Source organism: Phyllobates terribilis, unplaced genomic scaffold (genome assembly GCF_046119375.1).
Source record: "Phyllobates terribilis strain yellow unplaced genomic scaffold, ASM4611937v1 Scaffold_1__5_contigs__length_1240528914, whole genome shotgun sequence".
In the NCBI taxonomy this organism is placed as follows: domain Eukaryota; kingdom Metazoa; phylum Chordata; class Amphibia; order Anura; family Dendrobatidae; genus Phyllobates; species Phyllobates terribilis.
In genome coordinates, this window is record NW_027362761.1 from 260,571,124 (window position 1) to 260,643,212 (window position 72,089).

A 72,089-nucleotide genomic window follows, 5' to 3' on the forward strand; every position below is an offset into this window, starting at 1 on the left:
TTGACCTCACGTCAACAGAGTAGCTCTTCCTCTTTTGAGCTGCTTTGTCAACTGGCGTGACAGTTAAGATCATGCTTATTAACAGCCGGCTCCCACAATTAGGCAGCAGGAAGCCGGCTGTCAATCAGCATGACATCATCAGTTAAGCTCCGTTAACATAGCATAGCGGAAGAGAAGACGCTGCTTGCTGATGTCACCGGTAACCACAGAATTCTTGGCAGGAACAGTCCCTGCCTCAGAGTATGTCTTGATTCTGCCCTGTCCTTCAAACCGCACATTCAAGCTCTCGCCACCACCTGTCGCCTCCAGCACAAAAATATCTCAAGAATCCGTCCTTTCCTCAGCCCTCAATCTACTAAAATGCTTGTGTATGCCCTCATCATCTCCCACCTGGACTGCTGCAACATCTTCCTCAGTGGCCTTCCTGCTAACACTCTCTCCAGTCTGTTCTTAACTTTGCTGCCTGACTAATGCATCTTTCGCCTCGCTACTCCTCTGCTTCTCACCTTTGCAAATCCCTTCATTGGCTCACATTTCCCAAGCATATCCAGTTCAAACTATTAACACCGACCTACAAAGCCATCCATAACCTGTCTCCTATCTTCGAACTAATCTCCTGATATCTTTCCTCACGTAATCTCCAGTCCTCCTTCTCTCCTCCACACTTATTCGTTCCTAACCCAAATGCCTCCAAGACTTCTCCCGAGTATCCCCCATCCTCTGGAATTCTGTGCCCCAACATGTCCTATTAGCCTCCACACTCAGATCCTTCAAACAGAACCTGAAAACCCATCTCTTCAAGAAAGTTTACAGCCTTCCATGACCACTCTGCCACCTCATCAACACCGGAGCTGCTGCAACCCCCCAACCTACTGTCTCCTTCCCCATTCCTGTAGAATGTAAGCCCGCAAGGGCAGGGTCCTCTTCCCTCTGTACCAGTCTATCACTGTCAGTTTGTCTACTGTAAGTGACATCTGTATTTGGTATGTGACCCCTTCTTATGTACTGCACCATGGAATTAATGGCGCTATATAAATAATTATAATAATAATAATGATTAAAAGGTCTGATGCTAAAATTCAAACTGTCCGTCCACCAATCCTACTGATATAGATGCGTTTGGCTGACTTTAGTCTACGGCCTCATTCAAAAATGAACAGCTTATGAATGGCGTCCGAGTGCATGACGATTTTTTATTCTTTATTGGAACTCATAGACTTGCATTGGCAATTTTGATTTGAGAATCGGATCAAGATAGAACATGTCTCCATGTTTTTGTGTTGATCACTCGGTCAAACAAAAATACACAGACGTGAACTACCCCATAGACTTTGATAGGTATACGTTTTGTCTGTGAAAATCATAGATAGAACTTGTCCTAATGTGTATAGGGACCTTCACTCAAAGAATACTACAGTCAGTCTATGTACAGTCTAAAATGACTGATAACAGGGACAAAAGAATAAATTTAACTTTAGAACAAATGAAGAACAGACCGACCTCAAGATTAGTGGTCCTGAGCATGTATCTTATGGCAGAAGGCCATGCTTTATATCCGCAGCGACGTATTCTAACCCTGGCACATCTGGAAGAGCCAGGGGCCTAGATATAAAGAATGCAGAGGTAGTGGGCACTCAGCGCCTGAGGGGGACGCCATAACAAGCCATCACTGTTACACATAACAAATGCTGGAGGGTGTGGGGCGGGTTTCGGATCAGGGGCTGCAAGTTAAGCATTTATGGCAGACAATAAGCACAGGGCAATCAGTAGATAGTTTAGGATCAGCTTTCAGGACCTACTTGCGCTCGTTGTCCTGGTAAATATACAATCTTTGGCCGTCAGGTTCCTCTGTGGTGATCAGCTCCAGGGAGGTCTCCACATAAGGCAGGCCTCATTGCTGCAGGAGGTTTTCTTTCCAGGGAGGAGCTGGTTTTAGATGGCTCTCTGATCTCAATTTTCCTGCACCCAAAATAAAGTTAATTTGTAATTAGGCCATTGCTCCCTCTAGTGGAGACGTGGAAAAGCACAACCTCCACTGATACATAAATCATTTACATAGATGGAAAAAAGACCAAGGTCCATCAAGTTCAACCTTTCTCCACCAATGATAAATTCTTTATCACTACACTAAATGATAGCATTTGATTACAATAATATCAATGTATTATGACTGCTGTAATATAAACTGAATACTGTTATCTACAATATTTAAGTTTCCATTTAATATAAATAGTTTTGTCAATTAAGCAGGTCTCATGGTAATTAGTTAATAAACTGGTTGCCGCATGTTCACCACAAAGAAAGCGATACTGGCAGCTGTACGGAGGAAGTGTAAGCGACTATGTGGGGTTTTTATGAGACCAACATGGGTCCATTGTAGTGAACAAACCCTTTAATGCTTATTTCTTATTACACAAAATTACTAAATAAAAAACTAGGATAATGCCATCAGCAATGGCAAACAATTATCATATACTGAAGGACTGCAATAAAACTGCATGAATATAACCATCCAATTCAGTCTACATTGTGTTTTATCAATGTAATTAAGTGTAAAATTTGGTATACAATTTAAAGGGAACCTGTCATGTGAGGAAACGCTATTATCCTGCAGATATAGGGTTAATCTGCGGGTTAATAGCGTTGTGAATTTGTACGGTGCTGGCACTAAGAACTCCACTGCCGGGAGGAAATTAACTTTATTGCTCCCGGCAGTGTTCGGCTTTCAGTCATAGAGGTGGTGCCGGCGTGGTCTAAGTCACCGCTCTGTGTATAGAGAGCGGCGGCTATAACTGTGATACTGGTACTGACTGACAGCTTCCTCATCATAAGGGCCGGCTGTCAGTCAATGCTGCGGGCACTTTACACACAGAGGGGTGACGGAAACTGTGCCTGCTCCACCCCTATGACTGAATGCCGAATGTTGCCGGGAGGAATAAAGTTAATTTCCTCCGGGCAGCAGTGGGGCTCTAAGTGGGGGCAATCGGGCAGGTTCAGAACGTTATTAACCTGCAGATTCCCCCCACATCTGCAGGTTAATAGCATTTTTTCACGATGTGACAGGTTCCCTTTAAGCACTTTACACAAATTATATTTTACAGAGCATATTACATCAGTACAGTAATATGGAAATGGGAACAACCCAAGAAAAGAAAAGGGGCTAAGGGAAGATGCACATGGTAAATGGGAAGGAAGGGACCAAGAGTTGATACTGATATGATGTGTTGTGTCATATAACTAACCAAGGGATAGCCTGGCACTTGACAAATGTGGATGGGCTATCCACAGGGTCCAGATTTTGAAGAATTTAGCCTTAGCGTCGCCTTGTAAATTGCTTATTTGTGAAAAAGGTAATCTACAGGTGATGCAAATTACGGGAATGGGATGTGCATGGACTATCATTTGCTTTTTATTTTGTTGCTAAAATGAGAAAAGTAAGAAGTTTGTGCTGAGACTAAGTGAGCGTGGATGATTTATGATGCACAAAAGCTTCCCAGGGGTCCTTAGTAAGGGAAGTATGGAAGATAGTATGGCCCAAATTGTACAATCGAGACCAGGAGTAAGAAAGGACCCGTGGACAGGACCACCACACGTGCAGCATATTATCTTTGGAGTCGCACCCCTGAAAACAATTGCCAGGATAACCAGGACCCATGTGTGCTATCTATTTTCTAGTGCATGAAGCCTTCATATGCAGATTCCATTGTGCACCAGTTGAGGAAGAAAGCAAAACCCTGGGAAGTCCTGCCACGTGGGCCCACCATGTCTGCCTCCCACCTACATAAATACCGGTGTATGGTGTGGTGAGGAACACTGTTCAATAGTGAACAGACAACAAAGCGTGGAGATGATCGGCAAATACATTCAAATTATGTAAAGATATATAGAGGATCAAAACCAGGAAGCAATGTTTTTATAAAATATCTAAATTGTTCTGAAGAAGGAATTGATTATTTTTCTCTTAGTACCTTGTAGGAGAGAAGGTCAGAAGAGGAGAACAATTGAACTTTCTCAAAACGATTTGCCTGTCACCACGAGAAGGATGTGTAGTCATCTACCCCAGGTGGGAAGGCTCTATTATACTAGGGATTGAGGAGGGTGATGAGAAGTCAGTTTGCCTGAGAATTGTTTTCTTTGGATGTAGTGTATGTCAAGTGTTTGTGTATTATGTTGACATGTGAAAAGTCATCTACATTGTTCATACTTTCCTGTATTGTTAGGCTGATTTCCTACATCTGTGTTTCACGGTCCTAGCATGAACTGCAATGTACGGACTGGTTAGGGGTCTCCTGACAGCCTCATATATGCCAATGAGGCTGTTGGGTTTGGGTTAGATGGCCCGGGACCAGCCCATGCATTGGCTGTGGGAGATCAACCTTAGTAATTGCTATACCTGACATTGCTGCTCAGTCTTATTCACTTATATGGGACAAAACTGTTGTGACTTGTGATACCAGCTGCTACCAGTAAGTACAGAGCTGTGCCTAGTAAACAATGATGGCTTGCCAAAATAGAGGTGGTGTGGTTTAGGGGCCTGTCAGACCCCCTCTGATCTAATCCAAAGGATGTCAGCTACTTTTAAACAACTGGGTACCCCTTTAGGGAAAAAGTCAGATGTAATATCTGCACAGTAGAAAAACGAGGTGGATTCTCTAAGCCATAGGTCAGGGTGAACAACACAGATAAGGCGGTGGCACAGCAGGCAAGACTTGTCAGACAGATCAGCGAGGACAAGAACAGCAGGATATGCAGAATGGCAGGCCGACAAGTGGAGAGGGATACACCAGATCCAAGAGTGTGGATATACAGAGGACCTGAAGAAGTACAGTCAGTCCAGGACTTGAAGCAAACAAATGGTTAAAGGGAATCTGTCAGCAGGTTTTTGCTTTATAATCTGAGAGCAGCATGATGTAGAGGCTGAGAGCCTGATTCCAGAGATGTACTACTTACTAGACTGTTGAAGTAGTTTGGATATAATCCCTGTTTTCTCCCCTGTAGATACAGCAGTGATCAGAATGCTGAGTTGCGAATAATCCTGCCCATATCACAGATTGCCCGCAAGCTCCCAATCAGGGGTGGGGGGCAGGGTTACACAGTTTAGCCTGAATGGTCTGCACATGAGACTTAGTCCTCTAGTGATAAGCTCCTGCTGATAAAACGATAATTGTACTGAAACTACAAAACACAGCGTAATAAGGCTGGAATCTCTGTCCCTACATTATACTGCTCTCATATTAAAAAGCAAAAACCTTCCCTTTAATTGCAGAGTTGCATACAATCAGGAGACAGATGGCAATGGCAAATACATAGGCAATCAACAAACAAATGGTTATCCACAGGTCTGAGCCAGAAAGTAAATATAAGTAGATGATGAACAAGCAGGAGTTCGCTGATGAGATGATTATTAGTGATGAGCGAGCACTAAAATGCTCTGGTGCTCGATGCTCGGGTCAAGCACATTGGAATACTCGGGTGCTCGACCTGAGCAACGAGCCCAATGTAAGTCTATGGGAAACTCGAGCATTTTTCAGGCGGCTCCCCCCGGCGGTCTGCAGAGGGCCTAAAAATTGCCCAAATCGATGGGAACAGTGCTCAAATGACATGGGAACAGCATAGGGAAGACCCCTGGAAGTATTTCTGACTCCCAGGTCACTGCTGTCAACAACGTTGTCAGAGGTATTATGCCACTTTTACGGACTCACAATAAAACATACCAAAACGAAACCAAAATGGATTTTCCTGGGAAATATGTTAAGGAACATCCTTTCCAGGGTAATGGCTTGTATATAAAGCAAAATAAATAACCAAAAACAAAAATGCTCCTCCACACTTTGGACTATGTTCACACGTAGTGTTTTTGATGCGTTTTTTCACTTTTGCATTGCTTTCAATCGTGACAAGTGCATTCACTGGGAAATGTCATTTTAACATTTTACAACCTTATCTGGCCATGTGGTGTGTGAGATATCATCAGACACATCGTGTTTCACTTATGAAGAAGGGACTCTGAGAGTCACAAAGCCTATTTTTATAGGGCCATCAGGCGGCCTTTACTATTCTTAAAGGGCCAGCAGTCGGCCCTCACTGTTCTTAGAGAGCCATCAGCCGGATATGTTTTATTGTTCCCGTTACTAAAGAGTGGGTCTCCTATACTGTTATTGCGTATGCAGTGAGTGCCAGGGCTGCCCAAAATTTTGACGCACCCCAATACCACTTTGAAAATTTGGATGCACCCCAATACCCCTTTGAAGAGACTTAGAGGATGGCCTCCTGAAAACAATGTTCCCATTATTAGGAAGTGGGTCTCCCATTTTATTTGCCTATGCAGTGAATGCAAGGGTTGCCAAACATTTGGAGGCACTCCAATGCAACTTGGAAGAGACGTGGAGGTCAGAGGACCTCCTGAAAACAATGTTCCCATTATTAGGAAGTGGGTCTCCCATTGTGTTTGCCTATGCAGTGAATGCAAGGGTTGCCAAAAAATTGGAGGCACTCCAATGCCCCTTGGAAGAGACGTGGAGGTCAGAGGCCTCCTGAAAACAATGTTTCCATTATTAGGAAGTGGGTTTCCCATTGTGTTTGCCTATGCAGTGAATGCAAGGGTTGCCAAAAATTTGGAGGCACTCCACTGCCCCTTGGAAGAGACGTAGAGGGCCTCATAAAAAAATATTACCATTATTAGGAAGTGGGTCTCCCATAGTGTTGGCCTATGCAGTGAATGCAAGGGCTGCCAAAAATTGGGAGGCTCTCCAATGCCTCTTGGAAGAGACGTGGAGGAGGGCCTGATAAAAAAAATTTTCCCATTAGAAAGGAGCGGGCCTCCTATACTTGTAATGCCCATGCACTAAGTGTATGGGCTGACAAACATTTACCCCTGGGGAGTATACAGGAACATACTGTATAATTTTTTTGTTTTTTACGGGCATCATAAATACCCTTTAAAAAAATTATAAATTATGTGTGTGTTGCATCTCGGACCACGGTCACCCTGGTGATATGGTGGTGGAGGATGAGGAGAAGGAGGAGGACAAGAGCAAATAGCCAAAATCAGGAAGCGTATACCCATGTCTGGGTGTGAAAAGGTGCATGGGAATACACCTCCCAAAAAAAGACACTGGATTTGAGTTTATGTTATGCTGCTATTATTCTGTGGTGTTGAGATGTCCGGCCCAATCCAGCCCTTGTTCATTTTTATAAGAGTCAGCCTGTCAGCATTTTCAGTTGACAGGCGGATGCGCTCATCAGTTATAATTCCTCCAGCGGCACTAAAAATCCGCTCTGATAAAACGCTGGCAGCGGGGCAGGCCAGGACCTCCAAGGCATAATTATAATTATAAGGCACAGAGGAATCACGGAGGACGTTGGTACGGTCGGTAAGGTACTCCCTCAGCATCTTCCCAAACTTTGCACTCCTTGTGATAGTACCCCACGCGTCAGGGCCTGTGCGATGGGAGGGGCTGAGAAAACTCTCCCAGAACTTTGACAGTGTTCCCCTGCCTCTGCTGGATTGAAGTTGTGTCTCTCTCGCCTGTACTCCTTGGATGTCCAACGAAGTGTGCCCTCTGCCGCCAGCGTTTTCAGATGGGAATTTTTTTAATAGTTCCGCAACAAGGGCCTTCTGGTACAGCCCCATTTTTGTAGACCTGTCCGCCTCAGGAATAAGAGATATAAAGTTCTCCTTGTAGCGTGGGTCTAGAAGTGTCACCAACCAGTAATGACTGTCACCCAAAATTTTGAGAACGCGAGGGTCATGGGAAAGGCAGCGTAACATAAACTCAGCCATGTGTGCCAGACTACTAACAGGCAAGACTTCCGTGTCCTCACCAAGAGGATGACTGACCATGCTTTCCTCCTCCTCTCTGTCCTCTGGCCATCAACGCTGAACAGACGGTATGACAGCTGTGCAGGTAGTACCGTCTATAGTGCATGAAACTAGCTCCTGTCCTTCCTCCTCCTCCTCATTGTCAACCAATCCACGTCGGGATGAGATGAGGCTGATCTGTGTGTAATCACCCTGTATGGTTCCTTGCTCCATCTCATTGTGCTCCGCCTACAATGCATCCTCTTTGATTGTGAGCAGAGAGCGTTTCAGAAGACGGAGAAGCGGGATGGTGACGCTAATTATGGTGTCATCGCCGCTCACCATCTTGGTGGAATCCTCAAAGTTTTGGAGGATGGTACATATGTCTCACATCCATGTCCACTCCTGAGGTCTTATTTGTGGAGTCTGAACTGAATACCGGCGGCCTTGTTGATGCTGGTACTCAACAACTGCCCTCTTTTGCTCACAAATCCGTCCCAACATCTGCAGTGTAGAGTTCCAACGCGTGGGGACATCACACACCAGTCTGTGAGCCGGAAGCTGCAAACGCTGCTGAAACACGGCAAGGGCGACGGAAGCTGTAGGTGACTTTCTAAAATGGGCACACAGGCGGCGTACTTTAACAAGCAGATCCGGCAGCTTCGGGTAGGATTTGAGAAACTGCTGAACCACGAGGTTAAGCACATGGGCCAGGCATGGTACGTGTGTGAGCTTGCCTCGCCTCAGAGCCGCCACCAGGTTCCGGTCATTGTCACACATGACCATGCCTGGCTGTAGGTTCAGCAGTGTGAGCCACAGATCTGCCTGCTCTTTCAGAGCTGTCCACAACTCTTCAGCATTGTGCGGTTTGTCACCTAAGCATATTAGCTTCAGCACAGCCTGTTGCCGCTTGGCCAAGGCAGTGCTTCCACAGATGGAGGCTGATGAGGAGGAGGAGGCTAAGGAGGATGAGGTGCAGGAGCTGTAGTCCGTGGGGGCAACCCTGATTGACCTAGGGCCCGCAATCCTTGGCGTCAGGAGGACGTGTTCCGTCCCAAGGTCCGACTGGGTCCCGGCTTCCACTATGTTAACCCAGTGTGCCGTCAGTGAGATGTACCGTCCCTGCCCACAAGCACTTGTCCACGTGTCCGTGGTTAAGTAGACTTTTCCGGTAACTGCGTTGTTGAGGGCACGGCTAATGTTTTGGAACACGTGCTTGTGTAATGCGGGGACGGCACACCAGGAGAAATAGTGGCGGCTGGGGACCGAGTACCGAGGGACGGTCACCGCCATCAGGTTGTGGAATGCTTCCGTCTCCACGAGCCTAAAAGGCAACATTTCGAGTGCAAGCAGTCATGAAATGTGAGAATTTAGTAGTGTGGCCTGTGGGGCGTTGGCTGCGTATTTGCGCTTGCGTTCCAAGGACTGGGGTATGCACAACTGAACGTTGCGCTGGGACAAGGACGTGCTTCCTGATGCTGCTACTTGAGAGTGTGCAGCGACAGGTGCAGGGCAGGAGGCATCTTTGCATGCACAACAGCGGAAGAAGCAATGGTGCCACCCGCAGACACTGTTCCTGGACCCTGGGGTTCGGCCCACAAAGTCGGGTGCTTTGCTGCCATGTGCCTGATCATGCTGGTGGTGGTCAGGCTGGTTGTTTAGCCACCCCTGCTGATGCTGGCCTGGCAGGTGGTGCAAATGGCCTTTTTGGGGTTATCGGCAGAGTCTTTAAAAAACAACCAGACTCGGGAAGACCTAACAGTTGTACTGGCAACTTCCTTCGTGTTGGTGTTACGGGGAATGGTTGCCTGCCTTCTGTCTGCGGCCACCACACTGCTTTCTCCTGTCTGTTGGGGTCCTCTGCCTCCCTCCCCCTGTGTGCTGCTGTCCTCGCTCTGCATGTCCTCCTGCCAGGTTGGGTCAGTTACTATATCATCCACCACCTCGTCTTCCACTTCCGCACCCTGCTCCTCCTCCTGACTTTCTGGCAATTGTGTCTCATCATCGTCCACCTCTTGTGACACTTTCCCACCGTCGCCTTCGTGTGACCATGGCTGCTCAAATATTTGGGCATCGCTACATGCGATCTCCTCTTGCCCCGCTTCAAGTGGGCCGGGCGAGAGGCCCGAATCTATAAATGGAAAAGTGAACAGCTCTTCAGTGTCCAAGTGTGGGATCAGTTGTCTCTGGACACTCGGCATGGTGGGAGGAAGAAGGATCAGGGTTAGGAATATGCGGTCCAGACTCACGGCTACTGAGACTTGACCGTGTGGAAGACGCTGGTGGTGGTGGTGGTGGCGGCTAAGTGACTGGAAGCATTATCCGCTATCCAACCAACAACCTTTTGACACTGCTCTGGGTTCAATAGTGGTGTGCTGCGGTCCTCTAGGAATTGGGACAGGAAGGTAGGGCGAGAAGATGTGGGTGTTTGTTGTGGCACAATTTCAGCTTGCCCACGGCCTTGTCCTCGGCCTCTGCATGCACCATCACCATCACGTCCAGTTCCCCGTTCCTTGCCACGTGCCTTGCCCATTTTAAATGGAGGACAGTATCTTCCACGCTCACTACAAATGACTGAGTTTGGAGCGAACTTATATGTGATCCGTGTGACGGAGAAAACAGAGTTTTAAACACCTAGCCTGTAGGTAAGTAGTTTGAACAGCAAACTGGTGTGAATTGCTTCACTGACACACTGAAAGAAATTTTTAATGGAGGCCAGAAATGGCAGTATTTTCTGAAAACGTATATGTGATCCATGTGACGGAGAAAACACGGTTTTGAATAGCTGGATTTCTAGCGCTGTAATATGGAAAGGACCTGGCTGTATTCTGCAGTGCCAACAAGCAAATAGCGCAGAAAAACAGTGTTCTCTGGTTTGCTTTTTAAGCAAATAATGAGGATTAAGATCCAAAAAAAAGTATTCCTGGCCCCTGAGACCTGGGCCTATGTATAGAAATATCTAACAGCAGCAGAAGGCAGAATTGGAATGGAGCCTCTTGTGCTATATGCACTGCAGTCTGCTATATACACTGTCTGCCTGCCTATATACACTGCCTGCCTGATATCTCTGCAGATGGATTAGTTAGTTCTCAAAAGGACTGTTTAAGATGGATATGTTTAATGTACGGTTTTTCTCCCTACACTACCTAATACACAAGCAAATCTCTCCCTGACGCAGCAGCAGCTCTCCCTACACTGTCTGATTCCGGAGTGACTGTGAAGAGCCTGGCGGCGCCAGGTCTGATATAGACCTGATGATGCTGTGCAGTCAGCCAATCACTGTAATGCCACAACCACCATGGCTGCGGCATTATTTTCCTAGCCCTGACTATCGTAACGGTGGCATCCATTTTCATTATAAAGTTCTAACAAAATAGTTTTGTGTTCGTGTAGCGCCCCGAGGGTTCGGTCGCTACAGAGATATTGCATCTCACCCAGAGGTGTGATATCTCACTTCCAGGTAAGGATGGAGTGTGGCTCAGGACCCTAACACCCACATGCACTACACCACATTTCCGGGGGGCGGGGCGACAATGCTCCCGGGTGTGAGCACAACGGTCCCTGCCCCTGGCTGGAGTGGGAGGAGGGAACACCTAGAAAGGGGGAAGCCAGTAGTGTGTGGGTGGGGAGAGTAGGTCCCGGGTGCACTGTAAAAGGGAGTATATAAGGTGGGCATCATCTTAGAGTCAGGAGTGAAGAGAGAGAGCAGAGAGAGAGAGAGCAGAGAGAGAGAAGGAGGCAGGGAGCAGGGGCTCTCTATGGGCTCTGCTCCGCAGGCAGGCCAAGTCTTAAGGCCTGGTCCTGAAGGAGAAGAAAGGAGAGGAACGGAGGAAGCTCTAGGAGAAGACTGAAAGGACCCCAGGGGTGCGGACCGGCCAGTCGCCACCGCACGCCCGCCGCTACCAGAGTAGGGGGGGGTCAGGCCGAGAAAGGGAACCAGATCCCTCATCTAGTGGAGGAGAGCAACTACCCTCAGCTAGCAACCGGAGGCCATGGCATTGAACGTGCATGGCCCCTCACTACACCCATTAGAAAGGCACCATATAGGACCCAGGGAAACGGAACATACGTTTGCCCGCCAAGGCCCGAGGCAGCTGGACAGAAACGTGGTCAATTGTGGGGTACGACAGGCCAGAGAAAGGACACATGAAGGGGGTCCTGAAAAGCATTCCAAAGGTACCTGGGAGTTGGCCGGGCCCCTCACCTGGTGAGCACAGCACGACGTGGGCAGCCATTACCTGCAGAAGTGGCTTGGAGTGTAAAGGCCCTGGACTGCATCACTGGACTCCGAGTCATTACTGTTGTTCCCACGCACCATCACCCCCACCATCTGCACTCACTGCCCTGAGGCTATACTCTTCCTTTGGGGAGTTATACTACCCCCTGCTGCGTACACATCAGCCTCAGCGGTCTGCCCCGCAGCGGGGGTTCTCAGTGACTGCAATCCACGGGTGGCGTAGTCGGACATTTAAACATTACAAAACCCAAATAAACAGATCTGCCACTGGTTTGACCACCCTGAGCCACGGGACCGGTCGCCGCCACGGAGACTACAACCCCCAGCGTTACACAGAGGCCCGGCTCCGGGTATTCACTCACACACACGGCACAGGGGGCGCGTCATTCGCATTTCTGAAAAGATACATGTTCCACATGCACTAGCCTTCAGATTATTTCTGAATATTGTTTTAGTCTGAAAGTTTCTATTTGTAGCCTTGAAGCTTGTATGCAGCTCACATAGATAAGGTTTGAGACCCCACCCCTATGGCAGTATGCATACCTCTTTATATGCTTAAAATGTAAGCCTATAACACGTTAATTAGAAATGAATACTCAATTACATAGAGGATTGAATTATAACCAATCAGTAGTAAGATGTTAATACAAACCAATGAGCTGCTTACATTTTTGTTATGCCAAAAAAGATAGTGTATAAATATGTATTAACATCTCTCAAACAGGGAATCTTGTTACACAGAAAACTGGTCTGTGACGGCATTCATCTGTGACACGAGGCGGATCCCTGCGCAGCTGGTCCCCATAGCTGCCGTGACACTATCTATGTAATGTAGTATAGGAACATTAATATGCTTACAGATGGTCATCTTCCCCGTTTTCCAGTGCCGCTCAAATCCTCTTTTAGCTCATCTGACTTAAATTACAACTCGCCGGATCACACTGGAGTTCATGTATGGACCAGAAGCCGTTTTCTCAATGTAAGTCTATGGAGTTTTGTTCATTTAGAAAGTAGCACCACCCTACACAATGGTCCCTGTGTGGAAGAGAAGAGGACCGGAGCTGCGCTGGGAACTAGAGAAGACCACAATCAGTAAGGGTGCTTTCACACAGCATTCAGTGGCTCCATCAGAGCTTACGTCCGAACCCCCCACACAATTTGGGTGTATGCGCCGACGGGCAATAGACTATAATGGTGTTGATAGTGAACGTTCTCTCTGACATGCATCATTTTTGGGCATATACGCCTACTATAGTAGACTGTTATAACAGCTTTCTTACACCTGGGTCAAAGATTCAGTTTTCTTCCCTAGCAATGGCAGAGTGGCTTTACAGCATCCCTTGCGATCCCTTTGCATTGAAGGATATACAGTTCAACTACACGATCAAATCAAGGCTGAAAGCTCTACCTACTTTTTAAAGGGAAATAAAGGGAAGACATCTTTCAAGGCTTCTTTGAGAAGATAGATTTGTTTTTGTTTAAACTTGTTTCCATCACTATAGACAGCACAATGATCAATGTGTGGTCCAGGGGCAGACGCTGACAGTGAAGGGCCCCTATGCAGGACTTGTGCCTGTGCCCCTCCATCAGACCCACCTGCATACACACATGCACAAGCATATTAGGCACACATACTATAGTACACACATCACATAACACCTGCATAAATCACAACATTGTTGTGATACACTTGTTTTGACGACCAATTTTATTTATGTTTTGTTCATTCATTCATTGATGTAACAGCACTAACTTCTTTTTATTTTAAACGCAAGCTTCGCAACACAAGGTTTATTTTCAGGGGAGACGAACTGTAGTTTTTTAAATTTTTTTGTCACTTTAGTGGACACACCTGTAAGATTTACATTTGTGTTAAACCTATAATAAAATTAATGGAGTTTAAAAAAAAAAAAAAAAAAACCCCACAAAAAAAACGACTACTTTTTATGTAATTTACAGATCACTAAATAATCTTTTCACAGTTTTTCAAGGGATGTTACGATTACAGGGATACGAAATATGTTCATGTTGTGGATTTGTAACGTTTATTTTTAAAAAAATTTATTTAAAAAAAAGTGTTGGTTCCCACTGTAAAAAGAGGTCTGTGATTAACGGTACTGAAACTCCGTGGTAGATATTTCTGCAACACAATCTGAAGGATTATTTATTTAAAAGGGTAATGTCCAGGAAAACTCATCACCTGCTAATGCCCAACACCAGGGGTGTCCTTCTGTGCCCTTCTGTTCCAAAGTTATTCACTCCAATAACAAAGAAGCAAATTTTTCCATTAAATCAACAGAGCGTTTGCTTTTCATTTTTTTTTTTTCAGTACAGGCTAGATAAAACAAAAAATATGCGCCAAAAACAAGGTTGTAAATTTGTGATAACGTGTACCTGTGGAAATAATTTAGGGCTGTAAAACCATTCCTTACACCCATTTCTCACCTTTTTGGTATCCGTCAGGTGCATCAGGCCCCATAAATATACAGGTGTAGTGTTGAGCGAGTATGTTCTATTAACCCTTTTGCCGAGTATGCTCGGGCCGAGCTCCGAGTATTTATAGCTGCTCGGTGATGTGGTTGAATCGCTCCCGTGTGCATGATTTGCAACTGTTTGACAGTTTTATTACATGTGAGGAATGTGTAAGAAATAGACATTCCTCACATGTATTAAAACTGTCAAACAGTCGCAAATCATGCACACGGGAGTGATTCAACCATATCACCGAGCAGCTGTAACTACTCGGAGCTCGGCCCGAGCATACTCGGAACAGAACATACTCGCTCAACACTATACAGGTGCTTCTCACAAAATTAGAATATCATCAAAAAGTTAATTTATTTTACTTCTTCAATACAAAAAGTGAAACTCATTATATAGAGTCATTACAATCAGAGTGATCTATTTCCAGTGTTTATTTCTATTAATGTTGATGATTATGGCTTACAGCCAATGAAAACACAGAAGTCATTATCTCAGTAAATTAGAATACTTTATAACACCAGCTTGAAAAATGTTTTTAAAATCTGAAATGTTGGCCTACTGAAATGTATGTTCAGTAAATGCACTCAATACTTGGTCGGGGCTCCTTTTGCATCAATTACTGCATCATTGCGGCGTGGCATGGAAGCGATCAGCCTGTGGCACTGCTGAGGTGTTATGGAAGCCCAGGTGGCTTTGATAGCAGCCTTCAGCTCGTCTGCATTGTTGGGTCTGGTCTCTCATCTTCCTCTTGACAATACTTCATAGATTCTCTATGGGGGTTAAGGTCAGACGAGTTTGCTGGCCAATGAACCACAGTGATACTGTTGTTTCTAAACCAGGTATTGGTATTTTTGGCAGTGTGGACATGTGCCAAGTCCTGCTGGAGAATGAAATTTCCATCTCCAAAAAGCTTGTCGGCAGAGGGGAGCATGAAGTACTCGATAATTTCCTGGTAGACAGCTGCGCTGACTTTGGTCTTGATAAAACACAGTGGACCTATACCATGTAGGTCATGGCTCCCCAAACCATCACTGGTTGTGGAAACTTCACACTAGACCTCCAGCAGCTTGGATTGTGGCCTCTCCACTCTACCTCCAGACTCTGGGACCTTAACTTCCAAATGAAATGCAAAATTTACTTTCATCTGAAAACAACACAGTCCAGGTCGTTTTCTCCTTAACTCCGGTAAGACGCTTCTGGAGTTGTCTATTGGTCATGAGTGGCTTGACACAAGGAACGCGACACTTGTAGCCCATGTCCTGGATACATCTGTCTGTGGTGGCTCTTGGAAGAAATGACTCCAGCAGCAGTCCATTCCTTGTGAATCTCCCCCAAATGTTTGAATGGTCTTTTCTTAATCATTTCAAGGCTGAGGTTATCTCGGTTGCTTGTGCACCTTTTTCTGCCACACTTTTTCCTTCCACTCAAATTTCCATTACTATGCTTGGACACATCACTCTGTGAACAGCCATCTTCTTTAGCAATGACCTTTTGTGGCTTACCCTTCTTGTGGAGTGTGTCAATGACTGCCTAATGGACATGTGTCAAGTCAGCAGTCTTCCCCATGATTGTGGAGCCTACGGAAACAGACTAAGGGACCTTTTTAAACATGTAGAAATCCTTTGCAGGTGTTTTTTTTAATTCTAATTTACTGAGATAATGACTTTTGTGTTTTCATTGGCTGTAAGCCATAATCATCAATATTAACAGAAATAAATTAACTTTTTGATGATATTCTAATTTTGTGAGAAGCACCTGTATATAGGACTATGGCACTAGGAGCTTTCCTGTTGCATACACTGAACAGACACTGCAAAACATAGTGTGAATAGATGAGGGACATACAGTTAATAGAGGCAAACCATGCGTCTGCTATGGGTCCAGTGAGTAGGGGGTAGGGGCTTATCCCCCTCTTCCCAAACTGGCATTACACTATCAATTATATCTGCATCCAGGACATAAATACAGTTGAAAGTGATTATGGAACAAGGAGCAGTCAGGTCCCTTTGCGTCTGAGCTGTAACGTCTCAAAACGCAGTGGACATGATGAGGTCACTACATCATGGCCTCTGTACGGAACTTCAGGACACACGTTGCAGAAGAGAGGTGGATAGTTGTTTTTTTAATAAATGATTATGGGGCTGCCATTCAGTGTGTGTGGAGATATTTCGGACTATAGGTTCTTATTCATTGCTGAATGAATGAATAAGAACCTATAGTCCGAAACACGTTTGCATTATTTATGCTGCATGTACTGGTTGTGACCTGGAATACATGATTTTATATAAGGTATATCTCTTCAATAAAGCTATCGTTTTTACTTCATCCGGATGCTGGATTCTTTACCTCCTCCTCCCTGATGTAAAACTATAGTACAAATCTAAGCCTGCTCATAGCAAGTGTACATTTGCTTTTCAAAGTGCACTGCCACGCAGAGGTGAGATGATATCAATATGCTTTTTTTTTCTTTTTTTTTTTTATAACTTTAATATAAATAAATTTGGTATTTTAATCCAGCAAACAAAATCCTGGTGACTTGGGTGGCAAGAAGAACATGCAGTGTAATTCAACTCTAGCCATTTTCTTGTTAGATGCCAGCTTTTGCTTAATATAAATGATGTTGTCCTATTGGGATCTGTCAATTACAGCTATATGAAAATGTTTGGGCACCCCTATTAATCTTAAGCTTAATGTTTTATAAAAATTGGTGTTTTTGCAACAGCTATTTCAGTTTGATATATGTAATAACTGTTGGACACAGTAATGTTTCTGCCTTGAAATTAGGTTTATTGTACTAACAGAAAATGTGCAATCTGCATTCAAACAAAATTTGACAGGTGCATAAGTATGGGCACCCTTATTTTCTTGTTTAAATACCCCTACCTACTTTTTACTGACGTACTAAAGCACTTATTTTGGTTTTGTAACCTCATTGAGCTTTGAACTTCATAGCCAGGTGTATGCAATCATGAGAAAAGCTACTTAAAGTGGCCACTTGCAAGTTGTTCTCCTGTTTGAATCTCCTCTGAAGAGTGGCATCATGGGCTCCTCAAAACAACTGTCAAATGATCTGAAAACAAAGATTATTCAACATAGTTGTTCAGGGGAAGGATACAAAAAGCTGTCTCAGAGATGTAACCTGTCAGTTTCCACTGTGAGGAACATAGTAAGGAAAAGGAAGAACACAGGGACAGTTCTTGTTAAGGCCAGAAGTGGCAGGCCAAGAAAAACATCAGAAAGGCAGAGAAGAAGAATGGTGAGATCAGTCAAGGACAATCCTCAGACCACCTCCAGAGAGCTGCAGCATCAACTTGCTGCAGATGGTGTCACTGTGCATCGGTCAACTATACAATGCACTTTGCACAAGGAGAAGCTGTATGGGAGAGTGATGCGAAAGAAGCCGTTTCTGCAAGCACGCCACAAACAGAGTCGGCTGAGGTATGCGAAAGCACATTTGGAGAAGCCAATTTATTTTTGGAAGAAGGTCCTGTGGACTGATGAAACCAAGATTGAGTTGTTTGGTCATACAAAAAGGCGTTATGCATGGCGGCAAAAAAACACAGCATTCCAAGAAAAACACTTGCTACCCACAGTAAAATTTGGTGGAGGTTCCATCATGCTTTGGGGCTGTGTGGCCAATGCCAGCACCGGGAATCTTGTTAAAGTTGAGGGACGCATGGATTCCACTCATTATCAGCAGATTCTTGACAATAATGTTCAAGAATCAGTGATAAAGGTGAAGTTACGCAGGGGATGGATCTTTCAACAAGACAATGATCCAAAACACCGCTCCAAATCTACTCAGGCATTCATGCAGAGGAACAATTACAATGTTCTGGAATGGCCATCCCAGTCCCCAGACCTGAATATCATTGAACATCTGTGGGATCATTTGAAGAGGGATGTCCATGCTCGGCGATCATCAAACTTAACTGAACTGGAATTGTTTTGTAAAGAGGAATGGTCAAAAATACCTTCATCCAGGTTCCAGGAACTCATTAAAAAACCACAGGAAGCAACTAGAGGCTGTTATTTTTGCAAAAGGAGGATCTACTAAATATTAATGTCACTTTTCTGGTGAGGTGCCCATACTTATGCACCTGTCAAATTTTGTTTGAATGCAGATTGCACATTTTCTGTTAGTACAATAAACCTCATTTCAAGGCAGAAACATTACTGTGTCCAACAGTTATTACATATATCAAACTGAAATAGCTGTTGCAAAAACACCAATTTTTATAAAACAATAAGCTTAAGATTAATAGGGGTGCCCAAACTTTTGCATATAACTGTAAATAACATCACTACTAGTTTTCAATGACCACGAATTAATCCATACTAATAGACCAAGCTATTGTAGCCTCATATCAAAAACGGAGGGGTTTTTTTTTTTGGTTGCCACACCTCCAAAAAATGTAGCAAAAAGCAATTAAAACATAGTACCAATAAAATAGCTCACCAAACAAAATATACCCTCATACAAGTCCATTAATGGAAAAATAAAATTATCCTCTTCATGACCTTACGATTTTCCAGGTTTTTTCCTCCCCTTATTCCAAGAGCCATAACTTTATTTTTCCATCTATGCAGCCATATGAGGGCTTGTTTTTTGTGGGACGAGTTGTACTTTTGAATGCCATCATTCATTTTATCAGGTAATGCACTGGAAAGCAGGAAAAAAATCCAAGTGCGGTCAAATTGTAAAAAAAAAAAAAAAAAAAAAAGTGCAATTCCACAATTATTAATTTACCATGTTCGCTATACACCGCAAAATTGACCTGGTAGTATGATTCTCCAGGTCAGTACGAGTACGCTGATACCAAACATGTATACGTTTGTTTTGTTTTTTTAAGTGGTGAAAAAAAAAAATTGGAAATTTCTAAGACATTTTTTTTTTTTTGCTTATGTCGTCATTTTCTGAGACCCGTAGCGTCTCTATTTTTTGAGATCTGTGGCTGGGTGGGGGATTAAATTTTACGCCCCCAGCTGGCTTTTTTTTTTACTGATACCATTTTGGGGTAGATATGATGTTTTGATTGCTTCTTAATGCAATGGTGCACTGGCCACAAAACGTAATTTTGATTTTTTTTTCTCGTTACGCTGTTTACCGATCGGATTAATATATTTTTTGATAGATTGGACATTTCTCAACACACCAATAGCAAATGTGCACATTTTTTTTCTTTCATATTTTAAAACACTTTTTAGCTCACTTTTTACTGTATTGATCACTCCTCTAGGGGGACTTTTAGTTGCAATTGTCCAATCGCTTGTGTATAAACATAGTGATTTCTGCTATCTCCTATGAGTGGCGGCCAGGCACCAGCGTTCACATGTGGATCGTAATGACAGGCAAGGGGGTCATCAGCAGACCCCTGGCTGTCATGACAACCTATCGGCACCCCGTGATCATGTGACAGGGGGGCTGACAGGCGGGATGAATGACTGCGCGTGTTAAATCCCGCTGTCAGTAATTGACAGTGGGATTTAACTGGTTAATAGCCGCGGGTAGAGCACAACTTCATCCAAAGCTGATAGAAGCATTTGATGGCTGATTAAATCAGTCATCATATGCAGGGAAAAGATGTGAGCTCGGATTGCGAGCCTGCGTTAAGGGCAGGAATACCACCTTTGATGTAAATGTATGTAATAGGTCGTGAAGGGGTTTAAGAGAAAAAAAGTTACAGGTCAGTAAATTTTTAGTTACCAATTAGTTTTTTCCCCCATTCTTACTGCACAGTGAATGATATAAAAGCAAAACCCAAAAAACAGTGGTGGAATTGTGTTCTTTTGTCAATTCTTCACCATATCTGGATTTTTTTCCTGTTTTTTCAGTACATTGTATGGTATAATAAATGGTTTAGTTCAAAATTATATTTATTCACGCAAAAAAAAAAAAATCCTTTTATGTTGATCGTGTCAGGCCAAGGATCTAAAAAAAAAAAAAAAATGTACATGTGCACTGCCCTGAGGAATAACATGGAGACAAGTGCTATGCGTCAAAACCACGGTCAATACTCGTCCGAGTTATATGTTTGTCTGCATGAACCCTAAGCGTGCTTATCATATATTTAGATCCCCATTTCAGTGATCTTACAGCAGTGGCCGTTTTTATGGATATATACACCCCCTTCCTATTAGAGTACTTCCTATTAGAGAACGTGAGTCTTGTAAAATCATTCCTAAATTTATTCACCTTTTGGATTTTTCCAACAATCTTATGAAACTCAAGCACTTGCATAATCCAATTCATCCAAACACCATAAAAGAACCATGCTGGCAAATGCAAGAAAAGTCACAGAAATGAAGTTCAGGAAAAAATAAAAGTATTTGTAAATAACTGTAAATTTTAATTTTCGTTTTATAGAAAAAAAATAATATTAATCTTCCTCTAAATATGAGGCAACAAGAAGTTTTGGCAAAATAAATAATTACAATTCTGAATCTGCATTATAAATACAACTACGGCTGGTAAAACAAAAGAGCAAATAATAAAAGGAATAACACAAACATCAAGCAATAAGGAACGTGGCCACGCGTTACAGGAAACCATTCTAGGCCATTTCTTAATACGAGAATAGGCTTGAAACAAGGCATTAGAAAATTAACGGTATTGTACCAGATTAGTGCAGCTTGGAAGTGCCTGTGTTATAACCCTGTAAGAGTTTATTCTTCACCACAGAACGTAGGTGGCACAGAACGTGATGCTACTGCTTTTAAAGTCCCCAATTCACAGCATCGAGAACAGGTCCCGCTGTCCTGCAATTACTCGCTCTGGGGTCTGTACGCCACTGTTGCGCTGGCCTGACTGCTTGGTCCTTGAGGCTTACCATTCACCAGCAACAGTACGGGGGAGTCAATGCGAATACTTTGAAACACAAATGTCTGGTAATAAAAAAAGACACACATGATTAGAAAAAGGGAAACCGCAGTGTATTGCTTAGCGCCCCCCCACTGATGTCCTGGGTTTTGTTTGGCTGCAGCTAATCACCGACAGTGCTGCAGTCAATCACGGAGCTTAGCTGCTTTGCTCGTGTAGACAGCACAAGCCATTAAGCTTCGATATTGGCTGCACTGCTGTTGATGTGACGTTATGCCAGCAGCCAAACAAAAGACAAGGGGCAGCGGTGAAGAGTATTACTCAGATTGCTAGGGTTTTTTTTTTTTTATGGAAGAAGGTTGTCCTCTTAGAAAACTCCTTAAAAAGGAGTTAAGGTTAATAGTGCCACAAATCCGGAAAACCACAACCTGCAGCAATATAATGTTTATGAGGGAACAGTCTACAAGAGGTGATTAGATTACTGTTGTGCACAATGGCCAGCCTGAACACCGAAGTATCCGACAGACAGGCATTGACTAGAAACTTACCTGCCCTTTATGCTGAATATTATGTTGTTTCACGTGGGGTTCAGGGATGGTAACAGAATCTGCAATGAGCACTCCCCAGCTTTCCACCATATTGTAAACCATTATAGCGTAACAATTTCCATCTGCATCTACAAGTCCAAATGTGCTAGAAGGAAAGAAAAGAAATGTGTAAAAAAACAACAACAACAACAACATAACTACAACACCCAAAACTTAATATGTAATAATAAAAGAAAAATTAAAGGACTTTTCCAAGGGTTGTATAGGTTATGAATGTGTGGAAGTGTCAAGATCACCCACATCCTGTGAAAAGATGTGGCACCATTTTTTGGAACAAAGCAGTTATGTTTTACTATTCCTGGCCAGCCTCTTTACCTTAACTGATAGTTTGACTAAGGAGATCAAAATTATAATTATTGTTACAGATCAAAACGATCTGCCGGTCACCTCAATGTTTACTGGGTGAGCCGGAAGTCACAACTCGATACAAGTCCAGCAGAGCCAGAACAAGGCTCTCAGACCTACAATGAGAGCTTGTGACCGTTACCTCTGACTTCCAGTCAGTCAGAAGTTTCTGTCACAGATGGCATATCTGGACCACAGCGGTGCCAGGAGTATCAGAAGATGGTGGCTGGTACATATATTACTAGGAGCAGGGAACTTCAATTGTTGATACCACTCCAGCAGTGAAAACAAAACGCTGGAGTGGTGCTTTAAAAGAAACCGGTCAGTAGCAGCAACCATCCTAATCTGTCTTTATGGGCATGAAGGTCATAGAAAGTTTAATAAAATGATGCCTTCATATCTGTGATCCAATATTTTATTCACGAGAAATGAATGTTTCTTAATATGTAAATGAGTTATTAAGATCTATGGGCAGGACTTCCAGAGATTATTTTAAAAGAAAGGTGGAGTTAGCAGTGTGAGTTGTAGATCCGGAGAGCAGACTATCCTTTATTACAGGTCTCACGCTGCCAACAACCCCATTTTATTTAATATAACCTCTGGAAGATGATTTTCAGGGTTCGTGTCGATACGCTCCTCTCCTACGTCTGTCCTGCTAGAGAAAGGAAAAAACACAAGGTGTGGTGAAGGGGGGCTTTTAACCTCTCGTGTGTTTCCGGTCCCTAGAGGAGAAGGACAACCTCCTGTCGTGCGGTCATGAGGGACGTCCTGGAGAAAACTATTTTTTGGTCGCTGCAATTCCACAAAAAAGGCTTTAACAAGCGATTAAAAAGTCAAATCCATCCCAAAATGGTATTAATAAAAATCTTTTCTCGACCCTCAAAAAATAAGCCATCACACAGCTCTAGGGGCCAAAAAATAAAAATGTTACAGGTTTCGTAAAATGGCGACACCCCGAAAATTTTTTTTGCAAACGTTTGATTTTTTTTCATCACTAAAATAATGAAAAAAACTGGACATGTTGGATATCTCCGCAATCGTATTGATGAGAAGAAATATATTGCAAGGTAATTTTTAGCACAAAATGTACACTGTAAAAATAATTCACAAAAGTCAAAGTCAGAATTGTTTTTTTTTCACAATTCCACCACACTAGGAATTTTTTTTACTGTTTTCTAGTTCATTATGTGGTAAAATGAATGGAGTCATTCAAAAGTACAACTCGTCCCACAAAAAACAAGCCTTCATAGGTCTATGTGGACAGGAAAAAAAAAAAGGAGTTACGGCTCTGGAAAGAAGGGGAGGAAAAAACAAACGCAAAAACAGAAATTGGCCCCGTCATGAAGGGGTTAAAGTAGAGAAAATATCATTAAACATTTTGCTCAAATTCTTTCATATGTACGTCATGGTTTTAATTTTAAATGGAAAACCATAATATATCAAGTGTTGCTCGACAGACAAAAAACTTGCAATGGGAATCATTGGGTTCCATCATTTACATGGGAAAACAGTACTGCATGCATTTGACGCAGATGTGAACACAGCCTTAGTGCCAAGATGTAGATTTGTAGTAAAATACTACAGACGGGTAATATTTTGTACCTAGTAAAGACAAAACACAGCAGGCAGTCTAATGCAGGAGTATTCCTATGTTCGAAAACTTGATTCTATCCAAAAGGGGATGGACAAAAAGCTCACCAAGAAAACAAAAAAAGGGTTATCGCTTTAGTACTTCCACTTACTCAAAATGCTGCCCCTCCAAGAACCAGGAGCTTACAATCTTGAGAAATAATGTAATTATTTAAAGAATAACTCTTAAAAGAACAAAACTAGCCTAGATTAATTGCAAACCCCTCCAAAAAAACAGAAGTATTCCAGTGATCAGTACTGTAGCGCTAGGTCCTGGGTTCAAATCCCACCAAGGACAATATCTGCAAGGAGTTTGTATGTTCTCCCTGTGTTTGCGTGGGTTTCCTCCGGGTTCTCCAGTTTCCTCCCACACTCCAAAGACCTACTGATAGGGAATTCAGATTGTGAGCCCCAATGGGGACAGTGCTGTTGGTATCTGTAAAGCGTGGTGGAATATGATGGCGCTATAGAAGTGGGTAAAATTAACAATTGTGGGTGTAATCTGAATGTCAATATATAATATGTATACATTATGTTGATACCTCTCGTTAAAGCAACAGTGATACACATGTCGGGGCTTAGATGGCAGGTGTCCTTCCTCCCTCACAAGTACGGGAAAGCAATTTCAATGAACTTATATTATACCATTATGCCTAGACTGCTTGGACTTAGACTTCATCATGGTACAGGGATGGCTATACACTAATTTCGTGGAAACCATCATGTATTATAAAATCTGATAACAGACTACACTCTCCCTGCTCGCTTTATACTTTATATATACAGTACATGTTTTCATGATTTATGAGTGTCAGAGCCAGATCTCAGTATCTTATTTCATCCTTGTGCTTGATACAATGCATATTAAAGGGTACCCCTCTATCTGTAATACCATAAAGTTTATTTGTTATACAAAATTTCTCTATTGTCCAGATATTTGTATAATAATAATAATAATAATAATAATAATATCAATAATATCATCATCAAATTAGGTTGTCACCTGGCCGAACTTTTCTTGCACTCCATTTGGTGGACAGCTATATACCTTTTAATATGTTTTTATTTTTGTATTAATAAAAGTAACCTTGTTTTAATGACCTTTTCGATGAGATAGATTTACTCCATTTCTGTTTGTGTGTGTAATATATACATGTCTCATCATCATTCATGGTTGCTCTTCAATTTGTCTGACTGTTAGTAAGTCTGGCATCAGCTTGTATAGAGGCATAGGCTATTACTCACAATGGCACCCGCTCCTCGGGAACTAGGCTGAATACGACCCTCCCCAGCACCACACAGCCAGGGTTTTTTCCTGACTGCAGAGCACTTAAGGCCTTTAGCTGTAGTCCACCAGAGCTTCCATAATGACCTAAGAGCCCTGGATTTAATTTATTCAGCATGTTCTGTAATCTTTTACCACGGATCTTTCCCTGTATGAGCGGATTTAAGAATAAACAAATTATACAGCACAGTGAGACAATGAAATTGATAAAGATGAAACTTTATGTAACATAGGTTTATCCTTATTCAAGGTGTGGGTTACTTGGTGGCTTTTACAAGCCCTCTATACTGAGACACCTACCACTTGTGTTACAGTAATGATACAACCAAATATTCTCCCCCCACAGCATCTTAAAACATACCAACTCACCAATAGCAGGATATTTCTGTTACGCTGTCCCATACAACTGGTGTTCCTAGATATTACAGATTATATTTCATAGCTCTCACCTGCACACTTCACACCGAACAGTCTCCACCATATCCCTCTCTCTACACCAGTCCCACCACCCCACTCACCTAAATCCTCTAGCTTACATCCATAACTAGACCACAGAAGCAGAAAGATGTGCTGGCGTCCGAAGGGTTTAAATACCTTGTTGTTGAGAAGAGCACACAACCTGCCCAGATAATTAAGCAACTGTTCTTCCCTCATTACAGGTTCAGTCCAAGACGGCTCCAGAGCAGCAGCTCGAGAAAACCCATCCAGCGCTCCTTGGTAGTTCTCCTCGTACTTGGACAACTGAGTAGAAGACGGTGCCATTACAGAGGGCTTTGTGCAAATGCTACACAACCTGCTGAACTTTTATTGTACTGTTCCTGTTACATTCAAGAGAATTTTGGACAGGCTGCTCATACTGATTGGGGGGAGCAGTGGAGGAAACGGGTGTCACTTTCTTCAGATCTCCAAGGGTTTTGTATGTACCCTGAGAGTTCCAGATGCAATCAGTATTATAATAAAAAGAATCAGCAGGGAATGTATACTGAAAAACAATTATCTGGTGACAGGCGATTATAAAACTTATGACAACATTATCAAAGCCATTTCCTAAGAATGCAAGTTTAAGCTAATTGAAACCATGGAAGAAATCAGTCTTGCATCCATCATCCTAAAGCCGTAATGCCCCGTGACTAATAGGACTGATGTTTCTTTCAGTTGAACACATGAATAGGACACTTTTCTATGCAAAATGAGCAAAAGATAGCAGATACAAAAAAAACTGTTTACCTTTCTGGATATTCAACTTACCGTTGCTCGATTCAAGTGCAAATCTGGATTACTGGAAGCAGTCTTGTCCACCCGCTCCTATGATATAAGAACTTTTTGTGAATCAGTATTGAATTCATGAACTCTTTGAATAAAAGACATAAGCTTCTAGCGCTTTCATGAATTTTCCCTTTCACTTTAACATTTCATTTCCTTACAGTAGGTCTCACTTTAAAACATCAGGTAGAGAGCGATATCTTAATAATTTTTATAGTGCTAATTTATTCTGCAGCACTTTACAATTTTAGAGGGATCTGTACAGACAATAAAGACATTACAGAGTAACACAACTCAGATACCAAAAGGAATGAGGGCCCTGCTTACAATCTATGAGGAATAGAAGAGACACGAAAGGTAAATTGTAAAATGTGCTTACTGTATATTGTACGATATAGCCATAATATACTAAATAGGGTATGCACATAACTCTGCATCAACCAGTCAATATGTGTACAGTACAGACACAGAGGGCTATTAAGTGCATGGAGGGTGTGTGAACAGATGCGTCCTGATTGTGAAGCCATTTTTGTATGGTAAAAAAGGAAATAGTTAGATAAGTGAGATAATGGGATAGGCAAGTCTACAGAAATATGTTTTTAGGCCACACTTAAAACTGGGTATTGGGAATTAACCAAATTTTCTTGGGTACTGCATTCCAAAGAATTGGCGGAGCACGCGAGAAGTCTTGGAGACGGGAAAGGGAGGTTTGGATTATTGAGGATTTTAGTTGTAAGTCATTAGCAGAAAAGAGGGCACGGGTAGGGTAGTAGAGTGAGACGAGGCAGGAGATGTAAGGTGGTCCTAAACCGTGGAGTGCTTTGTGGGTGACAGTGTTAAGTTTATACTGAACTCTGTATTGGATAGGCAACCAGTGCAATGACTGGCACAGGGTAGAGGCATCGGTGTAGAGGTTGGAGAGAAATATGATCCTAAATGCTGCATTCAGGATGGAAGGGAAGAGTTTGGCAAGAGGGAGACCGATTAGTAGAGAGTTGCAATAGTCCAGAAGAGGATGAATAAGAGCTACAGTAAGAGATTTGCTAAGTCAAAGATAAGAAAATGTCAAATTCTAGAAATGTGTTTGAAGTGTAGATGACATGAGCGGGCGAGTTATCGGATGTGGGGAGGGAAGGAAAGATCTGAATCAAATGTGACACCAAGACAGCGGACATGTTGCTGGGGAGTAATGGTGGGACAACACATGGAAATGGCAATATTGGGCATAGGTAGGTTAGTGGAGGGAGCAAACAGAAGGAGTTCATTGTCCACTGTAACTTCCAATACAAAGACTGCCCAATTTTTAAATGAGCATTCCCATCCTAAAAAATGATGGCAAATCACACTGGCATTTTTAAGGATCTTGAGGTTATAGCCACTGCTTTGTGGTGCCGTTACTGTTCCTCAGTGCACAGCAGCATTTGTCCAACTTGCTATGCAGAGAACTGTAACCGAGCACACTTACATGGAGCTGTGCTGCAGTTCCCATCCACAGTGGCTAGGATGGAGTGCCACTGGGCAAAGAAAGACTGAAGGGACAGCATCCCTCAGTGCTGCTTCCCCTTCATCATTAGGATTGATAAAGAGTCCTACAGGTCAGACCAACATAAATCATAACGTGGTGGCAACATGCAAGATGGCAATGCCAGTTTACCTAGTAAAAACGGTTTAAACCAGTCTATGGCAGCAATCTTTGCATTACATTTTTACTTTTACAGCCAGATATGTTTTTTTTAAACCGATTTAACCTACCGCGAAAAAACCCCCAAAACAAAACACAAAGAATCCCTTTTTTCAAACACCAAGATAAATGTAAGCAGTAGTAGTAACCCAGGTTCCCTAATAGATGCAGGAGCATTGCTACAATTGTAGAGTATGGAATTTCATAATTAGCTGGAGAATTAACCACAATTAAGACTCTTACTACTGGTATATCGGCAGTACCAGGCTATTGTAACTTGTCGCAAATTACTACTAGAGTTGAGCAAATAGATTTGTGCTTCCCTGGTCCAGTATCTAGTCTGGTCCTCTGTAGCAGCTGGACTAGGGTAGTCTACATTTCTTCAGCTGGCATTTGTGCCAGGTATCCTGGGCGTCTCTTAATAGGCCCCACAACCGCAGTGTCACATCACGAGGCCTAGCGACTGGCCCACACGTGATGTTACGAAGCCTAGTAAGCGCAAGATATGCCTGGGATACCAGTCCAAAAATGCCAGCTGCAGAAGTGAACATTGCTTTGTTGTGGCTGTTGGAGAAGCCCAGTATGGAAGCTGGATCAGTTTAGGGCAAATCTTTTCGATGAACTCTAATGTTTTAGTAATAAAGCTAAATTAATAGTCAATCCACCTTTTACCACTTGTGGTGAGACAGTGTGTAAAACATACAAACAGAATTTGGATTGAGAATTTTACGATAATTCTTTTTTAAAGTGCTCTGAAAGATATCTACATCACTGCTTTACTAAAATAAGCAATGACGATCAATGCATAGTGTCCCCATAAATTCTACAAACCAAAGAAAATTTGTTGCATGGTTCCTCACATCACCAGATGGTAAATACATGATCTAGACTAGCGGCATTAAATCTAGTGATTAACTAAGCGACCTCTAATATAATAAAAATAACTGTATTGAGGAAGAGAGTCTGCACTCCAACAAGAGAACTAATGATGACCACAAAAAAAAGGTGGGTGCCAGATAAGGTGACAAATTTTGATGACCTAAATGTTTCTGCAAACAAATGGCGGATGCTGAATATGCGCATTCCTACAAGAGTGCACATGTGCTGAAATGGACCACCAAAAACATGATGGGTTCCTGGTCTCTGTTGGGCTGCAGAGGCGACATCAGCGACTGGCTGCAGTGGATACACAGCCATGGACCCAAGGGCAATTCATGCACAGTGTATTTTTTAAAGCTACTTGATCCTGCGGGCAGAAGATTGCTATAAATGAAAACCCCCTTTGAGATGTTAGTTACATTTACTATAATTTAGCCTTAGTAAGGTTAAGCATGTTACGCTATAAGTCTATGCAAGAAATAGTAGACTTCTAGGATTCGAAAAACTCACCGCTTGGACATATGCATTTAGAGCCTGCTGGGAAATTTTGGGATTTTGTCCAGTACAGAAGAAGAGAGAGAGATATGCATTGCCAAGGATATCTGTAAAAGCAATGAAAAGAGGATATACACTGCTCAAAAAAATAAAGGGAACACTCAAATAACACATCCTATATCTGAATGAATGAAATATTCTCATTGAAAACTTTGTTCTGTACAAAGTTGAATGTGCTGACAACAAAATCACACAAAAATCATCAATGGAAATCAAATTTATTAACCAATGGAGGCCTGGATTTGGAGTCACCCCCAAAATTAAAGTGGAAAAACACACTACAGGCTGACCCAACTTTGATGTAATGTCCTTAAAACAAGTCAAAATGAGGCTCAGTATTGTGTGTGGCCTCCACGTGGCTGTATGACCTCCCTACAACGCCTGGGCATGCTCCAGATGAGGCTGTGGATGGTCTCCTGTGGGATCTCCTCCCAGACCTGGACACAAGCATCCGCCAACTCCTGGACAGTCTGTGGTGCAACGCGACGTTGGTGGATGGAGCGAGACATGGTGTCCCAGATGTGCTCAATCGGATTAAGGTCTGGGGTACGGGCGGGGCAGTCCATAGCTTCAATTGCCTTCATCTTGCAGGAACTGCTGACACACTCCAGCCACATGAGGTCTGGCATTGTCCTGCATTAGTAGGAACCCTGGGCCAACCGCTCCAGCATATGGTCTCACAAGGGGTCTGAGGATCTCATCTCGGTACCTAATGGCAGTCAAGCTACCTCTGGCGAGCACATGCTGGGTTGTTGCCCTCCTAAAACCCCTCCACGTCTCCTGGTGTATTGGCCTGTCTCCTGGTAGCGCCTCCAGCCTCTGGACATTATGCTGACAGACACCGCAAACCTTCTTGCCACAGCCATCCTGGATGAGCTGCACTATCTGAGCAACTTCTTTGGGTTGTAGAGTCCATCTCATGCTACCATGAGTGTGAAAGCACCACCAACATTCAAAAGTGACCAAAACATCAGCCAGAAAGCATTGGTACTGAGATGTGGTCTGTGGTCCCCACCTGCAGAACCACTCCTTTATTGAGTGTGTCTTGATAATTGCCAATAATTTCCATCTATTGTCTATTCCATTTGCACAACAGCATGTGAAACTGATTGTCAATCAGTGTTGCTTCCTAAGTGGACAGTTTGATTTCACAGAAGTTTGATGTACTTGGAGTTATATTCTGTTGTTTAAGTATTCACTTTATTTTTTTGAGCAGTGTACAAGGCTGAATCAAGAACACAACTACACGATACATCCAGAGCTTGTGGGCCCTAGTGTACAGTAAGAAACAAATGGGGTCACTCCCACCTGATGTCCTGCCACTGGTGCACACGCACACAGGTAGAGAGCAGTGTAATACAGCCATTGTCATAATCAACCTCAAAGAGGCGCTGCTACATAGCGAATGAGTGCAAGCATCTAATGCAATGTTTCTGTGCCACAGATAGACACCGAAAAATGTATGTGGGTCCGAGAAATGATAAAAAGGTCTGTCCACAACCTTCTAGCCCATGTGGTGAACAAATAAAAACATCATGCGCTGTACATCCTGTTTTACTCCTATGGTCATGTGACTGCTGCAGCCAATAAATGATCATGTGCCATAAAAAAAAAACAAAAAAAAAAAAACAGGAGACCATGGGGGGACCTGTGTAGTGATACGAGAGAAAGAAATTTGACTACCATATCTGTCGATTTAAGAAAAAGAAAAAAATACATGTGGACAAATGGAAATAACTATAAAAGGCTGAATGTACAGTACTTACACCAGGAGGTGCCGTCTCTCGTGTCCATTTGAACGGCTCGCTTGGCTTGCTTTACACTATCCATAATATTTCGAGAGTTTTCATCAGGGTCCTGCAAGCGCTGTTGCCTCATCACCATCGAGAGGTTTCGCAGCGAAACTTTGTTCTTACACTTCAATACCAAACGTGAAATTAAAATCTAGTATACATCTACAGGACAGGAGACAGAACATCACTACAATCTGTCTATGTGTCACCAAAGCTTACATGATTCAGGGCACCCAAAAAGCAAGTCTTTGCAGCGGTCACATCCATTTTCTTCCAGTATACTTCTCCAAGCTGATTCCAAGCTTCTACTAGTCCTGGGTCCAATTTTACTGCCTTTGAAAGCACTTCTTCTGCTTCTAGGCAATAGTTGGGATTCACATTCAAAGCCCTTCCTTTCAGCATTAAAAAGAAAGCTTTGTTCTTCCAGGCATCTATGAAATAAGACATTAAATAAATGGTGACGTCCAGTCCACTCTTAGTTCATGGTCACACATGTGTTTGTCTATTCTGTTTTTAGGAATATATGGAATGTTAAAAACAGATCTGTTGAATAAGTGACACAAACTGAAACAGATGGGCCCCTATATATATATATGTCAGTTTTCAGAATGACGAAGTACATCATGCAAAAGATTTGTTTTTTTCTAGAAACTCGATTCCAAGAAAGTTGGGACTCTGCATAAAATGTAAAGAAAACAAGAATGCAATGATCTGGAAATCACAGTCACATTTTATTCAGAACATAGAACACAGATCAGAAAATGAAAGTTATGTCTCCATTTTATTTGGAAAATAATTGATGGCCCTTCTTAAAAAGTTGTGAAGGGCCATGTATACCATTATACCAACAACTGAGAAGACCAAGTTTTGGGAGAGGTATGTTGTCCCGTTTCACAAAATATTTTTTATTGGTGAAAAGTCTGGACTGCAGGCGACCAGTTCATCCGTGAACTCTTCTTTTGTGAAGCCGTGAGGTTGTGATGGATGCAGTATGTGGTTTAGTATTGTCTTGCTGAAATATGCAAGGCCTTCCCGGAAATAGATGTTGTCTGGATGGGAGCATATGTTGTTCTACAATCTCTATACAACCATTAAGCATTGACAGTACCTTTGTGATGTGTAAGCTGCCCATGCCATAAGCACTAATGGAGTCAAATACCATCAGAGATGGAGGCTTTTCAACTGAGCACCAATAACAATCTGGACGCTGCCTCTTCTGAGTCTGCAGGACACAGCATTCATAGTTTCCATAAAAAATTTCACATTTTGATTCACCTAACCACAGAACAGTTTTCCATTTTAAATGAGCTTGGGCCCAGAGAAGACAGCAGCGTTTCTGGATTGGGTTGATATATGGCTTAGTCTTTGAATGATACAGCTGTAAAGAAAACAATAAATAAAGATATGCCTGCAATGGCGGTGTAATACTGATTACATTGATACCTCTGGTGAAGAAAGTCTTAGTTACTTACCGGTAATGGGATTTCTCGGAGCCCATGACAGCACCACGAGAGAGGATCCGCCCATCAAGGACAGGAAATCTACAGGTTAAAAAGGGCGGCATTTCTCTCCCACCTCAGTTTAGTTAACAGAGCATGAGAGGACCGCCAAGGTTAATAACAAAACAAATTCATTTTAAACTAATTACTTTAACTAACTTCCCCCTGAGGGTGCAAAAAAGGAAATTAATTCTACGGGAGTGCGAAAAAACATCAGTGTGGGGGGGGGGGGATATAAGGGTGCTGTGATGGGCTCCGAAAAATCCCGTTACCGGTAAGTAACTAAGGCTTTATTCGTACTCCCATGACAGCACCACGAGAGAATTACAGAGACGAAAGGAGACTAGGGAGGGCCACAGCTTGAAGCACCCTTCTCCCAAAGGGGAGATCAGAAGAGACACCCAAATCCAATCTATAATGCATATAGAAGGTGGAGGGAGAAGACCAGGTGGCAGCCTTACATATGTCTTCGATGGAAACTCCTGTCTTCTCCGCCCAGGAGGTTGCTACTGCTACGGTGGAATGAGCCCTCAACCCCTCCGGTACTTCCTTATCCCCTGAGGAGTAGGCGAGGGAGGTGGCCTCTCTAATCCACCTCGCAATCGTAGATTTTGAAGCTTTACAATCTTTCCTAGCCCCCTGATGGCATATGAATAGGGAACTATCTTTCCTAAAACTGTGTGAAACCTCCAGGTATTTAAGTACGCACCTCCTAACATCTAATGTGTGTAGTTTCTCCTCTTTCTGATTTTTAGGGGGGAAAACAAAAAGTTGGAAGATTAATCTCCTGAGTCCTATGGAACCGAGTGACTACCTTTGGAAGAAAGGCTGGGTCAGGTCTTAATACAATTCTATCATCCAGAATTTGAGTAAATGGTGGGTATATAGAAAGAGCCTGTATGTCACTTACTCTTCTGGCTGAAGTCAGGGCAACTAATAGGGCTGTTTTAAGTTCCTTAACATTTGAGGAAAACCATACCTTATTTTCTGACCAGGTCCCCTGAATTAAGCTACCTTCAAAATGAGCTCCCCAACCTGTAGCACTTGCATCTGTAGTCAAGACTGCAGTAGGTTTACATTCCCAAGGGACTCCCCTAGAAAGATTAGGGTGTACCAACCAGCAACGAAGGGATTGTAGGGAACGAGGGGCCAAGGTAAACTCCCAGTCTAGATGTCCATCTAGGATTGAGTCGTTATACAATATATCCCATTGAAGTGCCCTTGAGTGAAATTGGGACTAACGCACTGCGGTAAAACTCGAGGTCAAGGTCCCTAATAATGACATGGCTTTACGGAGTGACAGAGGGTCTATCCATACAAGGTCTTACTAAGCCCTGGATTTTTGCAATCTTTTCTTCTGATAAATAGCATAACTGTCTTTCAGAATCTAAAATGACCCCTAGAAACTGTTGAGCTTTTAGTGGAGTCAACCTAGATTTTTCCAGATTTAGAAACCAACCTAGTCCTTCCAGGACAGAAATAGTTACCTGAAGGTGGGCCTCGCATTGAACAAAGGAGTTCCCCACTATCAGGAAATCATCAAGGTAAGGCATTATTAAGATGTCTTTTTCTCTTATATGGGCCATAACCTCTGCCACTGGTTTGGTAAAAATTTGCGGGGCTATAGCTAACCCAAAGGGAAGTGCAGTATACTGAAAGTGTTTAACCACCCCACTTATTTCAATGGCCACCTTCAAATACTTTTGATAGTCCTTATGAATGGGAACATCGTAATAAGCGTCTTTAACCCCTTAATAACATCTGACGTACTAATACGCGTCTGTGCCCTGGGACTTAAGAGCCAGACCCGTATTAGTACGTCATCGCGATCGCGCGCGCACACAGGCTGTGCGGGCGCGATCGCCGCCGGGTGTCAGCTGATTGTCACAGCTGACACCCGGTACTATGTGCAGGGAGCGGTCACGCACCGCTCCCAGCACATTAACCCCCGCGATCGAAGTCGATCGAAGTCGATCGCGGCATTGCGGGGGCAAGGGGAGGTGATCGGCGATACTCACCTCCTCTTCCGGCTTCCAGCGCAGTCTGCAAAGGCTTCCCGGGTGTTGCCATGATGACCCGATGTCGTCATGACAACATCCGGGTCACCAGAGAGCAGGAAGATTGCTTGGACATGCGCAGTGCATCTCCAAGCAATCTTCACACTGTGCACTTCTGACAGCCTTCATGGCATAGGGATGGTGCTCCATTCCTGTGCCATGCAGGCGATCAGAAAAAAAAAAGTGAAAGTCCCAGAGTGGGACAAAGTAATAAAGTGTATAAACTGTGTGAAAGTGGAAAAAAAAAAAAAAAATGTGCAAAAATATTATAAAAAAATAAAAAAAATAATACACCAAAAATAAAAATATAATGTACCCATCAATAAATATTATTATAAAAAAAATAAAAAAAAAACAATAAAAGTACACATATTTGGTATCGCCGCGTCCGGAACAACCTGACCTATAAAACTGTCCCACTAGTTAACCCCTTCAGTGAACACGGTAAAAAAAAAAAACAAAAAACAATGCTTTATCACCATACCGCCAAACAAAAAGTGGAATAACACGCGATCAAAAAGACGCATATAAATAAAAATGATACCGCTGAAAACGTCATCTCGTCCCGCAAAAAACAAGCCGCCATATAGCTCCATCAGCCGAAAAATAAAAAAGTTATAGCTCTCACAATAAAGCGATACTAAAAAATATTTTTTTCTATAAAATAGCTTTTATTGTGTATAAGCGCCAAAACATAGAAAAATGATACAAATGTGGTACCGCTGTAAACGTACTGACCCGAAGAGTAAAGCTGCCTCATCAATTTTACCACACGCGGAACAGAATAAAAAAAAAAAAAAAAAAAAAAAACTATTCCTGAATTGTTGGTTTTTGTTTATTCTGCCTCCCAAAAATCGGAATAGAAAGCGATCAAAAAATGTCACGTGCCTGAAAATGGCACCAATAACAACGTCAAGTCATCCCGCAAAAAACGAGCCGTCACATGACTGTCTGCCAAAATCTGGAAAAATTATAGCTCTCAAAATATGGCGATGCAAAAACTAGATTTTACAAAAAATGCGTCTTTTAGTGTGTGACAGCTGTCAGTCATAAAAACCCCATATGATTCTGGCATTGCTGTAATCACACCGACCCGAAGAATAAAGTCGTCTAATCACTTATACCGCACAAGGAACGGCGTCAAAAATAATCTCTTGAGTTAGGATTGGGCTAGGGTTAGGGCTGGGTTTGGGGCTAGGGTTGTGCTGGGGCTAGGGCTGGGGTTGGGATTTTTTTCAAAAGTAAGAAAAAAAGATGACGATATGGCGACTAGTGTTGAGAGCAAGTGCTCGCTACTTGAGTTTGCATCGGGTGCTCTGGTATGCATTTAGTATCGTGGGTATTTGAGTGACATGCTCGAGTCTCTGCCCCATATGCTTCGCGGCCAAAAAACTTTACGGGGATTGCCTGCCATGCACGAGCGATCCCCTCATGTTTTTTTTTGGGTGTATAATAACCGTGAAACATGCGGAGCAGGGACTCGAGCATGTCACTCGAGCACACGCTGTACATGGTGCATACCTGAGTACCCGATGCAAACTCAAGTAGCGAGCACTTGCGCTCAAGAATAATGACAACTTATTCAATATGATGACCTAATGTAAACAAATAATGTGCCGTACCTCTGGGTTCAAAATGTTCACTATACACCTTAATAAAATCTTTGAGGGGTATAGTTTCCAAAATGGGGACACTTGTGGGGGAGCTCCACTGTTTAGGCACATCACGGGCTCTCCAAATGCAACATGATATCCGCTAACAAATTGTCGGCTCAAATTGTTAGCGGATATCATGTTGCATTTGGAGAGTCCCTGTGTGCCCAAACATTGGAGCTCCTCCACAAGTGACCCCATTTTGGAAACTAGACCCCCCAAGGCACCTATCTAGATGCATAGTGAGCACTTGGAACCCCTAGGTGCTTCACAAATTAATTCGTAAAAATGAAAAAGTGTTTTTTTTTTTTCACTTTTTCATTATTACGAATCAATTTGTGAAGCACCTGGGGGTTCCAAGTGCTCACTATGCATCTAGAAAGGTGCCTTGGGGGGTCTAGTTTCCAAAATGGGGTCACTTGTGGGGGAGCTCCAAAGTTTGGGCACAGAGGGGCTCTCCAAACGCAATGTGGCGTCCGCTAACAATTTGAGCCGATTTTCCATTCAATTTGTTAGCGGATACCATGTTGCATTTAGAGAGTCCCTGTGTGCCCAAACATTGGAGCTCCCCCACAAGTGACCCCATTTTGGAAACTAGACCCCCCAAGGCACCTATCTAGATGCATAGTGAGCACTTGGAACCCCTAGGTGCTTCACAAATTGATTCGTAAAAATGAAAAAGTGTTTTTTTTTTCACTTTTTCATTGTTACGAATCAATTTGTGAAGCACCTGGGGGTTCCAAGTGCTCACTATGCATCTAGATAGGTGCCTTGGGGGGTCTAGTTTCCAAAATGGGGTCACTTGTGGGGGAGCTCCAATGTTTGGGCACACAGGGACTCTCTAAATGCAACATGGTGTCCTCTAACAAATTTAACGGAAAATAGGCTCAAATTGTTAGCGACACCATGTTGCGTTTGGAGAGCCGCTGTGTGCCCAAACATTGGAGCTCCCCCACAAGTGACCCCATTTTGGAAACTAGACCCCCCAAGGCACCTATCTAGATGCATTGTGAGCACTTGGAACCCTCAGGTGCTTCACAAATTGATTCATAAAAATGAAAAAGTGTTTTTTTTTTCACTTTTTCATTGTTACGAATCAATTTGTGAAGCACCTGGGGGTTCCAAGTGCTCACTATGCATCTAGAAAGGTGCCTTGGGGGGTCTAGTTTCCAAAATGGGGTCACTTGTGGGGGAGCTCCAAAGTTTGGGCACACATGGGCTCTCCAAACACAACATGGCGTCCGCTAATTATTCAAGCAAATTTTACAATCAAAAAGTCAAATGGCGCTCCTTCCCTTCCGAGCCCTGCCGTGCGCCCAAACAGTATTTTTTCCCCAAATATTGGGTATCTGCGTGCCCAGGGGAAATTGCACAACAAATTTTGGGGTCCATTTTTTCTTGTTACCCCTGTGAAAATAAAAAAAATTGGGTCTAAAGTAACATTTTTGTGAAAAAAGTTAAATGTTCATTTTTTTCTTCCACATTCAAAAAATTCCTGTGAAGCACCTGAAGGGTTAATAAAGTTCTTGAATGTGGTTTTGAGCACCTTGAGGGGTGCAGTTTTTAGAATGGTGTCACTTTTGGGTATTTTCTGTCATAAAGACCTCTCAAAGTGACTTCAAATGTGATGTGGTCCCTAAAAAAATGGTTTTGTAAATTTTGTTGGAAAAATGAGAAATCGCTGGTCAACTTTTAACCCTTATAGCTCCCTAACAAAAAAAAAATTTTGGTTCCAAAATTGTGCTGATGTAAAGTAGACATGTGGGAAATGTTATTTATTAACTCTTGTGTGACATATCGCTCTGATTTCAGGGCTTAAAAATTCAAATTTTGAAAATTGCAAAATTTTCAAAATTTTCGCCAAATTTCCGTTTTTTTCACAAATAAACGCAAGTGATATCGAAGAAATTTTTCCACAATCATGAAGTACAATATGTCACGAAAAAACAATCTCAGAATCAGGGGGATCCGTTGAAGCGTTCCAGAGTAATTACCTCATAAAGTGACAGTGGTCAGAATTGTAAAAATTGGCCCGGTCATTAACGTGCAAACCACCCGCGGGGCTTAAGGGGTTAAAGATTCAGAACTACCATATAACAGTGGGGAAAAAGTAATTTTATTATCGTTTTTAAGGATTCCATTTTAAAGGTGTCTATTTTAACAAAGCTATTTAAAGATCTTAAATTTATGATTGTCCTGAAACACCCATCTGGTTTGGGGACCAGGAAGAGCGGGGAGTAGAATCCGCGACCCTCTTCTGAATCCGGAACCTCAATCAGGACATTTTTCTTTATTAGGACTTGAATTTCCGATATGAGGGCAGTCTGCCGCTCTGGGGAGGAGCTAGAGGGAACAGTCATGAATCTTCTGCAAGGAAGAGTTAGAAATTGAAATTTAAGACCAAATCTAATCAGGCTCAAAATCCAATTACTATGTGAAATAAGTTCCCAAGCTGGGAAAAATAACGACAATCTCTCTCTCTCACCTGGGCCGACTGGGATTTCCCTGGCTTCTGCTCATTTTTGGAAGAAGAACAAAAGAGTAGGCCTCTACCTTTACGACCTCTTTCTTCGAATTTTTCTTGTTCTCTGAAAAATCTTCTTCGGAGGAATTTCTTTTTCCGAAACGATTTCTTAAAAGAGGGTCGAGGTACAGATGGGAATCCCTTCTTAGGATCTCCGGCTTTTTCCAACAGTTCGTCCATGGTCTGGCCAAAAAGATATTCCCCCTCGCAAGGAATTGTACAAAGCCTAGACTTCGTTTGTACATCTCCAGGCCAGCATTTAATCCAAAGGGCTCGCCGAGCAGCATTTGATAGAGCTGATGATTTTGCTGCCAGTCTAACCGAGTCCGCAGACGCATCAACAAGAAAGGCCACTGCACCCTGTACCAGGGGAAGGGAAGAAATAATCTTCTTCCTGGAGACACCCTCCTTTAGTTGATTGTCTAACTGTTCCAGCCAAACCATCAGGGCTCTGGATGTGCAGGTGGCTGCCACTGCTGGTTTCAGGGCTCCTGCAGCTGTCTCCCATGCACCTTTCAGGAAGGTATCGGCTCGTCTGTCTAGGGGGGGGGTCTCTCAATGCTCCCATGTCGTCAAATGGGAGAGAAGACTTTTTGATGCCTTAGCAATGGCAACATCTAACCTTGGTGCTTTTGACCAAGAGGTACAAGCGGCATCGTCAAATGGATACCTCCTTTTGAAAGAGGGAGGAACGCTGCCCTTCCTGTCTGGCTTTTGCCACTCTCTATCAATGAGATCTTTGACTATTGTGTTTATGGGGAAACATCTTCTTCTTTTGACCTAATACCCCAAACATTACATCCTCTACAGATTTTTCTGGTCTTGTGTCTACAATGCCCATGGTAGTCCGGACAGCTTTCACCAAGGCATCAACCTCCTGCAGAGGAAAACACTGTCTATCCGACTTGCTATCAGAGGAAGAGAGAGAGGAGGAAGAAATGTTTGAAATATCAGAGTCCAAGCCTGGCTGAGGGTCCCGGGGAACATGCCTGGACTCAGAATTCCCTTGCAAAGCCTTGCCTATTTCTTTTCTAATTAAAGTCTTTAGGCCTAAGGAAAACCCCGGAGTTTCTTCGGTCATTACCATGTCAATACAAGGTTGGCACAATTTCTTAACATACGCATCAGGGAGCAGATTGCTGCATAGGGCACATTCCTTCTGCTTAGACTTAAATAAACATTTCTTGCTCTGAAAGAAAGTTATAGATAGAGAAGGAGGAAGAAGAATTAGTAGAACTTTCACTAACATTCCACTTACCCCATTCAATATTTGGTACCGCAGAAGAATCCATCTTAACCGGCGGAGAATCACGCTGAACCACCGGACCTTCTTTCCTGCTTTTTGCGGTGAATTTTCTAGCCAAACGATTGGACCCAGACCGGGAACGTCGTTGCACCGCCAGTTGTGAGGGCTCCCCAGAGAGCTGCTCCTGCAGCAGTTGCTCTTGCTGAGGTGATAGCTGCTCCTGTGTATCTCCCATGTTTAACAAGGCAAAAAACAATGGGCTGGGAAGCACCTCCGTATGTTGCCAGGAACTTTTTATACTGGCCACACCTGGTACCTGTGTGTTTTTCTTTTTTTTCTCTTTTCTTTATTAGGGGCTCTGGAAAGAATTCATCCTTCATCATGCAGATAAGCCTGAGAGGTCTCCCATCAAGGACAGGAAATCTAAACTGAGGCGGGAGAGAGGTGCCACCCTTTTTAACCTGTAGGTTTCCTGTCCTTGATGGGCGGATCCTCTCTTATGGTGCGGTCATGGGAGTACGAATAAATCTGCTTTGTGTTTCTTCTATAATCACCATTTGAGGTTTTCTGCTAATCAGACTTTGGTGCACAGGGGCCGGACTGTACACTGGGTCTTGTCCCCCCTGTCTCTGATTCCCTGGCCCCTCCTCCTGCCTCCTATTTTAAAAAGAGGAGGCAGCTCACTAAAAATGCAGTGTCCTGTCATTTACAGACCGGAGGCAGGCAGGGGGGACGGGGAATCAGAGAAGACCCAGTGTACAGTCTGGCCCCTGTGCACCGAAATCTAATTATCAAGAACTTCAAATGGTGATTAATGAAGAACCACAAAGCGGATTGCTTCACCAAAGGTATCAATGTAATCAGTATTACACCGCAATTACAGCCATGTCTTTATGTTACATTACAAAATCGTGCTGACAAGTTATCCTTGACTTGTATTTGTAGATTGCACTGTGAACTGTGTTCACAGACAATTTCTGGAAGTATTGCTGAGCCCATGCAGTGATTTGCATGACCGAATAATGCCAGTTTTTAATTTGGTGCCAAGTGAGGGCCCATAGATTAGCACCCAATATTGACTTGTCACTTGGATTTCTCCAGTATTGCAATCTTTTGCTGATATTATATACTGTAAATAGTAGAATATTCAAAGACTTTGCAATTTTACATTGAGGAACTTTTTTCTCAAATTGTTTCATAATTTTAGATGCAGTTGTTCACAGATTGGTGAACCTCTGACCATCTTTGCATCTGACTCTCTAACATGCACTTTTTCCAGTGGCGACCAAAAGTTTATTTATTTATTTATTTTTTTTAAAGTGTGATTACTTCTGTCTGGTTGTTGTGATGCCATTTTCCTGGTGATGAATTGAAAGTGCATGAAGTTGTCATCAAGTAAGACCTTAATTTTCACCAAAATGCTTTTGAATATAGGTATGGTTATTTAAAGAAAACTGACAGTTAATATTTTTGCATATACTATTTACTGATCACAACATGGAGAGTAATTCATTGTTTACAATGCCATAACTTAGTGTTTTGTAGCATAACCTCATGCTTTAATTACTGCACCGCACCGACGGGTCATTGAAGCCACTAGGGTATTCAAGACATGTTGAGGGATCTTGCTCCATTCCATTTGCAAATAATTCATCTTTATTGCTATGGGTACAGGCCCACACTCATCACCCCAATTCATCCCAAAGGTGCTCTATAGGGTTTAAATCAGGTGATTGGCTTGGCCATTGCAACAGGCGAACATTTTTCTTTGCTAACCAATTTTTTACTAAATTGGATGTGTTCTTAGGATCATTATCTTGCTGGAATTTCCATCCCCTGCCTACTTTGGTTTTACCATGTGGCAGCATTACATTCTCCAGTATATCCTTGTACATGGTAGCATTCATATTTCCATCAATTCTATGCAGAGGGCCAAAGGCAAATGGAGAAAAGCAGCCACAAACCATGACATTGCCACCACCATGTTTCACTGTAGGTGTTTGGTACCTTACATCATTACGTTTTTCAATTGGCCGGTATATATAGTGCTTGCCATCACTACTAAACAGATTGAACTTGGATTCATCTGACCATAACACCTTAGACCAATCTGTCTCTTTCCATTGGCTGTGTTCCTTGGCAAACTCAAGTCGGACCCTCCGGTTCTTTGCAGAGATGAAAGGCATCTTGACTGTAACCTCGTGCATTCAACCCTACTGCTCTTAGCCATCGCACCACAGTTTGGTGACTCACTTTGACCCCATATTCTTCATTGATTTCATGTGAAATCTGTACAACACTTTTATGGACATCAGATACTGACTTTTTCTTAATAATGTGATCATCTCTGGAGGAAGCTTTCCTTGGTCGTCCACTTCTAGGTTTGTCAGCTGTTCCATAACCTTCTTTTTCTTTCTTTAATATACGTGACACTTGACTCTGGGAGCAGGTGAATTCCATAGCTACCTCTTTTTGGCTTTTGCCTGACTTCACTCTCAGAATAATAAGCTTCCTGACATATGGTGATAAATTTGGCTTGATCTTTGTCATGTTTTAACCTAAAAACACAAAAAAAAAAAAAAAAATTGTAGCCAAAATTTGACTACCCTGACTACCCAAGACAAAATATGCAAACATTTGGCCCAGCAAATGTTGAAAACTAACATTTAAAAGGGATAAAACAAAGTCAAACACAATTTTCTTCCTTATAGCTGACAAACATTTGCTTCCGGTTTACTAAAATCACCAGGGAATGGCATCACAACAAGCAGACAGAAGTAATCCGACTTAAAAAAAATAAATTATTTGAGATGTACTGCGGCCATCAATCAGTTATTTCTTACAAATGAAATTAAGTGAAAAAAAACATCCGACTTTCATCTTCTGATCCGTGTTGAGTTTTGAGTAAAAAAATGGCTATAAGGGATTTCCAAATAATAGTATTCTTGATTTCTTTACATTTTACATAGCGTCCCAACTTTTTTGGAATTGGGGTTGTAAAAACGGACATAACGAAACCAAGATGTATCTGATAATAATCAATGGGGCTCCTCTGCTTCCACTTGCATCAGTGAGGCAACGTAACTATTTTTTACATTAATCGCTCCCGTATATTTAAAAAAATGGAACATACAAATGGAATATGAAAACACAAGTGTGAACATACCCTAAGCATTAAAATTTATACAAAAAAAAAACTAGTCCAGAAGGATTACATTGTTTTGCCTTACCATCAACCTCATCCATCAAAAAGATGGTTTGCTCCATTTCTTCCTTCACGTCATATTGTTTCCGGATAGCATCTTCCACACTGTGGGTTTCAAAATAGTGGTCCCGGAAATTATAAAGTTTGTCTACTAGTTCCTGCAATAGAAAAGTAGCTGCTAAAAGACAGAAGCGCCAAGATATGAATCATTGTAAAGGGATTGCCCTAATCTAGCAAATCATCTGTCCACAGGTTAGGTGGGGCACACCACTAACAGTTCAAGGTATAACATCAAGTTAGACCCTGAGGACTCAACTGCTTCATATTATAGCATTAAATTCCACAATATGAATTCCCTACTGTGCACAAATTGCTACATTTTTGGAGCAACTTGTACTTGTGCAAAACGTTTGTTGCAATGTTTGATGTTTTTACACCAATCCCATAGATCAGGAGCGGTCAAATCAGATAAATTCATCATAATTTACACATTAAAAGTGGGGCAACAGAGGACTTTTCTTACACTAGCACACAGCAGCTGAAAGATGAGCCAAATTCATTAAAGCACCACTGCAGCGTTTTTTCTTTTATTTCACTGCTGGAGTGGTGCTTAACCCCTTTAAAGCCCAGGGCGTAGTAATACGTACCTGCGCCATGGGCTTTAAGAGCCAGGTACGTATTAATACGCCCTGGCGGCTATGCGTGCGCGATGGCCGCCGGGTGTCAGCTGATAGTACCGGGTGTCAGCGGTGACAATGTGCTGGGAGTGGTCCTGTACCGCTCCCAGCACATTAACCCCCAAAATGCTGCGATCGAAGTCGATCGCAGCATTCCGGAGGTAAGTGCCAGTACTTACCTCTTCCCCGGCGTCCCGCGCTGTCTGAGGCCAGGTCGTGACAGTGCTGACATCCTGTATAGCAAAAAAATAATCCCCAAAAAATAAAAATATAATGGAGCCATCAATAAATATTGTTATGAAAAAACAATAAAAGGACACATATTTGGTATCACCGCGGCAGGGAACGACCTGATCTATAAAACTGTCCCACTAGTTAACCCCTTTAGTGAACATGGTAAAAAAATAAAAAAGAAGCAAAAAATGCTGCTTTATCATCACACCGCCAAGCAAAAAATGGAATAAAACGCGATCTAAATGCCGAATATAAATAAAAATGGTACCGCTGAAAACGTCATCTTGACCCGCAAAAAAACAAGCCACCATACAGCTCCATCAGCCGAAAAATAAAAAAGTTACAGATCTCAGAATAAAGCGATGCAAAAAAATATAATTTTTTCGATAAAATAGCTTTTATTGTGTAAAAGCGCCAAAACATAAAAAAAATATATATATATATATATATATATATATATATATATATATATATATATATATATATATATATATGTGGTACTGGTGTAAACGTATTGACCTGAAGAATAAAGCTGCCTTATCAATTTTATCACACGTGGAACGGCATTTAAAATTTTTTTTTTTTTTTAAAAACTCCTGAATTGTTGGCTTTTGTTTATTCTTCCTCCACATGACTATCGGCCAAAATATGGAAAAATTATAGTTCTCAAAATATGGTGATGCAAAAACTAGTTTGTGCCAAAAAAATAAAAAAATAAATGGCTTTCAGTGTGTGACAGCTATCAATAATAAAAACCAGCTATAAATCTGGTATCGCACCGACGGTTGTGCAAGGGTTGGGATTTTTTCGAAAGTAAAGAAAAAAAAAAAATGACGACGATATGGCGACTAGTGTTCACCGCAAGTGCTCGCTACTTGAGTTTGCATCGGGTGCTCGGGTATGCACCGAGTATAGCGGGTGTTCAAGTGACATGCTCGAATCTCCTCCCCATATGCTTCGTGGCCAAAAAACCTCGCTGGGATCACCTGCCATGCACGAGCGATCCCCGCATGTTTTTTTTTGGGTGTCTAACAACCGTGAAACGTGCGGGGCGGGTGCTCGAGCACCCGCGATACTTGGTGCATACCTGAGTACCCGATGCAAACTCAAGTAGCGAGCACTTGCACTCAAGATTAATGACAACTTATTCAATATGATGACCTGATGTTATCAAATTTTCTCATACCTCTGGGTTCAAAATGCTCACTATACCCCTTGATAAAATCCTTGAGGGGTCTAGTTTCCAAAATGGGGTCATTTGTGGGGAGTTTCCACTGTTTAGGCGCATCAGGGTGCGCTCCAAACGAGACATGGCGTTTGCTCTCAATTCCAGCCAATTTTGCGTTCAAAAAGTCACATCGTGCTCCTTCCCTTCTGAACCCTGACATGTGCCCAAATAGTGTATTTTCCCCACATATGGGGTATTGGCTTACTCAGGAGAAATTGCACAAATGTTTTTGAGGTCCATTTTCTCCTCATAGCATTGTGAAAATAAAAAATTTGGCGCTAAAATATCATTTTTGTGGAAAAACATTTTTATTTTCACGGCTCCATGTTATAAACTTCTGTGAAGCACCTCGGGGTTCAGGGTGCTCACCACACATCTATAAAAGTTCCCTGAGTGGTCTAGTTTCCAAAATGGTGTCACTTGTGGGGCGTTTCCACCATTTAGGCACATCAGGGACTCTCCAAAAGCAACATGACGTCCGCTAATTACTCAATCAAATTTTACATTCGAAAAGTCAAATGGTGCTCCTTCCCTTCCGAACCCTGCTGTGCACCCAAACAATGGTTTTCCCCCACATATGGGGTATTGTTGTGCTCAGGAGGAATAGCACACCCTTGCGAAAATAAAAAAAATTGGGGTCTAAAGTAAAATTTTGGTGAATTTTTTTTAACCCTATTAAAGCCCAAGACGTACTAATACGTATCTGCGCCCTGGGCTTTAAGAGCCTGAAACGTATTAGTATGTCTTTGCGATCGCGCCCGCACACAGGCTGTGCGAGCGCGATCGCCGCCGGGTGTCAGCTGATTGTCACAGCTGATTGTCACAGCTGACACCCGGTACTATGTGCAGGGAGTGGTCCCGCACCGTCATGACAACATCCTGGTCACCAGACAGCAGGAAGATATTTTGGTCTTGCGCAGTGCATGACCAAACTATCTTCTCCCTGTGCAGAGCTGACAGCCTGCATAGCACAGGGATGGTGCTCCATTCCTGTGCTATGCAGGCGATCAGAATAAAAAGAGTGAAAGTCCCATAGTGGGACAAAGTTTAAAAGTAAAAAAAAAAAGTGTCAAAGTGAAAAAAAAAAACCTAAAAAAATAAAAAATAATCCACCAAAAATAAAAATATAAATAAATATTATTATGAAAAAAACAATAAAAGTACACATATTTGGTATCGCCTAGTCCGGAACAACCTGACCTATAAAACTGTCCCACTAGTTCACGCCCTTCAGTGAACACGGTAGAAAAAAAAAAACAAAGCAAAAAACAATGCTTTATCATCATACCGCCAAACAAAAAAATGGAATAACACACGCGATCAAAAAGACGCATATAAATAAAAATGGTACCGCTGAAAACGTCATCTCGTCCCACAAAAAACAATCCACCATATAGCTCCATCGGCCGAAAAATAAAAAAGTTATAGCTCTCAGAATAAAGCGATGCAAAAAAATAATTTTTTTCTACAAAATTGCTTTTATTATGTAAAAGGGTCAAAACATAGAAAAACTATATAAATGTGGTACCGCTGTAAACGCACTGACCTGAAGAATAAAGCAGCCTTATCAATTTTACCACACATGGAACAGAATAAAAAAAATTATAAAAAAAAAAAAACACAATTCCTGAATTATTGGTTTTTGTTTATTCTGCCTCCCAAAAATCGGAATAGAAAGCGATCACAAAATGTCACGTGCCTGAAAATGGCACCAATACAAACGTCAACTCATCCTGCAGAACACAAGCCATTACATGACTCTGTCGGGCAAAATATGGAAAAATTATAGCTCTCAAAATATGGCGACGCAAAAACTAGATTTTACAAAAAAATGCGTCTTTTAGTGTGTGACAGCTGTCAATCATAAAAACCCAATATGATTCTGGTATCTCTGCAATCGCACCGACCCGAAGAATAAAGTCATCTAATCACTTATACCGCACAAGGAACGGCGTAAAAAATAAACTCTAGGGTTAGGGCTGGGGTTAAGATTTTTTTCAAAAGTAAAAAAAAGGATGATGATATGGCAACTAGTGTTCAGCGCAAGTACTCGCTACTTAAGTTTGCATCGGGTGCTTGAGTGACATGCTCGAGTCTCTGCCCCATATGCTTCGCGGCCAAAAAAACGTTGCTGGGATCGCCTGCCATGCACGAGCGATCCCCGCATGTTTTATTTTGGGTGTCTAATAACTGTGAAACATGCGGGTGGGGACTCGAGCATGTCACTCGAGCACACGCAGTACATGGTGCATACCTGAGTACCTGATGCAAACTCAAGTAGCGAGCACTTGCGCTCAAGACTAATGACAACTTAGAAATTGATAACATTAGGTCATCATATTGAATGTGTCGTACCTCTGGGTTCAAGATGTTCACTATAACCTCTTGATAAAATCCTTAAGGGGTGTAGTTTCTAAAATGAGGTCACTTGTGGGGGGTTTCCACTATTAAGGCACATCAGGGGCTCTCCAAAAGCGACATGGCATCCGCTCTCGATTCCAGACAATTTTGCGTTCAAAAAGTCACACAGTGCTCCTTCCATGCTGAACTCTGCCGTGCGCCCAAACACTGTATTTTCCCCACATATGGGGTATTGGCTTACTCAGGAGAAAGTTTTTGGGGTCCATTTTCTCCTCTTACCCTTGTGAAAATAAAAAAAATGGGGCTAAAACATCATTTTTGTGGAAAAAGTTAGATTTTTTTATTTTCACCGCTCCATGTTACAAACTTCTGTGAAGCACCTGGGGGTTCAAGGTGCTCACCACACATCTAGATAAGTTCCCTGAGGGGTCTAGTTTCCAAAATGGTGTCACTTGTGGGGGGTTTCCACCGTTCAGGCACATCAGGGGCTCTCCAAAAGCAACATGGCGTCCGCTAATTATTCAAGCAAATTTTACAATCAAAAAGTCAAATGGCGCTCCTTCCCTTCCGAACCCTGCAGTGCGCCCAAACAGTGGTTTTTCCCCACATATGGGGTATCTGCGTGCCCAGGGGAAATAGCACAACAAATTTTGGGGTCCATTTTTTCCTGTTACCCATGCGAAAATAAAAAAAAAAATTGGGTCTAAAGTAACATTTTTGAGAAAAAAATTTGTGTTCATTTTTTTATTCCACGCTCCAAAAATTCCTGTGAAACACCTGAAGGGTTAATAAACTTCTTGAACGTGGTTTTCAGCACCTTGAGGGGTGTAAAGGGGTTAAAATCCAAGCCCTTTCTGATATTCACCTTCTGGTGTTTTCACCACCACTCCGGTCCATCACCTGCAGTTTGTCACCTGCCAGCTGCTCCAGTGTTTCATGGAGTGAGCTGGGGGTCACTAATTAATGTAAGTCTATGGGTGCCTTGTTCTGGCTCTCATAGACTTGTACTAAGAGCTTGTGACGTAGCGTCTGACTTCTGGCCAGTCAGAAACTGCGGTCACAATATGGGGCCGCGGGACCGGAGCGGCGCCAAAAAACTGAAGACGCTGGAGGGCTAGTATATGACTGGGGGCAGGGGACTTACATTTAAAGCACCACTCAAAAAAAAAACACTGGAGTGGTGCTTTCAGAAGTACATCTTACTGAAGAGCTCCATACATTTAGGTTGGCATGCAAAACGCCAGTCTTGATGTGTCATGTGACCATGCGTACGCTACGCGCATGCTTCCGGCCACAATCTGACTAGATGGGCGGGACCTCGTGCAATGCAAGTGTATTGAGCGAGGCCAGAAACAGTCTAGTTGGGATGTGTCCGGGATTATGCATATCGCATACCTACGGTTACTTAACCACCCACTGGTGGCGCGGACACCAGCGAATCCTCACAGCATGCAATGTGCGCATTCACAAGTGTCATTTTAGACTGGACAAGCCCTCTCCAGATGACAGGGAGCGATCAGCAAGGTATTGCCTGTCCCATGGGTGGGGAATAGATCATCTTTAGGAATAGCCCTGTAACTGATTGCCTGCGGCCGGCACAGGACACATGAACTGTCTGTAGCAGACTGTGGGCTGTTCATTACTCCTAGTACAAGGAGAGGAGGTGACTGCAGGAGCAGCTCAGGAGCAGTCCATGATGGGTTACTGTGTGCAGCGCTCCATGTCTGGCACTATGCTGCTGGGAGTACCTGACAACAGTAGTGTTAGCTCCTATAACACAGGCTCCAGCTACACCCTGCACAACCAGACAGCGGCTGACAGTCTGGGTTGCTATAGCAACAAACAATAAGGGAAGAAAAAGTGACAGAAGTGAGATAGAAAGTCTGCAGTAATAAGTGGCCAGGAGGCCGTGTGCCCCGCACAGCACCACACCGGGCAGCACGCCCCAGCAGGCTGATACATGTGGCCAGTCTGTGACAGTAACCAGAGAATGACGGCGACCATTACTAGGCCTGAGAGCACAGTGCTCTGCCGCAGCCTGGAGCCCCCCACATACCTGCACTCGTTCCCTCACATCAGCCTCCGTCTCCGTCTCCACTCCCCCTTCTGCCATAATGTCGGAAGAGTACACACCAAACTCCTACTGAGCTAATGGACCTTTGATGACGTCATGAGCATGACCATGTGATCAGTCACGTGTGGGGGAGGAGCTTCTTGGCGTTTTGTTATGAGGATGTAAAAGTGCACAACTAAAACACACTGTTCTACACTACACACACCCCCTCTGCTGCACTACAACTACACACAGCTCTACACTTTACACCCCCCCTCTGCTGCACTACATCTACACACACCCCCTCTGCTGCACTACAACTACACACAGCTCTACACTATACACACCCCTCTGCTGCACTACATCTACACACAGCTCTACACTATACACCCCCCTCTGCTGCACTACAACTACACACACTGCTCTTCACTATACACACCCCTCTGCTGCACTACATCTACACACAGCCCCTCTGCTGCACTACAACTACACACAACTCTACACTATACACACACCCCCTCTACTGCACTACAACTACACACCCCCTCTGCTGCACTACAACTACACACAGCCCCTCTGCTGCACTACAACTACACACAACTCTACACTATACACACACCCCCTCTACTGCACTACAACTACACACAGCTCTACACTATACACACACCCCCTCTACTGCACTACAACTACACACCCCCTCTGCTGCACTACAACTACACACAGCCCCTCTGCTGCACTACAACTACAAACAGCTCTACACTATACACACACCCCCTCTACTGCACTACAACTACACACCCCCTCTGCTGCACTACAACTACACACAGCCCCTCTGCTGCACTACAACTACACACAGCTCTACACTATACACACACCCCCTCTGCTGCACTACAACTACACACCCCCTCTGCTGCACTACAACTACACACAGCCCCTCTGCTGCACTACAACTACACACAGCTCTACACTATACACCCCCCTCTGCTGCACTACATCTACACACACCCCCTCTGCTGCACTACAACTACACACAGCTCTACACTATACACCCCCCCTCTGCTGCACTACATCTACACACACCCCCTCTGCTGCACTACAACTACACACACTGCTCTTCACTATACACACCCCTCTGCTGCACTACATCTACACACAGCTCTACACTATACACCCCCCCTCTGCTGCACTACAACTACACACACCCCCTCTGCTGCACTACAACTACACACACCCCCTCTACTGCACTACAACTACACACCCCCTCTGCTGCACTACAACTACACACAGCCCCTCTGCTGCACTACAACTACACACAGCTCTACACTATACACACACCCCCTCTACTGCACTACAACTACACACAGCTCTACACTATACACCCCCCTCTGCTGCACTACATCTACACACACCCCCTCTGCTGCACTACAACTACACACAGCTCTACACTATACACCCCCCCTCTGCTGCACTACATCTACACACACCCCCTCTGCTGCACTACAACTACACACACTGCTCTTCACTATACACACCCCTCTGCTGCACTACATCTACACACAGCTCTACACTATACACCCCCCCTCTGCTGCACTACAACTACACACACCCCCTCTGCTGCACTACAACTACACACAGCCCCTCTGCTGCACTACAACTACACACAGCTCTACACTATACACACACCCCCTCTACTGCACTACAACTACACACAGCTCTACACTATACACACACCCCCTCTGCTGCACTACAACTACACACAGCTCTACACTATACACACCCCCTCTGCTGCACTACAACTGCACACACCCCCTCTGCTGCACTACATCTACACACAGCTCTACACCATACACACACCCCCTCTGCTGCACTACAACTACACACAGCCCCTCTGCTGCACTACAACTACACACAGCTCTACACTATACACACACCCCCTCTGCTGCACTACAACTACACACAGCTCTACACTATACACACACCCCCTCTGCTGCACTACAACTGCACACACCCCCTCTGCTGCACTACATCTACACACAGCTCTACACCATACACACACCCCCTCTGCTGCACTACAACTACACACACCCCTGTGCTGCACTACAACTACACACACCCCCCTCTGCTGCACTACATCTACACACAGCTCTACACTATACACACACCCCCTCTGCTGCACTACAACTACACACACCCCTGTGCTGCACTACAGCTACACACACCCCCTCTGCTGCACTACATCTACACACAGCTCTACACTATACACACACCCCCTCTGCTGCACTACAACTGCACACACCCCCTCTGCTGCACTACATCTATACACCCCCCCCTCTGCTGCACTACAACTACACCCCCCCTCTGCTGCACTACATCTACACACAGCTCTACACTATACACACCCCCACTCTGCTGCACTACAACTGCACACACCCCCTCTGCTGCACTACAACTACACACAGCCCCTCTGCTGCACTACAACTACACACAGCTCTACACTATACACCCCCCTCTGCTGCACTACAACTACACACAGCCCCTCTGCTGCACTAAAACTACACACAGCTCTACACTATACACACACCCCCTCTGCTGCACTACAACTACACACAGCTCTACACTATACACCCCCCCCTCTGCTGCACTACAACTACACCCCCCCCCTCTGCTGCACTACATCTACACACAGCTCTACACTATACACCCCCCCTCTGCTGTACTACATCTACACACAGCTCTACACTATACACCCCCCCTCTGCTGCACTACAACTACACACAGCCCCTCTGCTGCACTACAACTACACACAGCTCTACACTATACACACACCCCCTCTACTGCACTACAACTACACACCCCCTCTGCTGCACTACAACTACACACAGCCCCTCTGCTGCACTACAACTACACACAGCTCTACACTATACACACACCCCTCTGCTGCACTACAACTACACACCCCCTCTGCTGCACTACAACTACACACAGCCCCTCTGCTGCACTACAACTACACACAGCTCTACACTATACACACACCCCCTCTACTGCACTACAACTACACACAGCTCTACACTATACACCCCCCTCTGCTGCACTACATCTACACACACCCCCTCTGCTGCACTACAACTACACACAGCTCTACACTATACACCCCCCCTCTGCTGCACTACATCTACACACACCCCCTCTGCTGCACTACAACTACACACACTGCTCTTCACTATACACACCCCTCTGCTGCACTACATCTACACACAGCTCTACACTATACACCCCCCCTCTGCTGCACTACAACTACACACACCCCCTCTGCTGCACTACAACTACACACAGCCCCTCTGCTGCACTACAACTACACACAGCTCTACACTATACACACACCCCCTCTGCTGCACTACAACTACACACAGCTCTACACTATACACACACCCCCTCTGCTGCACTACAACTGCACACACCCCCTCTGCTGCACTACATCTACACACAGCTCTACACCATACACACACCCCCTCTGCTGCACTACAACTACACACAGCCCCTCTGCTGCACTACAACTACACACAGCTCTACACTATACACACACCCCCTCTGCTGCACTACAACTACACACAGCCCCTCTGCTGCACTACATCTACACACAGCTCTACACCATACACACACCCCCTCTGCTGCACTACAACTACACACACCCCTGTGCTGCACTACAACTACACACACCCCCCTCTGCTGCACTACATCTACACACAGCTCTACACTATACACACACCCCCTCTGCTGCACTACAACTACACACACCCCTGTGCTGCACTACAGCTACACACACCCCCTCTGCTGCACTACATCTACACACAGCTCTACACTATACACACACCCCCTCTGCTGCACTACAACTGCACACACCCCCTCTGCTGCACTACATCTATACACCCCCCCTCTGCTGCACTACAACTACACCCCCCCTCTGCTGCACTACATCTACACACAGCTCTACACTATACACACCCCCACTCTGCTGCACTACAACTGCACACACCCCCTCTGCTGCACTACAACTACACACAGCCCCTCTGCTGCACTACAACTACACACAGCTCTACACTATACACCCCCCTCTGCTGCACTACAACTACACACAGCCCCTCTGCTGCACTAAAACTACACACAGCTCTACACTATACACACACCCCCTCTGCTGCACTACAACTACACACAGCTCTACACTATACACACCCCCCCTCTGCTGCACTACAACTACACACCCCCCCTCTGCTGCACTACATCTACACACAGCTCTATACTATACACCCCCCCCTCTGCTGCACTACAACTGCACACAGCTCTACACTATACACACCCCCCCTCTGCTGCACTACAACTACACACCCCCCCTCTGCTGCACTACATCTACACACAGCTCTACACTATACACCCCCCCCTCTGCTGCACTACATCTACACACAGCTCTACACTATACACCCCCTCTGCTGCACTACATCTACACACAGCTCTACACTATACACCCCCCCTCTGCTGCACTACAACTACACACAGCTCTACACTATACACACACCCCCTCTGCTGCACTACAACTGCACACACCCCCTCTGCTGCACTACATCTACACACAGCTCTACACTATACACACACCCCCTCTGCTGCACTACAACTACACACAGCTCTACACTATACACACACCCCCTCTGCTGCACTACATCTACACACAGCTCTACACTATACACCCCCCCTCTGCTGCACTACAACTACACACAGCCCCTCTGCTGCACTACAACTACACACAGCTCTACACTATACACACACCCCCTCTGCTGCACTACAACTACACACAGCTCTACACTATACACACACCCCCTCTGCTGCACTACAACTACACACAGCTCTACACTATACACACACCCCCTCTGCTGCACTACAACTGCACACACCCCCTCTGCTGCACTACATCTACACACAGCTCTACACTATACACACACCCCCTCTGCTGCACTACAACTACACACAGCTCTACACTATACACACACCCCCTCTGCTGCACTACAACTGCACACACCCCCTCTGCTGCACTACATCTACACACAGCTCTACACTATACACACACCCCCTCTGCTGCACTACAACTACACACAGCTCTACACTATACACACACCCCCTCTGCTGCACTACAACTACACACACCCCCTCTGCTGCACTACATCTACACACAGCTCTACACTATACACACACACCCTCTGCTGCACTACAACTACACACACCCCTGTGCTGCACTACAACTACACACACCCCCCTCTGCTGCACTACATCTACACACAGCTCTACACTATACACACACCCCCTCTGCTGCACTACAACTACACACACCCCATCTGCTGCACTACAACTACACACACCCCTCTGCTGCACTACAACTACACACACCCCCTCTGCTGCACTACAACTACAGCCCCCCCTCTGCTGCACTACATCTACACACAGCTCTACACTATACACACACACCCCCTCTGCTGCACTACAACTGCACACACCCCCTCTGCTGCACTACATCTACACACAGCTCTACACTATACACCCCCCCTGCTGCACTACAACTACACCCCCCCCCTCTGCTGCACTACATCTACACACAGCTCTACACTATACACACACCCCCTCTGCTGCACTACAACTGCACACACCCCCTCTGCTGCACTACATCTACACACAGCTCTACACTACACACACACCCCCTCTGCTGCACTACAACTACACACACCCCCTCTGCTGCACTACAACTACACACCCCCCCTCTGCTGCACTACATCTACACACAGCTCTACACTATACACACCCCCCTCTGCTGCACTACAACTACACCCCCCCCCTCTGCTGCACTACATCTACACACAGCTCTACACTATACACACCCCCCCTCTGCTGCACTACAACTACACCCCCCCTCTGCTGCACTACATCTACACACAGCTCTACACTATACACACCCCCCTCTGCTGCACTACAACTACACACAGCCTGCACTATACACACACCCGCTCTGCTGCACTACAGCTACACACACACCCTCTGCTGCACTACATCTACACACAGCTCGACACTATACACACACCCCCTCTGCTGCACTACAACTACACACAGCCTGCACTATACACACCACTCTGCTGCACTACATCTACACACAGCTCTACACTATACACACCCCCCCTCTGCTGCGCTACAACTACACACACTGCTCTTCACTATACACACCCCTCTGCTGCACTACATCTACACACACCCCCTCTGCTGCACTACAACTACACACACTGCTCTTCACTATACACACCCCTCTGCTGCACTACATCTACACACAGCCCCTCTGCTGCACTACAACTACACACAACTCTACACTATACACACACCCCCTCTACTGCACTACAACTACACACCCCCTCTGCTGCACTACAACTACACACAGCCCCTCTGCTGCACTACAACTACACACAACTCTACACTATACACACACCCCCTCTACTGCACTACAACTACACACAGCTCTACACTATACACACACCCCCTCTACTGCACTACAACTACACACCCCCTCTGCTGCACTACAACTACACACAGCCCCTCTGCTGCACTACAACTACACACAGCTCTACACTATACACACACCCCCTCTACTGCACTACAACTACACACCCCCTCTGCTGCACTACAACTACACACAGCCCCTCTGCTGCACTACAACTACACACAGCTCTACACTATACACACACCCCCTCTGCTGCACTACAACTACACACCCCCTCTGCTGCACTACAACTACACACAGCCCCTCTGCTGCACTACAACTACACACAGCTCTACACTATACACCCCCCTCTGCTGCACTACATCTACACACACCCCCTCTGCTGCACTACAACTACACACAGCTCTACACTATACACCCCCCCTCTGCTGCACTACATCTACACACACCCCCTCTGCTGCACTACAACTACACACACTGCTCTTCACTATACACACCCCTCTGCTGCACTACATCTACACACAGCTCTACACTATACACCCCCCCTCTGCTGCACTACAACTACACACACCCCCTCTGCTGCACTACAACTACACACACCCCCTCTACTGCACTACAACTACACACCCCCTCTGCTGCACTACAACTACACACAGCCCCTCTGCTGCACTACAACTACACACAGCTCTACACTATACACACACCCCCTCTACTGCACTACAACTACACACAGCTCTACACTATACACCCCCCTCTGCTGCACTACATCTACACACACCCCCTCTGCTGCACTACAACTACACACAGCTCTACACTATACACCCCCCCTCTGCTGCACTACATCTACACACACCCCCTCTGCTGCACTACAACTACACACACTGCTCTTCACTATACACACCCCTCTGCTGCACTACATCTACACACAGCTCTACACTATACACCCCCCCTCTGCTGCACTACAACTACACACACCCCCTCTGCTGCACTACAACTACACACAGCCCCTCTGCTGCACTACAACTACACACAGCTCTACACTATACACACACCCCCTCTACTGCACTACAACTACACACAGCTCTACACTATACACACACCCCCTCTGCTGCACTACAACTACACACAGCTCTACACTATACACACCCCCTCTGCTGCACTACAACTGCACACACCCCCTCTGCTGCACTACATCTACACACAGCTCTACACCATACACACACCCCCTCTGCTGCACTACAACTACACACAGCCCCTCTGCTGCACTACAACTACACACAGCTCTACACTATACACACACCCCCTCTGCTGCACTACAACTACACACAGCTCTACACTATACACACACCCCCTCTGCTGCACTACAACTGCACACACCCCCTCTGCTGCACTACATCTACACACAGCTCTACACCATACACACACCCCCTCTGCTGCACTACAACTACACACACCCCTGTGCTGCACTACAACTACACACACCCCCCTCTGCTGCACTACATCTACACACAGCTCTACACTATACACACACCCCCTCTGCTGCACTACAACTACACACACCCCTGTGCTGCACTACAGCTACACACACCCCCTCTGCTGCACTACATCTACACACAGCTCTACACTATACACACACCCCCTCTGCTGCACTACAACTGCACACACCCCCTCTGCTGCACTACTTCTATACACCCCCCCCCTCTGCTGCACTACAACTACACCCCCCCTCTGCTGCACTACATCTACACACAGCTCTACACTATACACACCCCCACTCTGCTGCACTACAACTGCACACACCCCCTCTGCTGCACTACAACTACACACAGCCCCTCTGCTGCACTACAACTACACACAGCTCTACACTATACACCCCCCTCTGCTGCACTACAACTACACACAGCCCCTCTGCTGCACTAAAACTACACACAGCTCTACACTATACACACACCCCCTCTGCTGCACTACAACTACACACAGCTCTACACTATACACCCCCCCCTCTGCTGCACTACAACTACACCCCCCCCCCTCTGCTGCACTACATCTACACACAGCTCTACACTATACACCCCCCCTCTGCTGTACTACATCTACACACAGCTCTACACTATACACCCCCCCTCTGCTGCACTACAACTACACACAGCCCCTCTGCTGCACTACAACTACACACAGCTCTACACTATACACACACCCCCTCTACTGCACTACAACTACACACCCCCTCTGCTGCACTACAACTACACACAGCCCCTCTGCTGCACTACAACTACACACAGCTCTACACTATACACACACCCCTCTGCTGCACTACAACTACACACCCCCTCTGCTGCACTACAACTACACACAGCCCCTCTGCTGCACTACAACTACACACAGCTCTACACTATACACACACCCCCTCTACTGCACTACAACTACACACAGCTCTACACTATACACCCCCCTCTGCTGCACTACATCTACACACACCCCCTCTGCTGCACTACAACTACACACAGCTCTACACTATACACCCCCCCTCTGCTGCACTACATCTACACACACCCCCTCTGCTGCACTACAACTACACACACTGCTCTTCACTATACACACCCCTCTGCTGCACTACATCTACACACAGCTCTACACTATACACCCCCCCTCTGCTGCACTACAACTACACACACCCCCTCTGCTGCACTACAACTACACACAGCCCCTCTGCTGCACTACAACTACACACAGCTCTACACTATACACACACCCCCTCTGCTGCACTACAACTACACACAGCTCTACACTATACACACACCCCCTCTGCTGCACTACAACTGCACACACCCCCTCTGCTGCACTACATCTACACACAGCTCTACACCATACACACACCCCCTCTGCTGCACTACAACTACACACAGCCCCTCTGCTGCACTACAACTACACACAGCTCTACACTATACACACACCCCCTCTGCTGCACTACAACTACACACAGCCCCTCTGCTGCACTACATCTACACACAGCTCTACACCATACACACACCCCCTCTGCTGCACTACAACTACACACACCCCTGTGCTGCACTACAACTACACACACCCCCCTCTGCTGCACTACATCTACACACAGCTCTACACTATACACACACCCCCTCTGCTGCACTACAACTACACACACCCCTGTGCTGCACTACAGCTACACACACCCCCTCTGCTGCACTACATCTACACACAGCTCTACACTATACACACACCCCCTCTGCTGCACTACAACTGCACACACCCCCTCTGCTGCACTACATCTATACACCCCCCCCTCTGCTGCACTACAACTACACCCCCCCCTCTGCTGCACTACATCTACACACAGCTCTACACTATACACACCCCCACTCTGCTGCACTACAACTGCACACACCCCCTCTGCTGCACTACAACTACACACAGCCCCTCTGCTGCACTACAACTACACACAGCTCTACACTATACACCCCCCTCTGCTGCACTACAACTACACACAGCCCCTCTGCTGCACTAAAACTACACACAGCTCTACACTATACACACACCCCCTCTGCTGCACTACAACTACACACAGCTCTACACTATACACACCCCCCCTCTGCTGCACTACAACTACACACCCCCCCTCTGCTGCACTACATCTACACACAGCTCTATACTATACACCCCCCCCTCTGCTGCACTACAACTGCACACAGCTCTACACTATACACACCCCCCCTCTGCTGCACTACAACTACACACCCCCCCTCTGCTGCACTACATCTACACACAGCTCTACACTATACACCCCCCCCTCTGCTGCACTACATCTACACACAGCTCTACACTATACACCCCCGCTGCTGCACTACATCTACACACAGCTCTACACTATACACCCCCCCTCTGCTGCACTACAACTACACACAGCTCTACACTATACACACACCCCCTCTGCTGCACTACAACTGCACACACCCCCTCTGCTGCACTACATCTACACACAGCTCTACACTATACACACACCCCCTCTGCTGCACTACAACTACACACAGCTCTACACTATACACACACCCCCTCTGCTGCACTACATCTACACACAGCTCTACACTATACACCCCCCCTCTGCTGCACTACAACTACACACAGCCCCTCTGCTGCACTACAACTACACACAGCTCTACACTATACACACACCCCCTCTGCTGCACTACAACTACACACAGCTCTACACTATACACACACCCCCTCTGCTGCACTACAACTACACACAGCTCTACACTATACACACACCCCCTCTGCTGCACTACAACTGCACACACCCCCTCTGCTGCACTACATCTACACACAGCTCTACACTATACACACACCCCCTCTGCTGCACTACAACTACACACAGCTCTACACTATACACACACCCCCTCTGCTGCACTACAACTGCACACACCCCCTCTGCTGCACTACATCTACACACAGCTCTACACTATACACACACCCCCTCTGCTGCACTACAACTACACACAGCTCTACACTATACACACACCCCCTCTGCTGCACTACAACTACACACACCCCCTCTGCTGCACTACATCTACACACAGCTCTACACTATACACACACACCCTCTGCTGCACTACAACTACACACACCCCTGTGCTGCACTACAACTACACACACCCCCCTCTGCTGCACTACATCTACACACAGCTCTACACTATACACACACCCCCTCTGCTGCACTACAACTACACACACCCCATCTGCTGCACTACAACTACACACACCCCTCTGCTGCACTACAACTACACACACCCCCTCTGCTGCACTACAACTACAGCCCCCCCTCTGCTGCACTACATCTACACACAGCTCTACACTATACACACACACCCCCTCTGCTGCACTACAACTGCACACCCCCCCTCTGCTGCACTACATCTACACACAGCTCTACACTATACACCCCCCCTGCTGCACTACAACTACACCCCCCCCTCTGCTGCACTACATCTACACACAGCTCTACACTATACACACACCCCCTCTGCTGCACTACAACTGCACACACCCCCTCTGCTGCACTACATCTACACACAGCTCTACACTACACACACACCCCCTCTGCTGCACTACAACTACACACACCCCCTCTGCTGCACTACAACTACACACCCCCCCTCTGCTGCACTACATCTACACACAGCTCTACACTATACACACCCCCCTCTGCTGCACTACAACTACACCCCCCCCCTCTGCTGCACTACATCTACACACAGCTCTACACTATACACACCCCCCCTCTGCTGCACTACAACTACACCCCCCCTCTGCTGCACTACATCTACACACAGCTCTACACTATACACACCCCCCTCTGCTGCACTACAACTACACACAGCCTGCACTATACACACACCCGCTCTGCTGCACTACAGCTACACACACACCCTCTGCTGCACTACATCTACACACAGCTCGACACTATACACACACCCCCTCTGCTGCACTACAACTACACACAGCCTGCACTATACACACCACTCTGCTGCACTACATCTACACACAGCTCTACACTATACACACCCCCCCTCTGCTGCGCTACAACTACACACACTGCTCTTCACTATACACACCCCTCTGCTGCACTACAACTACACCCCCCCCTCTGCTGCACTACATCTACACACAGCTCTACACTATACACCCCCCTCTGCTGCACTACAACTACACACAGCCCCTCTGCTGCACTACAACTACACACAGCTCTACACTATACACACACCCCCTCTGCTGCACTACAACTACACACACTGCTCTTCACTATACACACAGCTCTACACTATACACCCCCCCTCTGCTGCACTACAACTACACACAGCCCCTCTGCTGCACTACAACTACACACAGCTCTACACTATACACACACCCCCTCTGCTGCACTACAACTACACACAGCTCTACACTATACACACACCCCCTCTGCTGCACTACAACTACACACAGCTCTACACTATACACACACCCCCTCTGCTGCACTACAACTGCACACACCCCCTCTGCTGCACTACATCTACACACAGCTCTACACTATACACCCCCCCCTCTGCTGCACTACAACTACACACAGCTCTACACTATACACACACCCCCTCTGCTGCACTACAACTGCACACACCCCCTCTGCTGCACTACATCTACACACAGCTCTACACTATACACACACCCCCTCTGCTGCACTACAACTACACACACCCCCTCTGCTGCACTACATCTACACACAGCTCTACACTATACACACACCCCCTCTGCTGCACTACAACTACACACACACCCCTGTGCTGCACTACAACTACACACACCCCCCTCTGCTGCACTACATCTACACACAGCTCTACACTATACACACACCCCCTCTGCTGCACTACAACTACACACCCCCCCTCTGCTGCACTACAACTACACACACCCCTGTGCTGCACTACAACTACACACACCCCCTCTGCTGCACTACAACTACACCCCCCCCTCTGCTGCACTACATCTACACACAGCTCTACACTATACACACACACCCCCTCTGCTGCACTACAACTGCACACACCCCCTCTGCTGCACTACATCTACACACAGCTCTACACTATACACCCCCCCTCTGCTGCACTACAACTACACACAGCTCTACACTATATACACACCCCCTCTGCTGCACTACAACTACACACAGCCCCTCTGCTGCACTACAACTACACACAGCTCTACACTATACACACACACCCTCTGCTGCACTACAACTACACACACCCCTGTGCTGCACTACAACTACACACCCCCCCCTCTGCTGCACTACAACTACACACACCCCCTCTGCTGCACTACAACTACACAAACCCCCTCTGCTGCACTACAACTACACACACCCCTGTGCTGCACTACAACTACACACACCCCCTCTGCTGCACTACAACTACACCCCCCCCTCTGCTGCACTACATCTACACACAGCTCTACACTATACACACACACCCCCTCTGCTGCACTACAACTGCACACACCCCCTCTGCTGCACTACATCTACACACAGCTCTACACTATACACCCCCCCTCTGCTGCACTACAACTACACCCCCCCCTCTGCTGCACTACATCTACACACAGCTCTACACTACACACACACCCCCTCTGCTGCACTACAACTACACACACCCCCTCTGCTGCACTACATCTACACACAGCTCTACACTATACACACACCCCCTCTGCTGCACTACAACTACACACAGCTCTACACTATACACACACCCCCTCTGCTGCACTACAACTGCACACACCCCCTCTGCTGCACTACATCTACACACAGCTCTACAACTGCACACACCCCCTCTGCTGCACTACATCTACACACAGCTCTACACTATACACACACCCCCTCTGCTGCACTACAACTACACACAGCTCTACACTATACACACACCCCCTCTGCTGCACTACAACTACACACCCCCCCTCTGCTGCACTACATCTACACACAGCTCTACACTATACACACCCCCCTCTGCTGCACTACAACTACACTCCCCCCCTCTGCTGCACTACAACTACACACAGCTCTACACTATACACACACCCCCTCTGCTGCACTACAACTACACCCCCCCTCTGCTGCACTACATCTACACACAGCTCTACACTATACACACACCCCCTCTGCTGCACTACAACTACACACAGCCTGCACTATACACACACCCGCTCTGCTGCACTACAGCTACACACACACCCTCTGCTGCACTACATCTACACACAGCTCTACACTATACACACACCCCCTCTGCTGCACTACAACTACACACAGCTCTACACTATACACCCCCCCCTCTGCTGCACTACAACTACACCCCCCCTCTGCTGCACTACATCTATACACAGCTCTACACTATACACACACCCCCTCTGCTGCACTACAACTACACACAGCTCTACACTATACACCCCCCCCTCTGCTGCACTACAACTACACACAGCTCTACACTATACACACACCCCCTCTGCTGCACTACAACTGCACACACCCCCTCTGCTGCACTACATCTACACACAGCTCTACACTATACACACACCCCCTCTGCTGCACTACAACTACACACAGCTCTACACTATACACACACCCCCTCTGCTGCACTACAACTGCACACACCCCCTCTGCTGCACTACATCTACACACAGCTCTACACTATACACACCCCCCCTCTGCTGCACTACAACTACACACCCCCCCTCTGCTGCACTACATCTACACACAGCTCTACACTATACACCCCCCCTCTGCTGCACTACAACTACACACAGCCCCTCTGCTGCACTACAACTACACACAGCTCTACACTATACACACACCCCCTCTGCTGCACTACAACTACACACAGCTCTACACTATACACACACCCCCTCTGCTGCACTACAACTACACACAGCTCTACACTATACACACACCCCTCTGCTGCACTACAACTGCACACACCCCCTCTGCTGCACTACATCTACACACAGCTCTACACTATACACACACCCCCTCTGCTGCACTACAACTACACACAGCTCTACACTATACACACACCCCCTCTGCTGCACTACAACTGCACACACCCCCTCTGCTGCACTACATCTACACACAGCTCTACAACTGCACACACCCCCTCTGCTGCACTACATCTACACACAGCTCTACACTATACACACACCCCCTCTGCTGCACTACAACTACACACAGCTCTACACTATACACACACCCCCTCTGCTGCACTACAACTGCACACACCCCCTCTGCTGCACTACATCTACACACAGCTCTATACTATACACACACCCCCTCTGCTGCACTACAACTACACACACCCCTGTGCTGCACTACAACTACACACACCCCCCTCTGCTGCACTACATCTACACACAGCTCTACACTATACACACACCCCCTCTGCTGCACTACAACTACACACACCCCCTCTGCTGCACTACAACTACACACACCCCTGTGCTGCACTACAACTACACACACCCCCTCTGCTGCACTACAACTACACCCCCCCTCTGCTGCACTACATCTACACACAGCTCTACACTATACACACACACCCCCTCTGCTGCACTACATCTACACACAGCTCTACACTATACACCCCCCCCTCTGCTGCACTACAACTACACCCCCCCTCTGCTGCACTACATCTACACACAGCTCTACACTACATACACACCCCCTCTGCTGCACTACAACTACACACACCCCCGCTGCTGCACTACAACTACACACCCCCCCTCTGCTGCACTACATCTACACACAGCTCTACACTATACACACCCCCCTCTGCTGCACTACAACTACACCCCCCCCTCTGCTGCACTACATCTACACGCAGCTCTACACTATACACACACCCCCTCTGCTGCACTACAACTACACCCCCCCCTGCTGCACTACATCTACACACAGCTCTACACTATACACACACCCCCTCTGCTGCACTACAACTACACACAGCCTGCACTATACACACACCCGCTCTGCTGCACTACAGCTACACACACACCCTCTGCTGCACTACATCTACACACAGCTCTACACTATACACACACCCCCTCTGCTGCACTACAACTACACACAGCCTGCACTATACACACCACTCTGCTGCACTACATCTACACACAGCTCTACACTATACACACCCCCCCTCTGCTGCGCTACAACTACACACACTGCTCTTCACTATACACACCCCTCTGCTGCACTACAACTACACACCCCCCCTCTGCTGCACTACATCTACACACAGCTCTGCACTATACACCCCCCCTCTGCTGCACTACAACTACACACAGCCCCTCTGCTGCACTACAACTACACACAGCTCTACACTATACACACACCCCCTCTGCTGCACTACAACTACACACAGCTCTACACTATACACACACCCCCTCTGCTGCACTACAACTACAAACAGCTCTACACTATACACACACCCCCTCTGCTGCACTACAACTGCACACACCCCCTCTGCTGCACTACATCTATACACACACCCCCTCTGCTGCACTACAACTACACACAGCTCTACACTATACACACACCCCCTCTGCTGCACTACAACTGCACACACCCCCTCTGCTGCACTACATCTACACACAGCTCTACACTATACACACACCCCCTCTGCTGCACTACAACTACACACACCCCTGTGCTGCACTACAACTACACACACCCCTGTGCTGCACTACAACTACACACACCCCCTCTGCTACACTACAACTACACCCCCCCTCTGCTGCACTACATCTACACACAGCTCTACACTATACACCCCCCCTCTGCTGCACTACAACTACACCCCCCCCCTCTGCTGCACTACATCTACACACAGCTCTACACTATACACACACCCCCTCTGCTGCACTACAACTACACACCCCCCCTCTGCTGCACTACATCTACACACAGCTCTACACTATACACCCCCCCTCTTCTGCACTACAACTACACACAGCCCCTCTGCTGCACTACAACTACACACAGCTCTACACTATACACACACCCCCTCTGCTGCACTACAACTACACACACTGCTCTTCACTATACACACCCCTCTGCTGCACTACAACTACACACAGCTCTACACTATACACCCCCCCTCTGCTGCACTACAACTACACACAGCCCCTCTGCTGCACTACAACTACACACAGCTCTACACTATACACACACACCCTCTGCTGCACTACAACTACACACAGCTCTACACTATACACACACCCCCTCTGCTGCACTACAACTGCACACACCCCCTCTGTTGCACTACATCTACACACAGCTCTACACTATACACCCCCCCTCTGCTGCACTACAACTACACACAGCTTTACACTATACACACACCCCCTCTGCTGCACTACAACTGCACACACCCCCTCTGCTGCACTACATCTACACACAGCTCTACACTATACACACACCCCCTCTGCTGCACTACAACTACACACAGCTCTACACTATACACACACCCCCTCTGCTGCACTACAACTGCACACACCCCCTCTGCTGCACTACATCTACACACAGCTCTACACTATACACACACCCCCTCTGCTGCACTACAACTACACACCCCCCCTCTGCTGCACTACATCTACACACAGCTCTACACTATACACCCCCCCTCTGCTGCACTACAACTACACACAGCCCCTCTGCTGCACTACAACTACACACAGCTCTACACTATACACACACCCCCTCTGCTGCACTACAACTACACACACTGCTCTTCACTATACACACCCCTCTGCTGCACTACAACTACACACAGCTCTACACTATACACCCCCCCTCTGCTGCACTACAACTACACACAGCTCTACACTATACACCCCCCCTCTGCTGCACTACAACTACACACAGCCCCTCTGCTGCACTACAACTACACACAGCTCTACACTATACACACACCCCCTCTGCTGCACTACAACTACACACACCCCCTCTGCTGCACTACAACTACACACACCCCTGTGCTGCACTACAACTACACACACCCCCTCTGCTGCACTACAACTACACCCCCCCCTCTGCTGCACTACAACTGCACACACCCCCTCTGCTGCACTACAACTACACACAGCCCCTCTGCTGCACTACAACTACACACAGCTCTACACTATACACCCCCCCTCTGCTGCACTACAACTACACACAGCCCCTCTGCTGCACTAAAACTACACACAGCTCTACACTATACACACACACCCCCTCTGCTGCACTACAACTGCACACACCCCCTCTGCTGCACTACAACTACACACAGCTCTACACTATACACCCCCCCCTCTGCTGCACTACAACTACACCCAGCTCTACACTATACACGCCCCCCCTCTGCTGCACTACAACTGCACACACCCCCTCTGCTGCACTACAACTACACACAGCCCCTCTGCTGCACTACAACTACACACAGCTCTACACTATACACCCCCCCTCTGCTGCACTACAACTACACACAGCCCCTCTGCTGCACTAAAACTACACACAGCTCTACACTATACACACACCCCCTCTGCTGCACTACAACTGCACACACCGCCTCTGTTGCACTACATCTACACACAGCTCTACACTATACACCCCCCCTGTGCTGCACTACAACTACACACAGCTTTACACTATACACACACCCCCTCTGCTGCACTACAACTGCACACACCCCCTCTGCTGCACTACATCTACACACAGCTCTACACTATACACACACCCCCTCTGCTGCACTACAACTACACACAGCTCTACACTATACACACACCCCCTCTGCTGCACTACAACTGCACACACCCCCTCTGCTGCACTACATCTACACACAGCTCTACACTATACACCCCCCCCCTCTGCTGCACTACAACTACACACCCCCCCTCTGCTGCACTACATCTACACACAGCTCTACACTATACACCCCCCCTCTGCTGCACTACAACTACACACAGCCCCTCTGCTGCACTACAACTACACACAGCTCTACACAATACACACACCCCCTCTGCTGCACTACAACTACACACACTGCTCTTCACTATACACACCCCTCTGCTGCACTACAACTACACACAGCTCTACACTATACACCCCCCCTCTGCTGCACTACAACTACACACAGCCCCTCTGCTGCACTACAACTACACACAGCTCTACACTATACACCCCCCCTCTGCTGCACTACATCTACACACACCCCCTCTGCTGCACTACAACTACACACACTGCTCTTCACTATACACACCCCTCTGCTGCACTACATCTACACACAGCTCTACACTATACACCCCCCCTCTGCTGCACTACAACTACACACACCCCCTCTGCTGCACTACAACTACACACAGCCCCTCTGCTGCACTACAACTACACACAGCTCTACACTATACACACACCCCCTCTGCTGCACTACAACTACACACAGCTCTACACTATACACACACCCCCTCTGCTGCACTACAACTACACACAGCTCTACACTATACACCCCCCCTCTGCTGCACTACAACTACACACAGCCCCTCTGCTGCACTACAACTACACACAGCTCTACACTATACACACACACCCTCTGCTGCACTACAACTGCACACACCCCCTCTGCTGCACTACATCTACACACAGCTCTACACTATACACACACACCCTCTGCTGCACTACAACTACACACAGCTCTACACTATACACACACCCCCTCTGCTGCACTACAACTGCACACACCCCCTCTGCTGCACTACATCTACACACAGCTCTACACCATACACACACCCCCTCTGCTGCACTACAACTACACACACCCCTGTGCTGCCCTACAACTACACACACCCCCCTCTGCTGCACTACATCTACACACAGCTCTACACTATACACACACCCCCTCTGCTGCACTACAACTACACACACCCCCTCTGCTGCACTACAACTACACACACCCCTGTGCTGCACTACAGCTACACACACCCCCTCTGCTGCACTACATCTACACACAGCTCTACACTATACACACACCCCCTCTGCTGCACTACAACTGCACACACCCCCTCTGCTGCACTACATCTACACACAGCTCTACACTATACACCCCCCCCTCTGCTGCACTACAACTACACCCCCCCTCTGCTGCACTACATCTACACACAGCTCTACACTATACACACCCCCACTCTGCTGCACTACAACTGCACACACCCCCTCTGCTGCACTACAACTACACACAGCCCCTCTGCTGCACTACAACTACACACAGCTCTACACTATACACCCCCCCCTCTGCTGCACTACAACTACACACAGCCCCTCTGCTGCACTAAAACTACACACAGCTCTACACTATACACACACCCACTCTGCTGCACTACAACTACACACAGCTCTACACTATACACCCCCCCTCTGCTGCACTACAACTACACCCCCCCCTCTGCTGCACTACATCTACACACAGCTCTACACTATACACCCCCCCTCTGCTATACTACATCTACACACAGCCCCTCTGCTGCACTACAACTACACACAGCTCTACACTATACACACACACCATCTGCTGCACTACAACTACACACAGCTCTACACTATACACACCCCCCCTCTGCTGCACTACAACTACACACCCCCCCTCTGCTGCACTACATCTACACACAGCTCTACACTATACACCCCCCCCTCTGCTGCACTACAACTGCACACAGCTCTACACTATACACCCCCCCTCTGCTGCACTACAACTACACACCCCCCCTCTGCTGCACTACATCTACACACAGCTCTACACTATACACCCCCCCTCTGCTGCACTACATCTACACACAGCTCTACACTATACACCCCCCCTCTGCTGCACTACATCTACACACAGCTCTACACTATACACCCCCCCTCTGCTGCACTACAACTACACACAGCTCTACACTATACACACACCCCCTCTGCTGCACTACAACTGCACACACCCCCTCTGCTGCACTACATCTACACACAGCTCTACACTATACACACACCCCCTCTGCTGCACTACAACTACACACAGCTCTACACTATACACACACCCCCTCTGCTGCACTACATCTACACACAGCTCTACACTATACACCCCCCCTCTGCTGCACTACAACTACACACAGCCCCTCTGCTGCACTACAACTACACACACCCCCCCTCTGCTGCACTACAACTACACACACTGCTCTTCACTATACACACCCCTCTGCTGCACTACAACTACACACAGCTCTACACTATACACCCCCCTCTGCTGCACTACAACTACACACAGCCCCTCTGCTGCACTACAACTACACACAGCTCTACACTATACACACACTCCCTCTGCTGCACTACAACTACACACAGCTCTACACTATACACACACCCCCTCTGCTGCACTACAACTGCACACACCCCCTCTGCTGCACTACAACTACACACAGCTCTACACTATACACACACCCCCTCTGCTGCACTACAACTGCACACACCCCCTCTGCTGCACTACATCTACACACAACTCTACACTATACACACACCCCCTCTGCTGCACTACAACTACACACAGCTCTACACTATACACACACCCCCTCTGCTGCACTACAACTGCACACACCCCCTCTGCTGCACTACATCTACACACAGCTCTACACTATACACACACCCCCTCTTCTGCACTACAACTACACACAGCTCTACACTATACACACACCCCCTCTGCTGCACTACAACTGCACACACCCCCTCTGCTGCACTACATCTACACACAGCTCTACACTATATACACACACCCTCTGCTGCACTACAACTACACACACCCCTGTGCTGCACTACAACTACACACACCCCCCTCTGCTGCACTACATCTACACACAGCTCTA

The 72,089-nt window shown here is 45.8% G+C and overlaps 1 protein-coding gene across 1 annotated transcript; it reads right to left on the reverse strand.

The window, feature by feature from the left end:
- Positions 1 to 20,849: 20,849 nt before the first annotated feature.
- On the reverse strand, positions 20,850 to 50,273 carry TTC5 (tetratricopeptide repeat domain 5). The gene is made up of 10 exons (XM_073671396.1): positions 50,120 to 50,273; positions 43,589 to 43,721; positions 31,600 to 31,811; positions 31,354 to 31,504; positions 29,543 to 29,634; positions 26,458 to 26,514; positions 25,804 to 25,950; positions 25,170 to 25,357; positions 21,891 to 22,035; positions 20,850 to 21,407 (listed from the first exon to the last, which is right to left on the reverse strand). Exons 1-10 carry the CDS (start codon positions 50,174 to 50,176, stop codon positions 21,288 to 21,290), a joined length of 1,302 nt encoding a protein of 433 aa, XP_073527497.1. The 5' UTR covers positions 50,177 to 50,273; the 3' UTR covers positions 20,850 to 21,287.
- Positions 50,274 to 72,089: the final 21,816 nt, after the last annotated feature.

Bases quoted from the DNA above. Each gene is read 5' to 3' on its own strand.
- TTC5 (XM_073671396.1), bottom strand. From the start codon at position 50,176: ATGGCAGAAGGGGGAGTGGAGACGGAGACGGAGGCTGATGTGAGGGAA. The intron at 31,505-31,599 runs GTAAGCTTTGGT...TTGGTATTGAAG, and splicing joins TTTTGGGTGCCCTGAATCAT to TGTAAGAACAAAGTTTCGCT. The intron at 29,635-31,353 runs GTAAGTACTGTA...TTGCTTTTACAG, and splicing joins GAGAGACGGCACCTCCTGGT to ATATCCTTGGCAATGCATAT.